Here is a 70,392-nt window from a genome sequence, read left to right as displayed (position 1 = left end):
TGGTGGGGGAGAACCTGGGGCTATCTGGACTCCCAGTTCAGGCATAAAAAGGAACCTAGGAAGCTGCCATATACTGAGTCCAACCATTGGTCCATCTAGCTCAGTATTGTCTGCCAAGACTGGCAGCAGCTTCTCCAAGGTTGTAGGCAGGAGTCTCTCTCAGCCCTATCTTGGAGATGCTGCCAGGGAGGGAACTTTGAAACCTTCTGCTCTTCCCAAAGCGGCTCCATCCCTGGAGGGGAATATCTTGCAGTGCTCACACATCAAGTCTCCAATTCATACTCAACCAGGGCGGACCCTGCTTAGCTAAGGGGACAAGTCATGCTTGCTGCCACAAGACCAGCTCTCCTGCCTAATGTGAAGGTATAGGAGAGGAGAGCTGGTCTTGTGGTAGCAAGCATGACTTGTCCCCTTAGCTAAGCAGGGTCTGCCCTGGTTGCATATGAAAGGGAGACTAGAAGTGTGAGCACTGGAAGAGATTCCTCTCAGAGGATGCAGCTGCTCTGGGAAGAGCATCTAGGTTCCAGGTTCCCTTCCTGGCAGCATCTCCAAGACTGGGCTGAGAGAGATTCCTGCCTGCAACCTTGGAGAAGCCGCTGCCAGCGTGTGAAGACAATACTGAGCTAGATGGACCAAGGGTCTGACTCAGTATATGGCAGCTTCCTATGTTCCTATGTACAGGGTGGGGGAAATCTCCAGGTTGAAATAGGTACATCCTCCCGCTCAATTTATTTATTTATCAATCAAATGTATACCCTGCCCAAACTTACGTCTCAGGGCGGCCAATTGTTTAAGGACTGAGTTCGATGAAGGGTACTGGGTGTGTAGCAGGCAGGGAGATATTTCTGTTTATTTTGCAAATGTGTTTCCTTGCTGGCAAAATCAAAGAGGGGAGCGGAAGGGAAGGTGGGGGAGATGAAGAAATGCAGGGACACAGAGGCTGCAGGATTTCTCCACCACCCCGGGCCCAGCCAGACGTTATGTCCAACACTTGTACAGTGTACACAGGTACAGTCAATCACAAGTTATGCTGAACGCAGGTGCAGAAGTACACTTCTGATCTGCACCATGCATTTGAAGGGCCCAAATCCAGGTTGCTTTTTAAAAATGAACACTGGTGCAGGCATTCACACAAACACGTCTACAAGTGTACAGACTTCTGCACACTCGTACAGCATAATGTCCGAGTCAGGCTCAGGAGAACTGAAGGATTTAAAAGACCACCCAGTGGAGACACTGAGGGATCAACCTCCTCCTTCCAGGTTCCGATGAAGGAACTCCCCCTTACGTTCCCCATCTATGGGTCGGGTCAGGTCAGGAGAGGAAAATATGCTCAAGGTTCAGCTCTCCACTTGGAGCCAGCTCTCCCTCTCTGCCACCAGAGGCTTGCCCAAGGCTGGGCCTGTTCATGTCCCAAGTCCCCTCCCTGGCAGCATCTCCAAGACAGGGCTGAGACAGAGTCCTGCCTGCAACCTGGGAGAAGCTGCTGCCGGTCTGTGCAGACAATACTGAGCAAGATGGACTCAGGGTCTGACTCAACCCATTATGAGATGGACTGCTCCAGTCACTAGTTTACAGACTAAGTTACTCATCCCACTGAAATTAACTGGACAAGTAAAACTGTCCTATAAGTTTCAGGAGGACTGCTTAGGAGTAACAGATAGGGGAGGATAATTCGTGTGCTCTTACCTGCCCTGGAGAATGGGAAACGGGGTGGGGAGATGTCTCACGAAAGCATTTTCTTCTCTAAAACTTCTATATGCACAGGGATGATCAAGCTAGAGCCTCCTCCCTTCCAGCTGCCCGGCCTGCTCCGACCAACGCAGCATCCCCTCCTCCACCGCCCCCCACAAGCGCAGGCCTGGTTTCGCTACCTTGCGACAGCCAGAATCTGCTCCTTCCTACGCAGTCGCTCCTTCTCAAGGTCCGGGCATCCGGCCTCATCCAGTTCTTCTGGACCAAAGACCCTGGCATAGAGCACCCGGCAATGCCCCGACTCATCCCCAGGCCGGCAGCGCACGGTGTGGATCAGGAACGCGTGAACCATTGTGGCAGGCTGGGCACTGCAGAGGGCTGCTGGATAGGAGAGAGAGAGAGACAGAAGCCCACCAGTGAAGCATTCAGAGCAAGTGGCCTCTTCTGTGCCCCTGGTCGGGTTCTAGCTTCCCGATCAGCTCATCTCTCCCTTTACAATGCTCCCAGTCGCCATGCGGTGTGCGCACATTAGGATATGGAGGTTACAGAGAAGCTAAATGAGTTCTTTGCATCCGTCTTCACGGCAGAGGATACTGAGCATATACCTGTTCCTGAACTAGGCTTTTTGGGGATGGAGGCTAAAGAATTGAGTCAGATAGAAATGACAAGAGTTGATGTTCTAAACTGTCTGGAAAAACTGAAGACTAACAAATCGCCAGGGCCAGACGGCATCCATCCAAGAGTCCTTAAAAGAACACAAGCGTGAAATTGCCGACCTCCTTGCTAAAATATATAACTTATCCCTACAATCAGGCTCTGTACCCAGAGGACTCCACTGCTGACTTGAAAGCTTCCCCCACACACAAACACACACACAAACCTCAGAGGGAGGAGAAGCCGGGACGACACCGATGGCATAGTGAGCGTCTCTCAGCAAACTCCCTTCTGCTCAGCTCAGAACGTGAGGCTCAGCTGAGATACTGGGCAGTGTTCCCTGTAAGCGGGATTCCCAGCTGTTGTTGACTACAACTACCATCATGCCCAGCCAAAGCTCACTGCAGCTGGGGATTCTGGGCACTGTAGTCAACAACTGGGAATCCCTCTTAAAGGGAACACTGGTTCCAGGTACCCTTTTCATAGGAGGCGAGTACCGCCCAAAAGACAGAAGGATCGCACGGACTGCCGTTGTAGCTGTTCCTATCTTGCACTTGGCGCTTTGCACAAAAAACGACACCGCCTCCCATTTCAAGGCTTTTTGGGTCCTCCTTGTGTGCCCCCCGCCACTCACGCTTGTGCATATCCCTGCCCACTGAGGCTGGCACTACTTCCTGCTTTTAAGTGGGTTTCTTTGGCCCAGGGAACCTTCAGCCACAAGAAACCGCAAGACCTTCAGGAGCCTCCGAAGGGTTCCCAAACAGGCTCTCCAGGGAACCAGCCCTTCCTTACCCGCAGGGGCTGGAAGCGGAGAGCCCCCACTCGCTCCTCCTGCCCAAAAGCTCAGCAGCAGCCAGGAATCGTCTGGAGCAAACACCAGAAACCTCCCGGCTCCAGCGTTTGCAAGACGCGCATGCACAAAAAGAACTGCAACCCTTTGGACAGCAGCTATTGGCTAAAGCAATGAGTGGGCGCGGCCTCGCAATCCCAGGGATGAAGCATAGAGAAAGCAATAGACTAGAGTGACGTATAGTAAGATCTCGGGAGGGAAAAATCTTGCAAGTCGCTTGATTCTCCATGGACAGCATCGTAGACTTAAAAGTAAAACGTTGCGCGCGAAATGAGACCCACGTTCGAAACTGCACCTTTGCTGCTACCTTTTTCTTTCTCAGTACACCCGCTGCCACGTGGAAATCCTGAATTTCTTCATTGATGTCTATGACCAGCTGTCTCTTGTATATCAGAAGCTGCTTTCTACAGAGTCAGACCCTTGGTCCATGTAGCGCAGTATTGTCTGCACTGACTGGCAGCCGCTCTCCAGGGTTACAGGCAGGTGCAAGCAGAGGCTCTCCTGCTGATCTGCGGTCTTTCCCCAGCCCCTCCCTTGGCCCGTTCAGTGTTGCCTGCTGCTGTGGCTGGCAGGGCCTCTCTCGCCAGGAGATACTGCCAGGGAGTGAACCTGGGGCCTTCTGCATGCTGAGCAGATGCTCTGCCACCTTCCCAAAATTCCACTAAGGGGGGGGGGAGAGAAAGAGGGAGAGAGAGGGGGAGAGGGAGACGGAGGCGCTTTTGAGTGGGCTTCTCAACCATTTGAATTCTTGTCTTTACTTGTGCATCTTTGTTGGAGGGAACTGGGGAGAGCAAGGTGATGTGTTTCATAGGCTTAAGGGTGTTGCTTTCTTTTTAGGGAGAGACAGAGAAGCAGAGATGGGGGGGAGAGCAGTGGGGAGAGAGAAGGAGTTCAAGAAATGGCTCCAAAGTGTGCCAGAAAGGGAGAGGAAAGCACCAAGGCAAAGAAAATCCACAGGCATCTGGTAGAGAGCTCTGGAGCGGGTGACCCAGAGAAGCTTCATAGGAACATGGGAAGCTGCCATATACTGAGTCAGACCCTTGGTCTATCTAGCTCAGTATTGTCTTCACAGACTGGCAGCGGCTTCTCCAAGGTTGCAGGCAGGAATCTCTCTCAGCCCTGTCTTGGAGATGCTGCCAGGGAGGGAACTTGGAGCCTAGATGCTCTTCCCAAAGCAGCTCCATCCCCTGAGGGGAATCTCTTCCAGGGCTCACACTTCTAGTCTCCCATTCAAATGCAACCAGGGCAGACCCTGCTTAGCTAAGGGGGCAAGTCATGCTTGCTACCAGAAGTAAGCATGCTTCAAGTAAGAAGTAAGAAGTTAGTAAGCTTACTTGCTTCAAGCAAGTAAGGGCTGGTTTGAGAACTTCAAGAAGTGCTTCAGCCTGCACTCCATGAAACTTGTTGGGGAGATTGCCTCTGCAGACCAGGAAGCCACAGCCACTTTGCCTGCTGAGCTGAAGAGACGGATTCAGGAAGGGTTATGTGCCCGACCAGGTGTTCAACGCGGACAAGTCTGGACTCTTTTGGAAGGGGATGCCTGACTGCACCTTCATTGCCAAGGAGGAGAGAAGAGCTCCAGGATTCAAGGCTGCAAGGGACAGGCTGCCCCTTCTGCTCTGCTCGGACACGTCAGGTGGCCTGATGGTGAAGCCCATGTTTGTCTACAGGTCCCTGGATCCACAGGCCGCCGGAGAGGTGGGGAAACATGAACCACCTTTGCCCTGTGTCCTGGAGAGCAAACCCGAAGGCCAGGGTAATGCGCACCATCTTCAGGCCGTGGTTCAACGACTGCTTTGTGCACGAGGTGATGCTCTATCTGAGGGAGAAGAACCTGGCTTTCAGCTTGGTGCTGCTGCTGCTGCTGCTGCTGCTTCTGTTGGCAATGCCTCAGGGCATCCTCCAGAGCAGCTGCTCATCTAGCCTCTGGTCCAAGGCATCGTCCGGGCCTTCAAGAGCTATCACACCAGGCGCAACTTCCAGCACATTGCCAACCTGATGGACAGCAACCCTGACCTGACCCTGAAGGACGCATGGATAGGATACAACATAGGAAGCTCCCTATGTTCCTAAGCATGTGTGATGTTGTATTCCATCAAATTTCAAGTTCCCTCCCTGGCAGCATCTCCAAGATCAGGCTGAGAGAGACTTCTGCCTGCAACCTTGGAGAAGCCGCTGCCAGTCTGTGAAGACAATACTGAGCTAGATGGACCAAGGGTCAGACTCAGTATATGGCAGCTTCCTGTGTTCCTTTGACAGGAAAAAAAATCCTGGGCAATATGCAAACCCTATTGCATATAAAAACCTATAAAAACCAGAGGGTGGTATCTGTTAAAAGCTAACCGCAGCAGTATCTATCTGATCATTCAGTTCTGTGCGGATGGGCAAGGGAGCTACAGCTTATGCTGCTGTGGAAGGAGACAGAAGCAAATTGGTCACTTCAGCCACGGAGAAGGGTCTGGTTTAGGGGTCCTGCCAAAGGCTGCACCGGAAAGCTGGGATGGGGAAGAAGCAAAAGCAGAGGCACCACCCAGGAGTGGCTCCAGGGAGAAGGAAGCCTTCTGAGGCTGACGGGAAGGGGTGGGATCTCTCTTCTTTGGGGTTTAGTTTTTAAGGGGTTACCGGACTCTTGACTTTGCTATAGCGGATTCATATACTGTCCCTCGGGAGTATGGCGGGAAATAGAAATCTGTGAATTACTACTACTAATTATATATATATTAGTAAATGTTTTCACCAAAAGTTTCCAAAGCAGTTTACATATAAAAATAATAAATATAAAAATAAATAAAATATTGAAATTATTTATTTTTGTAAATGAAATGGTACTGAAAGTGTTTGCTGTGCCCTTCTAGGATTTGGCCAGCAGGGGGAGCACCAAGGCCATGTTTACATTTCTTTATAGCGCCCTAGGGCCCGGAAATCAGCGTGGGAAAATAGATATGTAGACCTGCAGGCGCACATGCAATTGGATCATCTTTGGTTGCTGGCAGATTGTGAAAGCTGTTGAGTAATGTGGAGCTCTTCATCGGGGAGAAAATGGGGAAAGTCGCCAATTCCTAGCTACAGAGAGAGCCACGCTCTTCATGTAGTGGTTAGAGTGGTAAACTAGGACCGGGGAGACCCGAGTTCAAATCCCCATTCAGCCTCATGAGACTTGCTGGGTGACTCTGGGCCAGTCACTTCTCTCTCAGCCTAACCTACTTCACAGGCTTGTTGTGAAAGAGAAACTCAAGCATGCAGTACACCGCTCTGGGCTCCTTGGAGGAAGAACAGGATATAAAATGTAATAATAATAAATAATAATAATTCCAGATGCACATACCACACTGCGTCTGGGAACAAATTCCCTTTGCCCTAGGCATGTTTGAAGACCTGGGCAAAGACATTTCCCAGCCCCAAGCAGCTGCACCTCGTGGGCCAAGGATTCCTTGCAGTATCCCAGGTCAGAGGGGTGCCCAACCTTTTTAAAGAAGTGCACCCCTTCCAACCGCCACAGACCTTCAGCTCAGGTAACCCAAAGAGATTGTGTGCGTGCACCCATTTAGATGTTACCATTATGAGTAACTGCTCCAGTTACTGGTTTACAGACTAAGTTACTCATGAGTACTCCCACTGAAATGAATTGGGCAAGTAAAATTGTCCTACTACACTCAGTAGGACTGCTTATGAGTAATTTGTGGGGATGTGAGCCAGTGACTGGAGTAGTCCATCTCAGAACTGTAACATTTAAATTTGTGTGGGGGTGCGTGTACACAAGACACAAGTTAAGTGTTACAGTGAGAGAGAGAGGCTGCTGGCTCACATCTACACTAAGGTACTCATGAGTACTCCCACTGGAATTAGTGGGCCAAGTTCAGCCAGAGGTTGCTGGTTCAAATCCCCGCTGGTTTATTTCCCAGACTCTGGGAAACACCTCTATCGGGCAGCAGCAACATAGGAAGGTGCTGAAAGGCATCGTCTCATCCTGCGCGGGAGGAGGCCATGGTCAACCTCTCCTGTATTTTACCAAAGACAGCCACAGAGCTCTGTGGGCGCCAGGAGTTGGAATCGGCTCGACAGCACACTTTACCTTTACTCAGTGCTAATTTTCTGAAGCCTGGCCATCAGACTGAGGGGAGGGATACTCTGAGCTTCAGCATGTAGTCCCAGTAGTTTATTTTTTATTTTATACATTTATATCTAGTCCACAGGTTATAGCTCAGAGGTTATTTTTGTACATGGTTATTTTTATCCTCACAACCACCCTGTGAGGTAGGCTAGGCTGAGAGATGCATGACTGGCCCAGAGTCATCCAGTGAGTTTCATGGCTGAATGGGGATTCAAACCCGGGTCTTCCTGGTCCCAGCCCTTCAGGTACTCTTAGGGGTACTAATACTCCCTGTTGGGAACCCCTTTCATAGAGGATGCTGAGGAGGAATGTCCATACATAGTTTAAAGGCATGTGTGTTAGGCTAGGAGCCACTGAGAAACCTTCCAGACGGAGAGAATCTATGTGGTCGCTAAGAGTCAACACCGACTTGACGGCACTTCGTCAATCAATCAGTCAACCAGGAACAGAGAGGCCTGGGTTCAGATCCTCACTCATACAAACACTCACGGGGTGGACCTTCAGCCCCAGCCCACCTCACAGGGTTGTTATGAGGATAAAGTGCTCAAGAGGGGGAAGGGAGAAACTGTGTATGCTCCCTTGACTTCTTTTTAGAGGCAGAGCATCTGCTTTGGATGCAGAAGGTCCAGTTCGATCCCTGGCTGGCAGCATCTCCAAATAAGGATGAGGAAGACTCATAGGAACATAGGAAGCTGCCATATACTGAATCTGACCCTTGGTCCATCTAGCTCAGTATTGTCTGCACAGACCAGCAGCAGTTCCTCCAAGGTTGCAGGCAGGAATCTCTCTCTCTCAGCCCTATCTTGGAGATGCTGCCAGGGAGGGAACTTTAAACCTTCTGCTCTTCCCAGAGTGGCCCCATTATCCCCTGCAGGAAATATCTTGCAGTGCTCACACTTCTAGTCTCCCATTCATATGCAATCAGGGGGGTGGACCCTGCTTAGCTAAGGGGACAAGTCAGGCTTGCGACCACCAGAGGAGCTCTCCTCCTGCCGGAAACCTTGAGAGCTGCTGCCGCCAGCCAGTGACAATACTGAGCTAGGCTGTGGTCTGACTCTGAGTTAGTAGAAGGCAGCTTCCTTATGCAAGGGCAAGATAAAAATGCAACAGCTGACGAGCCTCAACATTTGCAGCAACCCTCTGGCAGGGCAGTACTGTTGCCCTAGGTTCAAGCCCTTCTTTTCTGGCATGCTAGATGGCAGAAATTCAACCAGCAAAGCATTCCCTAATATGGCAGCGCAGCAAACAGGAAGCATGCCCTGTTGGATTTATGCCTTGTGGCATGCTGCTGCCGTGAAAAGTGCCCCAGTCTGGAATAGGAAGGCTGATGCTCAGACCAGCCGGTCTCTGCCACCATCCCACAAATAACTCTGTCCGGGTTCTGCACCCGCTGCAGAGGGATACCCTCCCGGCTTCCTCATGGTGGAGTAGCTATTGGCTCCCACAGAGGACAGTCCATTTGCCACTCCTTTCTCTGGGGGGAAAAGGGGCTTCAGGAAAGAAGCAGGTCCAAAGCAGCCGGAAGCAGGACTGCTGCAACCTTCTTCTTCTTTCTTTTAACCTGGCCAAAGCTGAACAGTTGGAGCTGGAATAAAGCTTGGCTTGAGAGAGACGTTTGGAGGCATCGCTACAAAGGGGGGCAATTTTTAGACGCTCCCTGCCGGTTCTCTTCCCAGGCTTAGCTTGGTGGAGCCCCGCCCCTTCTGGGTGGCAAAACCCGGAGGGGAGGGGCCTGGGTGTGTTAACCCTTTGTGTGCTTTTCGACTGACAGCTGGCAGTCGCCACGGAAGGGAAGCCTTTTTAGGGCAGGGCTGCTCAATTTCGGCCCTCGTGCCGATGTTGGCTTACAATTCCCATAATCCAGGCCTGCTCAATTTAGGCTCCCGCCAGCTGTTTTTGGACTACAACTCCCATCATCCCGTCACAGGGATAGCCAGGGATGATGGGAGTCGTAGGCCAACATCTGCAGGAGGGCTGTAGGTGAGCAGGCCTGCAATCCTTTGCTATTGGCCACTGCGGCTGGGGATTATGGGAGTTGTAGTCCAAAACCAGCTGTGGGGCCTAAGTTGAGCCGGCCTGCTTTAGGGGCTGTGCAGACGAGGGAAAGGAAACATGGCAGGAGCAGTGCCATGGGGCTACCAAAAACCCTCAAGAGCTGCAGAGCATGTGGTATAGTGTGAGAGTATTGTAGCGGGTTATAGGCCACCTCCAGCCTCAGAAGCAGGATGCCTCCGAGTCCCAGTTGCAGGGGAGTAACAGCAGTAGAAGAGAGGGCCTGCCCTCAACTCCTGCCTGTAGGCTTCCAGCAGCATCTGGTGGGCCACTGTGGGAAACAGGATGCTGGACTAGATGGGCATTCTTGGGCCTGATCCAGCAGGGCTGTTCTTATCTATTAGGCTGGAGATGACATGGGTTCAAATTCTGCTCCGCCATGGAGCTCTCTCTGGGTGACTTTGGGTCACAGTCACCATCTCCCAAGTCTGGCCTACCCTGCAGGGTTGTTGGGAGGATGACACAGGGGTGAAGAAAAGCCATGAACTATCCTCTGAGCAGAAGAGCAGGTTAAAAAGGGAAGATCCAAACAAGCAGAGCGGAGAGATGCCAGCTTTTATTGACTGGCCGTTTGACCTTTTTGCCGGTGAAGCTTATCCTGGCATGGAGATGAAACTTCAGCTGCCAAACCAGCAGAGTGCTCTTTTAAAGGCCCAGGAGCAGGCCAATGTGAAACAGATGGCAACAGCAAGAGGCCCAGGTTGGGCAAAAAGGGCTGCTGAAACTTGCAGCTGCATTAATCTGATTCTCCACCTAACTTCCTGCGGGCCTTTTCACAAGAGAAGATCAGAGTGTTGTTTAGCTTCTTCTGCCTTTGTAGGCTTGCCAGCTGACGAAGAAAAATGGTCTAGACTGCTTTTGTGCCTTTAACAGCCATTTGGTGTGCAGAAATCAACCTATGAAACTTTTCATAGTGTAAAGATAACGAGCATTATCAGCCACTAGTGGTTTGTGTAACATGTGGGTTCTGAAGGGCCCCAAGCAGCAATGGAGTTTGCAAGAGAGCATTGAAAGATAAAACAAGTAAATATATTTATGCAAATATGCATTAACAGAAACATTTAATTGAACGGTTCCCGCACATCTTCCCCACTGTGCCCTCCCACCACCACTTGTATTTAAAAAGTCCAGTGTTCAATTGATCAGATCTGCTTGGGGGGAAAGGAAAGTAAAACAAATGTCCAACTTCTACTCCTGGCTTGATCCAGCTCTTCTGTTTTCAAGCACTTGACTTGCAGCTTTCCATGAAGGCCCACAAGACAAACTCAAAAATTACAGCCCTGTGATTAAACAATACATACACATAATGACAGCCAAACAAAAGAAAGCCTTATAATTAAATACACATCTGCTCACCTAAGCAAGGACTGGTTCAACTTCTGTCTTGTGCATCCGAAAGAAAGACATCCATTCTCTCTCTCTGGATCTACTCACACCCACCGACCAGCCTGAACCAAGTAGTACATACTAGGGGGTTTACTCTTGCACAACACTCTAGGCAGAAGAATGGGCTAGTTAAAAGGTGGGGGGGGCAACCCTGCACTTTGCTTGTCTCTCTCCCTCCGGATCCCTGCCTTCTGCTTATAATTCTCCATGCTTTATCCAGCACACCAGTGCACCTAGCTAGTTTCATTTAAGACTTCTTTTGGCAGTAGCAGCAGGCAGCTGCTTTCCTGATTAAGATGGTCCAGCTGAGCAACAGGCAGGAATTCAGTGGATGCAGTTTGCTAGCCACATAATGGCGCAGTGGGGAAATGACTTGACTAGCAAGCCAGAGGTTGCCAGTTTGAATCCCCGCTGGTATATTTCTCAGACTATGGGAAACACCTATATCAGGCAGCAGCGATATAGGAAGATGCTGAAAGGCATCATCTCATACTGCGTGGGAGATGGCCATGGTCAACCCCTCTTGCCCTCGACCAAAGACAACCACAGGGCTCTGTGGTCGTCAGGAGTTGACACCGACTCAACGGCACAACTTTACCTTACTTCTACTCATATACAGAACTGCTTTTCAATGAAATGTTCTCAAAACAGTTTACACAGAAAAATAATAATAATAATGTCGCCTGTTCCCAAAGGGCTCACAATCTAAAAAGAAACACAAGGTAGACTCCAGCAACAGCCAGTGGAGGGATGCTGTGCTGGGGCTGGATATGGCCAGTTGCTCTCCCCCTGCAAAATGCAAGAGAATCACCACTTCAAAAGGTGCCTCTTTGCTCAGCAGGGCCTATCCTACACTGACTAGCAAGAGCTCTCCAGGCTTTCAGGCTCCCCCCGCCTCCCGCCACCGCGAGCCCTGCCTGGAGATGCTGCCTGCCAGGGACTGAACCTGGGACAGCCTGCCTGCTTGCAAAGCAGAGACTCTTTCATTGAGCCACAGCCCCCCTGCCCTTTTCCAAGGGCAGTGATGCTCTTTGGACTGGACTTCCGGGCAGAGGTCCAATTTCCCACAGGCCTGGGAGGCCTCCAAATGCTGAGTGGCCTGCCCGCGCCATGCCAGGTGGCCAAGCCTGCCGGCCTGACTTGCACAAACGGCAGACAGGCAGGCATTGAGGGCTGGCTGCAGTGCTGCCCAGCTGCCCAATAAAGCCAGAAGATTTGGAAGTAGATTTCCTGCCAGCCACCTCTGGTGCATTTCTACCCCCTTCCCCTCCTGACCCTGCCTTCTGAGGAGTTTCTGTACTGTGTTTCTCCCCCCCGCCCATGCAATTTCTTCCCCATGGGAAGTTTCTTGTTCAGAATGCCTTCTAAAACAAAAACAAAAAAAACCCCACCTTTCCCTGAGCATATTTTAGTGTAAAAAAATAATAATCGTGCATTCAGCTAATTTAAGTGGCAGGATTGTCCATGAAAAATGTGGTATCTCTCTGCAAGTCAGTGGGAAGTATCTTATTCAAAATGTCTTCTAGCTTTCCCTGAGCATGCTCTGGTATAAAAAATAGGCCACCGGCTTATCTGGTGGTGGCAGGGGAGCCCTCCAAAAGGCTCCAAAATTACCTAGCTGGACCTCTGTGCAGTGTACCTCATTTGGATTGTAAACCCATCATTTTTACATTCTGTACAGCACCTAGCACCCAGTCAGCACTATAAAAAAGCTGCTATAAATAAGGGAGCTCAGTTAAAACTGAGAGAAGGACCTTTGACATCTTCATCAGGTAATGGCATAACACCCCTAAATGTCTGCCTACAGGCAGAAATGGACTGGATGGGGGATAATAAATTGAAACTGAATCCAAACAAGATGGAGGTACTCATGGTAGGGGGTCCTACTGCGAGGGACGTGATAGATCTTACTGTTCTAGATGGGGTTGCGATCCCGCTGAAGGAACAGGTATGTAGCTTGGGAGTGCTTCTGGACCCAGGCAGGATGCCTCTGAGTCCCAGTTGCAGGGGAGTCACAGCAGGAGAGAGGGCCTGCCCTCAACTCCTGCCTGTAGGCTTCCAGGGGCATCTGGTGGGGCCACTGTGGCAAACAGGATGCTGGACTAGATGGGCTTCCTTGGGCCTGATCCAGCAGGGCTGTTCTTATGTCTGGTTTCTTAGGTCAAGGCTCTGGCCAGGAGCACTTTCTATCAACTTCAGTTGATACGACAGCTGCATCTGTTCCTTGAAGACAATTGTCTCAGAACTGTGGTGCACTCTCTGGGAGCCCCTAGCCCTGACAACTGCAATGCTCTCTATGTGGGGCTGCCCTTGTATGTAGTTCGGAAACTTCAGTTGGTCCAAAATGCAATGGCTAGATTGGTTTCCACGGTTTCTCGGAGAGATCATATCGTGCCTGTCTTAAAACAACTGCCTTGGCTGTCAATAGGTTTCTGGGCAAAATACAAAGTGCTGGTAATTACCTTTAAAGCCCTAAACAGCTGAGGACCGGGTTACTTGGGAGAGCGCAGCCTTCTGCATGATCCCCCCACGGCACATTAAGGTCAGCTTGTCTGGCAGTGACTTGGGAGCAGGCCTTCTCCGTAGCCACTCCTGGGCTGTGGAGTGCACTCCCAAGAGATGGCTGGGGCTCCACATCTTTATCAGCCTTTAAAAGAGCCCTTAAGAGGCTTTTTTTTTTTTTTTTTTTTTTGGCCTGGCTTTTAGCAATTGTTGAATGTTTTTGATTTTTTTAAAATTTTGTTGTTTTAATAGCTGTCTTGTTTTTAGTGTATTTATTTGTGTGAACTGCCTAGAGCCTTTGGAGTCAGGTGGTATATAAGTAAAATAAATACAGTTTAAAATAAATGAAATCAATCTCCTCCCATTTTTTCCTTTGCAGTCGTATGTATCTTTAAACTTCCCTGCTGCTGGGCTGGGACACACCCGATTGTATTCATGAGTCTTGTTTTTAAACCAAGTGTGGGCGTTGTGTTGTGTCCCGGAGCTGACAGCAGTTTGTGGAAGGGATGTACGTGAAACTCCACTGGAAGAGAGCCCAGGCTGGCAAGCACCAAGGCCTGGCTGGAATATGATTTGTAATTTTAAATAGCAAGGGGCTCCTTCCTGCCAACTAGAGAGGAAAGGAGAAGCAGGCCAGCCTCCAAGGCCCAGCCATGTGCACGAAGAGCACGTTTCCCACCCTCCCAGCCAAGTGGAACAGTAGAACTTCAATGCCGTGACTCCAGTCTGGGAATAACTGGGCAGGCGCCACATCTGCAGGAGAGTTAAAGCAGCAGAGGAAGCCGCCTCCTTGCTCAGGGAAGCCTTTTTTGCAGAGGGCCAAGTTCACGTGGAGAGGCCCCGTGATGTGAGCTCCCTCCCGCCATGGGCTTTCCTGCATTTATTTAAACATCAACTTCTCTCCCTCTCAGCTACTGTATAGTGCAGAAATGCTTCTTTATTTTTAAAGGTTTCTGCATTGTTTAAATGCTGCTTAGAACTTTTGCTGAAAAGGCACTACATCGGAGTTTCTTAACCTTGGGCCCCCAAATGTTGTTCGACTACAACTCTCATCATCCTCAGCCACAAAGGCCATGTCTGGGGATGATGGGAGTTGTAGTCCAACAACATCTGGGGGCCCAAGGTTAAGAAACCCTGCACTACATCATTATTGTTTTTAAACTTCAGTTAGTTCAGAAACTTCAGTTTCAGTTAGTTCAGAATGCGGCAGCCAGATTGGTCTCTGGGGCAACCCGGAGAGACCATATGATGCCTGTTTTGAAACAGTTACACTGGCTGCCGATATGTTTCTGGGCAAAATACAAAGTGCTGGTTATTACCTTTAAAGCCCTGAACGGCGAGATATCTTAGAGAGCACCTTCTTTTACATGATCCCCACCACACGTTAAGGTCATCTGGGGAGGTCCGTCTCCAGTTACCACCGGTTCGTTTGGTGGCAACTCAGAGGCGGGCCTTCTCTGTGGCTGCTCCTGGGCTGTGGAAGGCACTCCCGGCAGAAATCCGTAATCTTAATTCTTTTCTGACTTTCAAGAGAGCCCTTAAAACCCATCTGTTTGGCCTGGCCTTTCAGGGTTTTTAATTAGTTTTAATTGTTTTAAAGTTAACCTGGTTTTCAGGGTTTTAATTGTTTTGATTGTTTAATTGTTTTTAAAGATGTTTTTAAATTGGTGTTTATATTTGTATTTCTGTTTTAATTGTTTTCAATGATTTCTGTTTTTTAATTGTAAACCGCCCTGAGCCAGCTTGGAAGGGCGGTATAAAAATCAAATAAGTAAGTAAGTAAGTGAGTGAGTGAGTGAGTGAGTGAGTAAAAATAAAGGAGTGAATACAACAAAGGGCAATTCTGAGTGCAAAAACCAAAAGGCCAGTGCAAAGATATGAGCTTAATGTCATATAGACCAGCAGTTCTCAAACCTGGGTCCCCAGAAGTTGCTGGACTACAACTCCACAAGGGCCGAAGGGATGATGGGAGTTGTAGTCCAACAGCCGGGGAGCCAAGTTTGAGAACCTTTGATAGTGATTCCTTACAATCTCATGGATTCCCTACAAGGGAAGCCCTACAGGGACAGCTAAAGTGCAGACAGCTTCCTGAGAACCTCAGTTTTCACTTTTTAAATCAGCAGCAGGAAGAAGGTTCTAGTCCAAACATATGCTTGACAATGGATGCACAATCGATGCCCACCAATGTCTCAAAACCAAGAAGAGTTGTTGCTTGTCTCTTACCCTTTCCCCATAGATAGCAAAGCTATGCAAAGGTATTGCAGAAAAATGACACAAAATAGGATACACACACTCCACGTTTCTGTGACCAACATTTGCAGGATCTTGTGAAGATCCGGGACCACAAGGCCACTGAATCCAAACCGCGCCCCCCTCCCCAGGCTAAAGGTCAGCAACTGTGGGCCTCTAGGCCAAATCCAGCCCTGGTGCTTTGTGGCTCCTGAATGGCCAACACCAGAGGCAGCATCTGGGGCAGTGGAACATGACAGCAGATCATTGTGGGGAGGGGGGGTGGCCCTTTGCACCCCGCATGCCCTTTTTAGAGCAGGCCCCAGCAAAGAGGATTTTTCTCACCCCTCCTGCCCCAGCCAAACAGGCCACAAACAGAACTCAGGAGCCCCTTGTGCAAAAAGATGCACTTCAGCAAACTCCAGCAAGTTTACAGGGGGAGAGCAGAGAGGAGAAGTCCCACCGGAAGCAGGCTGGCTGGCTGGCTGCTTCTGCCCCCCAAGCGGGAGGGAGGTGGCAAGCTCAAAGCTGCCTGTTGTTCCCAAGAGAGAGCCTGTCTAGGGGCTCCATGGAGCACCCGCTATACCTCATTTGGGGCTACAGGCTTGTAGCTCCCCCATTTTGCTGTTCAGATCCCACAGGACTGTGAGATCGTGAATAGGTTTGCACGGGCTAACATACAGGGCATGTCACTTGGCATGTAGCCTGAGAAATGGTGTCTCTCAGTAGGGGTGTGCAGAAAACCAGCTGGTTCAGTTAGAGTCCAAACTGAACCCGGACAGAACTGGGGCAGTTCGGTTTCTCGGGGGGAGGGGGGGCTCTGTGGAGGTTCTCCCTCCCCCCACTGGCCTTCCTCATAGCAAAAATCACTCGGTTCGGGCGCTCTTTGGCCCTTTCCCCTTTGCAGCAGCTATTTTGGAGACTGCCGTGCATGCACCCTGGGTCCCTGCATGGCCTTTAAAAAAAAAAAGACTCACTAACCCCCCCAAATGGCTGGGGGAGCAGGGTTCGGTCTGGGGTCAGACATAGGAACATAGGAAGCTGCCATATACTGAGTCAGGCCATTGGTCTATCTAGCTCAGTATTGTCTTCACAGACGGGCAGCAGCTTCTCCAAGGTTGCAGGCAGGAATCTCTCTCAGCCCTCTCTTGGAGTTGCTGCCAGGGAGGGAACTTGGAACCTAGATGCTCTTCCCAGAGCGGCTCCATCCCCTGAGGAGAATCTCTTACAGTGCTCACATCAAGTCTCCCATTCAAATGCAACCAGGGCAGACCCTGCTTAGCTAAGGGGACAAGTCATGCTTGCTACCACAAGACCGGCTCTCCTCTCAAAGCAAAGTTCTCCATCAAATCAGTGTCAGCTCCTGGCACCCACAGAGCCCTGTGGGTGTCTTGGTAGAATACAGGAGGGGTTGGCCATTGCCTCCTCCCGCGCAGTATGAGATGTTGCCTTTCAGCATCTTCCTAGATTGCTGCTGCCCGCTAGAGGTACCCGTGGGGATTCGAACCGGCAACCTCTGGCTTGCTAATCAAGTCATTTCCCCACTGCGCCATTAGGTTGCTGCAAATTAAAGACCAAAATTAGACCAAACAAGGAGGTGGTTCAGTTCAACCCTGAACTGTCGAATTGGACTGGTTTGATGCCGAACCCCTTCAACATCGAACCTGTTTGCACATCCCTAGCTCTCAGGTCAAGTTTAATTGGGACTGCCTACTGCAGGAGAGCCTCCCTGTACTCGCCCCCTTGATTGCTTTCAGGTGGGGAAGCCAGAGTAGGCCTGAATTAATCAAGCACTATTCTTTCCAAAACTTAGTCATGTATTCTCCCTATGCTGGAACATCGTGACCTCAAATCTAGTGCAAAAGGAAAATTGGATCCCCACCATCCTAGCTGCCTCGAACATGCCTTCTTCACTCCAGTTCCAAGGTGGGCCCTGTAGATTTGTTTCATTTGTTTACACACACACTGATCTTATCCATACATGCAGAACTGGGATGTCTAACCAGTGTGCATTATTTGGGGAGGTGGGTTCCCAGCTCTGGAATAAAGTAGAGTTCTGCTCCAAAGTTAGGACCATTTCAGCTGTCTCTGCACATGGTGTGAAAACACACACACTTCCATCCCCCTCTTGGCAGCTGCTAGCAGAGACCACGTGTGTGCACTGAAGCAAAGCCCCCAAGGAAGAAGGCCCCCCCCCAGCCAAGCCCACAAGCCCCCTCCCAGTTGCTGAATCCTGCCCCAGGCTGGCCTGCATTCCAGACATAGCATTCCCTTTCATGCAGATACGCATCGGAAGGTCCCTTCTCCCACACAGTGCTGTTATTTTATGCACTTGGAAACACCCAGATTCCGCCACTAAACACCCAACTTTGCCCTGGCACATATACATTTATTTTTGTCAGTGGTGCCGATTTCCACAGGGCTCTGTTTGTGAGCTTTGCACTAGAGTAGTGCCTGGTTTCCTGAAGGCCGGGACACCAACGCCTTGGATGACCATCGGGCAGATTCATGTGCAGGCAGCCTTCAAAGCTTGCTGTATAAGCTGTCCCAGACAGGCAGTATACAAGAATAGGGAGCTTGGAGGTCACTATAAATGACCGCCCTCATCTTGGGGAATCACACAGACTGTGCAGCGGAGATCATTTAAGGGTTGGGGGCTCCATGGAAACAAGAGGGCTAGCATCTGATGAGGTGAACTACAGTCCAAGAAAACTTGGACTGAAGTAGATATGCAAGGTGCCACAAGATGAGTTTTAAAAGAACAGGGGTTTTCACGTAAGAACAGCCCTGCTGGATCAGGCCCAAGGGAGCCCACAGGCAAGAGGTGAGGGCATGCCCTCCCTCCTGCTGTTGCTCCCTTGCAACTGGTTTTGAGAGACATCTTGATTCTGAGGCTGGAAGTGGCCCATAGCTACCAGACTAGTAGACTCCTCCACAAATTGGTCTAAGCCATTCAGGCCGGTGGCTGTCACCACACCCTGTGGCAGAGAAACCCATATTCCATACACACTTGTGTACTGTGTGAAAAAATGTGCTTCCTTTTGTTAGTGATAAATCCCCTAGCAATCAGTTTCATGGGATGACCCCTGGTTCTAGAGTTATGCTCGCTGGAGGGAGGAAAATTTCTGTCCACTCTCTACTCCATGCATATAGTTTTATAGACCTCAATCATGTCTTTTCTAAACTAAAAGAGCCCCAGGTGCTGTAGGCTTACCTTGTGAGGAAGGTGCTTTGTGGCACACCATCACATGCCCCATGCAGAACAGGTGAGATATAGCTGTAGTCAAACTCATCCTCCAGAAAGTTTAGCACTGAGTACTCCCACCAATTAAGACGAGTGTTGTCCCACTCATTCCAATGGGATTACTCATGCAAAACTTAATCTGGATGCAAGCCAGTGATTGCAGGGGCCTGTCTAATATTGAAATCTGTGTGCACAGAGTGTGCATATATTCCCACCCACCATGGAGGTATGTAAAAAGGGGGTACACATGTTTAAGAAGGTTGTGTATCTCCCTCACAGAGGGATTCCCAGTCCTATTCAGAAGCTAACCGGGTGCTTCCTAGATTTTGCTGCAGAGCATCGGGCCTGTCTGGAGAGCAGCACAAGAGGAAAAGCAGCAGAGTTGGGGCGAGACCTCCAGCAAGTGTTATTTTGATCCCAATGTTGGCATGAGCTGCTTTGGATGGTTTGTAGTGGAGCCCCACCCATCTCATGAGCCATGTGCAATTCCGCTCAGTAGTGCCAGGCCATGCAGAAGTTCAAGAGGCTGGCCCTTTGAACTGCTTTGCATGGGCAGGGCAGGGCTGTGATGGGCAGGGCGTTCCCCCCCCCCAGGCACAGAGCCATGAGAAACTTGTGGCTGTTCAACGTACAATTGATGACAGCTGTGGAAATGAGTGGAGAAAGCCAGTTATCCAAAAATGTGTGATGGACAGTGTGTGTGGGGGGGTTAGTTTTGTTTCTCTCCATAATCAGAGTGGCTACTGGGATCTGCTTGGAGCATCCAGCTCTCTTTTTCAGGGCTCCAGTGTCCTGACACACAGGATAACATCTCCATCTTAGCCAAAATTTACATTCCAGCTACCACCCTATGCACTTACCTGGAAGTAAATCAAGACTATTGTCAACTAAATACAGAAGAGCAGGCATGTGCAGTTTGACAGGTTTCTGGTCCCCATTTGTTGTGGAACTGGAACTCCCATCACCCCCTGCCACAATGGCAGAGTCCACTGTGGTGAGGGTGATGGGAGCTGTAGTACAGCATGTGGGGACTCAAGGTTTGGAACCCCTGGACTAAGCCCAAGCCCAGGAACAGCAAGAATGGAGTTGGGTCCCCTTCAAGTAGGTTTGGAGCCAGCAACCCTCACTCATGTGTTTGCAGTAGGCCAGTTTCAGAATTGCAATGCACAAGTGCTTACACTCTCGTGAGAGCCAGTGTGGTGTAGTGGTTAGAGTGCTGGACTAGGACCGGGGAGACCCGAGTTCAAATCCCCATTCAGCCATGATACTAGCTGGGTGACTCTGGGCCAGTCACTTCTCTCTCAGCCCAACCTACTTCGCAGGGTTGTTGTGAAAGAGAAACTCAAGTATGTAGTACACCGCTCTGGGCTTCTTGGAGGAAGAGCGGGATATAAATGTAAAAGTAATAATAATGATGATACAAAGGGTACAGTTTTGACTCTCATGAGAAGGCTTACCCCTTTGGACTGTTGTGATTCAAGTGGCACAAGCCTACCAAGAGGGTTACATAGGATATTGCAGTGGGGGCTGCAGCTTCTCTTATTCCAGGTCTGTTCCAATTAACTTGGGAGGGTGACCTTTGTGGCTGGGGGAAGATGGGAGTTGTAGTCCAGTGACTTCTAGGGACCAGTGGTCAGGAACACCTGCTTTAGTGGTGCAGCAGCTAGTAGTTCGTGTCAGGGGCTGGTCCTTTTCCTCCATCTATTAAAAAACCTTCATACTGCCTATAATCAGGTCAAAAAGGCCGTTGAGAACGGAAACATCTTACAATTTTTGAAATTTGTTTTAGCTGTTGATTTGAATTTAAAACCAATTTTTAAAAACACTAAAAGCCTGACTGAAAAGTTGTGCCTTCAATGTTCTTCTGAAGGCCCTGTGAGATGCTAAATTCCGACTTCAACAAGGAGTGCATTCCACAATCTCAGGGCAACTGCAGAAAAGGCTCACTGCCAAGTCACCACCAGATGAGCCGATGGTAACCACAAATGAACTTCCTCAGATCATCTTAAGAGGCCACAAGATTCATCATGAAGTGGGCAACCTCTTTAAAACATCCTAGACCCATCTTTGCTGCTTAAAAAACTGCTCTTCAAGCACTTGGAGCAGTACACACACAGAGGTCAGGTTTATCGAATGCAGGAGGGATGGGCAGATGCGGTGATCCTGTGGACAAACGACCAGTCCTGACACATGCACATATTTTGAACGGCAGTTTGCCAGGGGCAACTATGAAAAGCACCAGGCAGACTAGATGTTCTCCACAACCTAGCAGTTTATTCACTCCCTGATTACACATCACTGCATAGGAAGCAAACACAAAAAGGCATCTTTACATTGCAAGTAAATTCATGTTAAGATGTAAACCACCATGGTACATTTGATCAGCACAAGGGTACAAACATATAAAGCTATTCTCCATCTGGCAACATCAATCCAGCTTCCATCCAGACATATTTTCCCAATTATCACAGTTTTAAAATGCTTCAAGCCCAACATCCTTAGCATGCACACAGAAGTCAACTTCAGTGTCCACAATGCTGCTGGATTTGGAGCAGAGGGCAGAAACACATCCAAAGGTAAGCATTGCCTACCCACGTTTCCCTCCCCGGTGTAGGTAGAGCTGGATCAGAGGACTCATGGTCAAATGACAAAAAAGTGGAACTCTTGAATTTCAAGCTAAATCTGTGGATCCAATTACCCTCCACTTCCCCCCTTTTCTTTAATCTAGGAATTGGGGTGAGCTCAGTGCAGCATTCACATTAGAAGGGATGAATCCTGGCTCCCTCCAGGAAAAGGTGAAGGCACATTACATAAGGGTTCCCCACCTTGGGTGCCCACATGTTGAACTGCAACTCCCATTACCCCCAGCCACAATGGCCGAAAGTAGATGGCAGTTACAGTCCAACGTCTGGGACTCGGGATTGGGAACCCCCGACTTAAAGCAACAAGCTGACATGTAATGCTGTCCGGGGCTGGGGCGAGAAAGGAGACGCTTGTCCTGAGGTAGCATTGAAGCTTCACAGAGATGTACCAACCATGGTCCAACTTATTCAAGCGGTTACATACTGATCCCTAGCACCTAGATCCATGGAACCGTCATGCATACAAACAGGTCTCTGTACACAGCTCAAGCCTGCCAGATGAGAGCACAAGGCAGGCAAACACCTTCAGGTTACATGCAGCATATATGGTGTCAAGCCACACAGTGGCATAGCTGTTGATTACATGGATGAGACAGAGTTGGGGTTCATACAGGGTCTGGATGTCTACCCATCCTCAGTGGGCAAGAAATAGGGCAGGAGTTCCCAACTTTGGGTCTCCAGATGTTGCTGGACTACAACTCCCATCATCCCAGCCACAATGGCTTTTGGCCATTGATGGGAGTTGTAGTCCAGTGACATCTGGAGACCCAGTTAGGAAAGCCTGGAACAGAGCATCATGTCCTCAAAGCTCCTTGCCCGCCCACCCCTACAATTCCAAGAACCACTAGTGTCCTATAATCCTTCCTGATCAAAACAGTTTTAAGTTTTCCCCCCACAAAAGACCCCAAAGTCTGAAATAATGTAATGTCGTTCAGATATTTCCCTCTTCATCCCACTTAGAACTTTTTGCAAATTTCCACACAGCATTCTAGGCTCACTATAAATAAGCAGACTAAAATAAAAAAGGCACTTCCGTGACGGATTCATAGCCCTGAGGCATCCACCTCAAGGGTTGGAAAAGATGGATGCTCAAGCAGGATTGGTAAGAATATGGTTGCTTTAGGAAATATTGTCTCGCTTTTAAAAATTATCACTATAAAACCTGCTCCATTCTTACATATTGGCACTGAATCCAAATATTGTGTCTGATAGGAAAGGTTATTTAAAAAATGTTTTCCTTTTAAGAAAAGGTCGATCTAAAAAGCTGCAAATAATTCTATTTTCCCTAATCCTAAATCGGCCAAGAAGGCACAGCCATAGGATTGAATATGCAGCAACTGAAAAATTGCTTTCACTGCCCCCCGGGGTCATATCTGCCCACTTAAAAATTAAATGCACTCTTGTTTTGGTCTTTGGACAGGATACACCAGGTGCTTTTCAGGTACAAGTTGGGAGTGGGCACACCAGGTGTATTCTCTTTCATCCCAATGCAGATGCTCCTAGAATGAAGAGGTGGCACCCCCTCCCCACTGCAAGATGCCTGCATCCTGTGCACAATCATGCAAGGGGGCACCGTTATTTTTGTGCAAATTAAAGGCTCTAAGTGCTCTCTCCCCTCCCTCCCCTTGTCTGGGGTGTGCAACTGAACAAGGCTTGGATCACAGGCAGAGCCGAACTGAGGAGAAATGTTGTGCAAATGTGTTAAGAGTCAAGCTGGTCTCAACACACTTCTCAAGCCGTGTCTGGGCGGTACTGCTTCAAATGGCAGATCACGACACCGAGTGCTTCTCCATACAAAAAAAAAAATCCCCTCCACACAGAAAGTGGGAAGACTATGGCAGAGCCCTTCTTCCCCAACAGTTTTCTGTGCAGAAAGAACCCCTTTTCAATGGAGGCATCATCCAGCACTGCAGATTTCTCCATCTACTCTCTGAACTGGTACAGCCCAGACAGGTTGGTCACCAGCTCAACTATGAACTAGGTCTCTGCCTTAATGCTCCTGTCTCAGTTCTACTAGTTCTTCTCCAAGAGAGTCTTCTGAATTAACACACCCGGGGGTGGAGGTGGAACATAAGTGTATCACAATTCAACTTCAAAAATTAGCCTGGCCTGTAAGGTGCATACTGGCCTTGACATTTTCTTTTGCAAGTCACTGGCTAACATGGTTATCCAGTAGGCAGCTTTCAGGCTTGTTTTCAAGGATAAATGGAGACAGCCTGGCTTCAGGCAGACCACCCCCCTCAACAGGGCATCCACAAGCCTCCCTCAGTGGTGCACAAGGGGGCTCACCCCAATACACCTGGTCTCTAGATTTATCTTGGATCTTGCACCCATTCTAATTTAGACAGCAAAAAGGGCTGAAAATCCAGGGTTCTTTTTTTGTTAATTTAGATCCTGGAGAACAAAAGGGCAGAGGAAGACTACTTATGTGTCAACTCCAAAAGACATCTTCCAAACCCCAAGCCAAAATTAAAAATGCACCCCTGGAAAAGGCTCATTATTTCCAACCTGACTTCACTCTGAAGGGCATCTGATTTTTAAAAAAAAGGGTTTTCTTTGCTCCTGAACTTGGGGAATCCCCATCAATTAACATTCCGCCCCAGAGATCTTCTGAGGCACTAGATTCTGTACACAAGTTTAAACACAGAAGGACCTTCCCCTCCACCATGGCATATTCTTGTTTACATAGTTCCAGTAGACTCTCCAGAATTTATATCTTGTGGTATAAGTGGACGTTCCCAATAGCTGCCTATTCCTCTCTTCTGTGAAGAAGTTGTCTGCATTGGACAAAGGATCACAGCACAAAGAAACCCTACAGGCAGGCTGCAAACATTCTAGCTCACTTTCATAAGGGACTGAAGGCGACATGACCACACATACAAGCAGTGAAGCAGTTCGCACACCAGCTGGATTGTTCTTGTGGTTTAAGTGGACGTTCCCAATAGCTGCCTATTTCTCTCTTCCGTGAAGAAAGGCACAAGAAGAGAAGGTTCTCCCAACTCTGGTCACATGTGGCATCTCCCCGGACAAACCCTTCCAAAGGAATGAAGGATCGGTTCTGGTTTCCAAGGACCATCTAAAACCCCCAAGAAGAGGAGCCTAGATCAGATCAGCTGTTCCAGGAGACAAACGCCACCGAGGAAGATTCACAGCATCACATGGGGTCCCAGCCTGCTGGAGCCAGAGGTATCATTGTCATCAGTTTGTCCATGGCAGGGCAAGCAGTTGTGTCTCCTCTCGAATCGTTTTCAAGAAACTCAAAGTCTCCAAAAGAAAATGGAACTAGCGCAGTAGAAGAGGATGGCGAATGTGCAGCCCAAACCTCTCTCCTTGATGTATACAGCTGTTGCCCCATCAAGACTCTTCCCAAAACATGTTGCCCCCACCTCCCCCCCCCCGCCCCAATGCCCGCCTCCACCTCCTAGCAGTTCTTGACGCGGCTGTAGAGCTCACGCTTGCTCTTCTCTCCAGCCCAGGTGCGGCTTTTGAGGCGGAATCGGCGCAGGTCCTCCTTGAAGTCCTGGTGGTGCATGGGACGGTAGTTCTGAGGTTCACAATGGGCCTGGGAGGACACACACCAACGGGGGTCAACAACAGACATCAACTAAACACAAGCAGGAGCCTCTCCAGAATGCAAGAAGAATGATGCAAAATGTTTTTTAAAAAGATTCTCTCTCAAATAGCCTCCTTCCCGTGGATTTGCCCAATCCCTGTTCAGAGCCAGAGCTGCAAGTGGCCACCACATCATCGTGTGGCAGCCAGTTCCGCAGGGTGTGTGGAAAAGCACCTCCTGTTGACTAATTTCAATTTGCACTAGAGGGAGAACACTGTCTCCCGGTTTTCTCCACACCAGGCATGATTTTGTGGATTTCTATTATGTCCTCTTAGCCATTTCTACCCCAGTCCAGAGTCCTGCAGCTCATCCCTCAGCAGTGAGTAAAAACTCCAATACTAGTTATCTTTGGGTAGCGCTCTTTGAAATCCTAATGTGTTCCTCTTATTTCAGCTAGCTCAGACAGTAGAGAAGCACAAGGTCTTCACCCCTGAAGACGGAGGAACAGGCTAACTTGGGAGAGGCTCACAAGCCCCAACATTAGAGGCAGACGCTATTAGACTAGGAAACAACTTACTTGATATTGTGGGAAGAATTCTTTATAGCCTCCTTTCAGGACGTACAACTCAGGATAGTGCAGGGAAGGGTAATCATTGGAGGCTCGGTCCTTTTCCCTGACAAAGCGACACCTACAAAGAACCAAGAAGTGGAACGCATTGCAGACACACCAGACGTGTTTCTGTTGCATCTTCTAGACATCCAGGACAAACACTATTCTAGTTTCAAGGAATTGTGTCCTCAAGGAAATTGTAACCTTGTGGAAAAAATGCAGGGAGGGAAGAGCTCTAGTTTGTGCTGCTGCTGCTTGGGGCAGCTCTGCCCACGCAAACCTTTGCCCTTTGTCTCCACAATCTGTCTCATCCTCTTGCCTACTCTCCACCCAAACAGCCCTTCTTTCCTGATTTTGCACAGTAAAAAGTTCACCCGAAGGCTGCTTTGAATACAAATTATATTTGCACAACAATGGAAGTACAGGCAAGCCTCAGACAGACAGCCTATCATCACACAGGGACTGTCTCCATTTAAGAACCATCCTCTGAAGAAATGGCCAAGCTGTTAAACCAGGGGTTCTCAAACATGGGTCCCCAGATGTTGGCAAGTATGGCAGTTGTAGTCTGGGGGGCCCAGTTTGAGGACCCCGATGCTAAACAGTAACTAAACCTGGTTTTTACCAAGTAAGTGCTCAAGTGATTATTAACAGCCCGATCCTAAAAAATATACCCAGAAGTCAGTCTCACTGAGTTAAAGGGTGTTTGAAACACTTACATCCTAGGGCCCCTCTCTGAGGAGAACTCGCAGTGGAAGATGACGATGACCCTCTTGGCCGCATCGAGCGGCACAATTGGCTTTCTGAGAAGGAACTCCTCCACGTCTTTCTCCAGGGGGAGGTTAACAGCACCCTGGGGGAGAAGAGCAGATCCATCACTGATCAGTCCAAAAGTTGCACAGTAGCAATGCGTCACCACCCTTTGCCCACAGGAAGCACCACTCCCCAACATGCCCCCACTTATGCCAGAAACATCCATCAGAGTCATGTGTCCAAACACACCTTCACACCTGCTTCCACAACAAGGTCAACAACAAAGTGTGGGGACTACTCTTGAAGGAACTAAGACTTGGTCAACATGCAGCTAATTGATCGCTTACTGCATGGGTTCTCGGCCTCAGGCCCCCAGATGTTGCTGAACTATAACTACCATCTCCAGCTACAATGGCCTTTCACTGTGGCTGGGAATGATGGGAGTTGTAGTTCAGCATCTGGGGACACAACTTTGAGTACCCCTGATTTACTGACCAAGTAGTAACCTCTATGTGCAGATGAGCAAGATCTCTCTGTACTTCTCAGCTATCGCTACCACCTGATGTAGACTGGTTGCCACACTTCCCAAAGGAACACAAGTCGTCAAGAGATCTGCAGCTGTGTGTGAACTGCCCTTAGCCAGTCAAGGCAGAGAGAATTGTGCAGGACAGGCCAGTGAAGTCAAGTCTTGGCCAAAATGCACTCAGGGTCCATCCAGTGTTATTGAGTTGCTGGAGCACCAGGAGAGGCTGGTTTGTGTCCCACCCTCTGCCTTGAGTTTCTCCAGTGGTCTTCTGCAAACCACTTTCAGGCTCTGTGTTAGACAGAGAATTTCAGGGCATTTTGCACATCAAGGGTGCTCAATGTAATTGCCAGGGTCTGCACTGAACTCACTCGTTCCCACTGATAAGAGAAAAATCTGTCTCAGGCTTAGCACCTGTATATCTCCAGGGATCACCTCTACGGGCCGGCTGTATCCCATCTTGAGGTCTTCTCAGCCGGCCCTCCATGTCCCGGGCCCTGGTGTAGTGTGTGGTGCCTGGGCCTGTAGGAGGGCCTTCTCTGTGGCTGCCCCTCTTCTTTGGAACACTCTTCCACCCCAGATTCACTCAGCCCGCTCCCCGATTGCTTTTAAGGCCCTTCTCAAGACCCACCTGTTTCACCAGGAGTTTGCCCTTTAATCATTTTTTTAAAATTATGGATTGTTGGAATTTCTGTTGTTCACCGCCTAGAGCAGGGTTTCTTAACCTTGGGCCTCCAGATGGTGTTGGACTACAACTCCCATCACCCCCAGACATGGCCTTTGTGGCTGAGGATGAGGGGAGCTGTAGTCCAGCACCATCTGGGGGCCCAAGGTTAAGAAACCCTGGCCTGGAGTCTCTGGAGGAGGTGGTAGTATAAGAAGGTTCAATTAATAAATCTGGAATACTTATTGAAGGTGCATGGCCAGTACTTGGAAGGGGCATTCCCATGCAAGGCCTTTTGTGCAGGTGCTCTGGGCATTAAGAGGAGCCTGGAAACTCACTCACCTTGATGTGGCCTCCTTCATATTCATAGGGATATCTGCAGTCCACAATCACACAGTTTTCAATGAGGCTGCTGAACTGACCAGTCAACACTGCCACCATCTGTGGGCAAAAAGGAGGTTTTTTAAAAAAGTTACACCCCCTCATCAAGTACAGACTTATTTGAGACACGCATGGTTTTGCTGCAGTACTGGAGATGCCAGGCACCACTTGGGATGAACCCCACCTCTTTCTACGAGTGGCTGCCTGGAAGGACACTCCATCTTCACCTTGGCACTGTGGTCCACCTCACAGAAATACTTCAGCTGGATCACAGAACTCCCTGGATAGATCATTTCGCTTCCGCATCTCCCCCGCCAACTCCCGTCACCCCTAGGTGCAATAAACTGCAACTGTGGATGATGGGGAGTTGTAGTCCAACAGCTGCCAGAGAACCTCAGGTTGGCAATCAATGGTCTATACGAGGTCAGAATCAGCTCTTGACTGAAGCAGACACTACTGGGTCCGTGCTATCCCCTCCCAAGCCTTGTGTGGGTAAACGGGGAAACAGGCCTACACAACTGTGCCATAGAACCGGCTGCAGTTTGTAGAAGTGCAACAGTCTTTCTGCCCCTGCACTAAAAAAGACATTGTGTGAAACTCCGAGCTTCTTCCCGTCTGCTCACTCAATCCTTTGGCTCTGGAGCACGGAGGATCGACTTGCTTTCTTACCATTTCAGGAGAGATGTATTTGAGATCCTGATGTTTCCCGTCCACCGTCTGCAGAACAAAAGCCTGGCCATGGACAGAGGGGGGAGAAGAAAAGAGGTGGACAAAAGGTCAGCAAGCACTTTCTCCAGTTCCCTGCCATTAAGGACACCCCAGGTCGCTTCCAAGGATGTCACACAGAGGTCACCACAGGTCTTCCTTCCCTCCTCCCAGCAGCTACCTTCGAGAAGTCTCCAATCAGCTCCCTGTGGTCATTGTCCAAGATGTTTGCAATTTCAATGGGACAGCAGGATTTGGAGCGCAGCAGCCGTGGCTTCTAGGAAGGACAGAGAGGAGAACTTTAAGGACGCTGGATGGCTCCACCCAAGGAATATGGGGACCAGGCTGCGGAAGCCAGCTGCTTCTGGAAATGCGAAAGGCTTCCTGAGATTAAGCCAAGTCAGGAACATGGCATGCCCAGAATCAGGAGTTGGAAGGAAGACCCAAAAGCCACCAGGCCAATCAAGTCATGAACTGTTCAACTGTGCAAATCAAACCAATGCTCAATTCTTCCATCCTGGACTGCAAGTGAAACCTGAACTAAAATTGCAATTCAACTAAAATGCAAACCACACAGAGACTGAGATTGCTTTCACTGAGCTGGGAAAACTGGAACTATTATGTCGTACCTAGACTTGCAAAATAATTACAAATAATGAATTTCTACACAAAATTCTTCATTTGCCTAAACACAAACAAGCACATTAAATGTGCTTGACTGAATGCTCTCCTAATCAAAAATTCCAGTTCAGGGAGGGGGATAGGGAAAAACTTGGAAAGGTGTTTGTAAAATACAAGTGTCAAAAATAATAGAATTGGTTCACACACTCGCATTTTTTTATTTCTAGTTTTCCAGAAATCCCTCATTGCTGTCTCCAAGAGACAGCAGCTTCCCAGGAGTTCCTTCCACTAAGGTGTCAGGACTTGAACCTGGGGCCTTCCATGTGCAGAGAAGTGCAACGCCACAGAACTAGGGCCCTTCCCCTATAACACAGGATCATGCCTGTGCAAAAAGAGAAGGAACAGGTGTAGTTTCTAGATCTCATAGGAAAAGGTTGATATAGCACTGGGGAGGTGGGGGTGTAGGTTCTGCTGAAGGCTAGAAAAAGCCATCACCCAAAAAATCCTCTTCACTGGAGTGAGTGTTCCTTCTGTGTGGCTCACAGCACCTGCTCCTTCTATGGCCTTCCCTTGATCCCAGAATGCACAGCCGCAGTTCAGGACCTCCATGCAGGTGTCTCATTTGAAAGAGCCCAAGAAGTAACTTCCACCAGTTTGAAGGCTAAGTGCCCTTCTGACCAACTCCGCAGCATGAGAAGAGCAGGTTCTGGGCAGGCCACAACCAACCAGCGCCCCCTCCACCACACGCCGCGTACCGGTTCGTCCACCTTCTCAGCTAGACTGCTGCCACCAGCCAAGCTCCTCCGCCTCTTGGGCTTCACGGGCGTCTCTCTGTCCTGGGGCCGGTCCATTCGCTTCAGGATCGGCCGGATGACCGAGCTGGGCACGGACGGCGAGCGGAACAGGCAGCGGCATTTGCTGGTCCCCACAGAGCTCTGATTGGGTAAGGGGGGGATATGGGGGGGGAGGAAGGAGAGGACAGGAGAAAAGGAGGAGGGAAATGGCAAAGGGGGGACCTTTTAATTTCATCTTTTGATGGGGCTTCAAGAAGTTGAGTGGAAAGATAAAGAACTGGAGAGGTAGAAGAGGAAAAGGTCCAGAGGAAGCCTACACTTGCTGAGTTAGCATGACCAAAGATCTGCTACAGATGGGCAGGGCCTGGAGTACGCCATCTCATCCACCGTTCCCACTGGGGGCACTGCAGCCCAACGACATCGGAAGACCCAAGTCCTTGAAAGTCCCTGCTGGATAGGGCTAGAACAGTGAACAGTGTTCCCTGTGAAGGCAATTCCCAGCTGCCGGGAGTGGGGATGACGGGAGTTGCAGTCAACATCTGGGACTCCGTGTTGCAGGGAACACTGGTCGGAATGGAAGTGTCTCCAGAGTAGCATCCCAAGATCTTCCCGAGGAGAAATGAGAGGTTTCCTTGGACAATTTCTCCACATCCCCACCTTACTATGGAGGCTCCCCATCTCTGCCCAATGCCAGTCTACATCCTCTGTTCTCCTTGGGGAGGAAAGAATTGGCCCTAGAAGGAGGGGGAAGGAAGGGGAATCCCCATGGCCTCCGAGCTCAGAGTGGGGTCTTGGAGATGTGAAGGCAATTCCTTTCCCTCGGGAAAACCAGTGGCCCCGAGCCCAGCCTGCAGGCCACATTCTTGCCGTTACCAGCTCTGGGCTTCTTCACATTGTGGCTTGCTCCTCTGCTCAGCTGCAGGCCCAGATCTAGAAGGCAGAGGCAGACGCCTCGTGCACGGCAGGGGCCCTCTGCCCAAGGGGCAGCGGCTGGCAACTGCCTGGGCATCCCAACGTGTTCCGAAGGGAGGAAACCTGGCCGTGTATACTTGGGGTCTGCCCCCTCTCCCCAGTGGGGAGAAGCTCCTTCCAGCAGCTACCAGTCCCCCAGTGGCGGAGTGGCCCGTCTCTTGTCACACTCTCAAGCAGCAGCAAGCAGGCTCCATCTCCAGGCCTTCTAGGAAAGAGCGAGTCAAAGGAGCAGCCTCCACGTCTGCTTGCCTCTGCACTCCAGCACCATCCTCCCCCCATGTTCTGTGTTGAGGAAAGGGGCTGCAGTGCATGTGGCAGGATAGCGAGGGGGCTGATAACACGGCCAGAGTTCGGGCAAAAAACAGCCGCAGCACTTCACAGGGAGGGGCTCCTGAGATTCAGCTCACAACGCGACCTCCAGGCTAGAGATGTGAAAGCGGGACGGGTGGGGGGTGGGGGGAGGGAAGACATTTCCCCCAGAAACATATAGGAAAGCCTCCCCCCCACCCCATTTCCCCCCGCAAGGCCTTCACACCTCTACTCCAGGCCCTGAAGAAGCCTACCGTGGGAGAAGAAACAAGGGGTCTGCCATTGTGGCAAGAGTGCAACCAGAGAACCAGACTTGCATCTCACAGGCGTCAGCACCACCATTCATCCACAGAGAGCCCTTTTAAGAGGGGATAACACGGCGCCCCCACATACCAAGCCAGCCTCCTCTTCCTTGTTCACCAGCGGAGCCATCAGCAGGTTCTCCATACCCAATGGGACAGGCGTGTCACCCTAGAGGGGGGAAGTGGGGGATCCCAAGTTGGGGAAGTCGTTATCAAAGGCCAAAGAAACCCAGCCACCCTAGCCCTCCACCCAAAGGAAGGGGTCAAGGCCTCCCACCCTCTCGCAAGAGAACTTGAAGGGGAGGGAAGAAAAGCTTGTGATGTGAAAGAGAAGCCTGCAGGTCTCCCTGGCAATGCCACAGTTTGCCCAACTGAGATGTGACCGCAGCAGTCACTGGGGGCCAAGAGCAGCAAATTCTGCAGCCCTGAACTTGAGACTGGCCCATGGATCTTCTCCAGATCCACCAGAACCAGGCCAGGATTTCTAAGGTGGCCCCCTGGCACATCCAGGCCAAGAGGCGCAGAAGGCAGAGGGGAAGATGAAGGGAGCCAAGCACTAGACAGGCTCTGCTAGACGACGCGTTAAGCAAGCACAGCATAGCGAGGAAGCAAAGACGACACTATGGCTGCTGTTGGGTCATGTCACACTCACCTCCTGTCTACATTTTGGGTCCTGCTCAGAAATTTTATTTTATCTATCTATCACATTTGTACACTGCCCCAAACTTTCGTCTCTGGGTGGTGGTGACGCAGACCTACTGCTACTCCTGATCCATGGCCATCAGGCCCCAATATTTTAAACCCCTCTCCAGACTTTCTCCTCTCACACCGAGACCCACACTTGATGCAACTGATGAAGCAGAGGCGAGTCCACAAAATTCTCTTCTCTACAAAAGACTGACCCCTCTCCCCTTCTCAGCTTTAAATATACTTCTACATGTGACAGACACAAAACGAAAACCTCCATCTCAAAGACTTTGCTCTTCTCAATATAGCCAGCAACAAATCTGACTTCGCGCACCACCCCAAGGCGGCAGCAAGAAAAGACACCAACTAGAATCCTGACTGGCCCACCCTGAAAATTGTGTAGTTTTCTGGCTACAAAGCTAGAGTTCACTTGGAAAGTCAAGAGAAAGAGTCCCAGCAACTCCCTTCAAAAAGAACTTCTATGTTTTCAAGCCCTATTCATACATGACATTCAATGCACAGGAAGATAGGAAGCTGCCATATACTGAGTCAGAACATGGGTCCATCTAGCTCAGTATTGTCTTCACAGGCTGGCAGCGGCTTCTCCCAGGTTGCAGGCAGGAATCTCTCTTAGCCCTATCTTGGAGATGCTGCCAGGGAGAGAACTTGGAACCTTCTGCTCTTCCCAGAGCGGCTCCATCCCGAGGGGAATATCTTGCAGTGCTCACGCTTCTAGTCTCCCTTTCGTATGCAACCAGGGCGGACTCTGCTTAGCTAAGGGAACAAGTCATGCTTGCACCAACAAGACAAGCTCTCTTCAATCAATCAATCACACACACCCACAAAATATCTGTGCACAGTGTGTGTATAGTTATGTTCCATGCATATACAGCACCACCCTCCCTAGCTACACCTTGCATTTGCAGGGGCCTGGATCCAGGCTTATTTTGAAAACTAGTGTACCATCATTCATATACAAACCTGTATCAAATGCACACCTGATTGCATGTACAAAGTTATTTCTGGATAGGGCTTAAGGAATTTCAACTAGATGCAGCCTATTAAAACTGATCTTTTGCTAAGAATAGTGACACTTTAATCATTCATTTTTATTTAAACAAAAATCTGAGTGCAAGGTGTTACACAGACCAACAGCCTTGTGTCATACAAAAGGAGGCCAGCGGGGAGCAGCAGCAAAGGAACAGCAGGCGAAGAACATAGAGCAAGTTCAACTGCACGGTTCAATCAGGGGTTTTAATACAGGAAGGCAGGTTTTCAGGAGACATGTCGCAGAATCCAGTAAAAACTTCAGATGGGGGAAAGGCAAGCTAGGCAGGTCTGACACTGGACATTACATGGCACAGCTTTTCCCCCACCACATGGTGAGAGAAGCAAAAGGAATGAGGCAGGTTTCATCCTGCAAGTGTCTCAATATGTAAGTCGACAGTTGGACACTAGCCAGACTAACACCTGGCAGTCCCATGCAAGCCTAATTCAAACCAGCCTGCAAGGGATTGTGTCCAAGCTGCCAAGTGTTGCTCTCTTTGGTGCAGGACAGACATTTACTGTATTTACCTGAAGAGACGATGACTGAATTTAGGACTAACCCTTTGAAAAATAGAGGGTAAATGCAGATTCTACCTGTATAAACCCCAAAAGGAAAAAGCTCCAAGACAACTCCCCGATCACTAACATCAAGGAACTTCGGGGGAAACAAACTTAACCCCACCAGGTTAAGAAGAGCATTGCACGCTCTTGTTTGCTACTGTAGGAAAATTCCTTGCAGGTCGATTACAAAAAACACTAAAATCATGATGTTTGCAAAGTCCCCTAAGAAGCTGAATTGGAGTATTGACAGATTTAAAGTCAAGCAGGTTGACAATTCTAAATATTAAGGGGTAGTTTTCAAGCAAAAGGCAGGTTAGATGTGCATAAAGAGTTTGTAATGCAAAATGCCCAAAGTAGTATTTCAACAATCTTGGTTTTCCCCCCAAACTACAGACAGACATTTTATCCCAGCTGCTATCAAAGCTAAAAGCATTAGCCCATCTCCTATATGGTGCCCAGATGACCTAATATTTCAATTCCGCAGCCTTAGAAACAACCCAAGCCACATTTAGAGAAGCTTGTTTCAAGTACCTTGCTGTGTGCCTAATGTGATTTTGTGTTTGGAGGCAGGTATACCCACCAGGGTCTGGCTAGCAGTATGCAGTTTATGGTTAAAGCTTATTTTTCTTCCTAAGGAATTGGCATACTGATGGATGGCTTTCTGTCGCAATGGAAGTTACTAATAGCGAAGAGGTTCTTTATGCTTGGATTCTTTCTTGGGCTATTGATAGTGTGGGGCCATGAACATGCCAAGTCAGCCCTTAAACAAAGGGTCCTAGTTATTGCATGCAAGAACAATCTATGTTACAAGTAATTTTTACCTTGGGAACCAAATATAGAACTCCAAACCAGCTAGGTACCTTAGCATGTTAACCACGCCTAGGTACAGGAGAATGTTCTTGTTGGCACGTTTTAATGCTCTCCCGTCAATGGTTCGGGAGAGTAGGTTTAAGTCAATACCTTAAGAGGAATGAGTATGCCCGTGTGGAGATGGAGCCGTTGAGTCTATAGCCCATGCTTTAGTATACTGTACTTTTTATCAAGATTTTCATATCTATGTAATTAATTCTCTTAGACGGCATGCATGTCCAGGATTTGGAGGTGGAACTCTCGTGACACGCTGCGGGCAGAGCGCGGGGAGAGAAGAGCGGCGGCAGCGGGGCCCTTCTTGGCCACCCAGTGAGGCTCTGTGTGGGGGGGAGGAACGGGGGGGAGGAGGGCTGGAGAGCGTGGGGCCAGAAGGAAGGGGAAGAGAGGAGAGACCGGGGCAGGAGGAAGAGGGAGAGGGAAACAGCCGGCCCCAGAGCGCCGCACAGATGCTCTGTGCGGGGTCGGCTAGTTTCTCTTATTGTATCTTTGTTAAGAGATTTTCCAGGCTGTTCAGATGAGTTTGTGTTCTTCTTGCCGATCACAACTGAGGTTACATATAACGTAGCCAACTTTTATGTGGTGGCCAATAGAATCAGACCAACCAATACCTAATCCAATTGTTAAGACTTGGGATGAATTTTTTATTAGTGTTTAAAGTGTATCTGTACTTTGTATTACCGGGCAGAGATCAAAATGGAATGGAACTGAATGAGACTGACACGGCTATCTCCTTGATGTGGCAAGTGTGAGGTTCTTGGGAGGTCTCCCATCCAGGCAATGCCAGACCCAGACCTGCTTAGCTTCTGCAAGAGAGCTGCACTTCTATTTTAAAGGGAGAGCACGCACACAAGCCCTGGTCCTTACCTTCAGTCCATCTTCATCCAGAATCTCCAGAAACCCATCATCTTCATCAGCCGCAGAGGTGGTCAAGGATGAGCTGTGCAAGTGGATGGGGCCCGGGGAACCCGGGCCTATGTTCTCCTTCTGGGGGCTGTGATACTGAAGCAGAGACAGGCATCAGACATGCTATGCCGTCGAGCATCCAGTCAACTGTGGCTGGAGAGGATGCGTGTTGCTATTCCACAGCAGCTGGAGCGCCAGGGTTTCCCCCACACCACTCACACACTCATATTAAGCTGTAAGCAACTGCCGCAGTGAATCACAGGTACTAAGCCAGGACAGCAGAACTTGGGCCCTCCAGCTGTTTCTGGACGTCAACTCCCAGCCTCCCCGGCCATGGTGGTCATTAGTCAGATATGTAGTTGGGTCAAAGTTGCCCAGCCCTGTACTAAGCCATCTAGTTGAACACAAAAGAAACCCACCAGAAGCCAACCTAAAGCGATTTTGAAGCAAAGTTTGGTGGGGGGGTTTTAAGGGGGAGGCTATACAGCAGGAAGCAAAATAGCTCCTTGGGCCACTGGAGGCCCACATTTCTCATTGCTGCCCACCTCCCAAAAGGTCACATTCATTTGCTTCTATGAGAAAGCCTGTGCCCATTCAAGGCTACAGGCAGCCCACACTGCCAGCAATCAACTCACCATGAGGTCTGGAGCAGAGTTTGGTCTCTGTGCAAAGGGGTCCTTCCCGCCAGCCCCACTGGAGGAGCCCAGCCTGCTTGTAGGTCGCAGGGGTTTCTTGAAGACACTGCCTTCCTGCAGGGACAGGGAGAAGAGCATGATACAACTTTGGAAAGGCGGCAGAAAAGTTAAGCTTGCAGTGCTCCCCAGGGGCATGAGAGGCAAGTAGAGAATCTCACTGACAAACCACATGCATGCAGCCCACGCAGAGCCTCCCAACTTACATTTTCAGCGTCCCCTTTGAGCCCAAAGGCCCTCTCGCCCACGGGGCTGTTGAATTCCTTGCAGTTAGAGATGTTTCTCAGTGTAGGACTGGCTCCTAGAAGTCTCATCTGCAAGCCAAGAGAGCAGAAGTTGTTCAGAAAGAAGTGGCCATTTCTCTAGTCCGAGTCACACATTAAGTTCGACACGAGGGTTCCTTCACTGTACAATCTATGTACAGTACATACAAATACAGATCTGTACACAGGTACGATTGTTCACATGGGAACACAAGTGGAGCAGTATGCTTCCTATCCCAAACCTGCATTTTAAACGGCCTGACCCAGGTCCACTATTAAGATAATGCAGGTACAGTCATTCACACAAAAACATGGAGAACTTAACACAGAGCAACATAAAAGTCTGAGAAGGATTCTTATCTAGTTCAGATCCCAGGAGGGATTTGAGTCTCAATTCCAGAGCATGACTGAGCCCAAGACACATGAAAGCTAGCTTGCCCCTGAACGTGCAAAGACTATTTTCATCACCTCTGAGCCAAACCCACCCCTCCTCGGGAAATGGGGTGAGAAGCTGTGTTCCCTGTAACAGGAATTTTCATTGGCTGACTACAACTCCCACCATCCCCAGCCAAAGGTCTGAAGCTGGGAATGATGCGAGTTGCAGTCATAAGAGCATAAGAACAGCCCTGCTGGATCAAGCCCAACTAGTCCAGCATCCTGTTTCGCACAGTGGCCCACCAGATGCTGCTGGAAGCCACAGGCAGGAGTTGAGGGCATGCCCTCTCTCCTGCAACTGGTACTCAAAGGCATCCTGCCTCTGAGGCTGGAGGAGGCCTTTAGCCCTCCGACTAGTAGCCGTTGATAGACCTCTCCATGAAGTTATGCAAGCCCCTCTTAAAGCCATCCAGGTTGTTGGCCATCACCACATCTTGTGGCAGAGAATTCCACAAGTTGATTATGCGTTGTGTGAAAAAGTACTTCCGTTTGTTGGTCCTAGATTTCCTGGCAATCAGTTTCATGGGATGACCCCTGGTTCTAGTGTGATGGGAGAGGGAGAAGAATTTCGCTCTATCTACTTTCTCCACACCATGCATGATTTTAGAGTGCTCTATCCTGTCTCCCCGCAGTTGTCTTTTTTCTAAACTAAAAAGCCCCAGGTGTTGTAGCCTTGCCTCATAAGGAAGGTGCTCTAGGCCCCTGGTCTTCTTGGTTGCCCTCCTCTGCACTTCTAGAAATCCATTACAGGGGAAACTAGTGGGCAGGCTTCTATGTGCGACCCCTAAGGTATCCCAAGGTCAACTCTTTTCCTGTTAAGAGTCAACATGACCTATTCAAGAGAAAAAAGCTCGTCAACTTACTGGGAGGGACTGAATTCTTCTGATGGGAAGCAATTGACTGCAAAAAAACAAACAAACAACAGACAAGCAACTTAGGATACTTTTTTTATAACCTAGTTTAGTTTGCCAAATCTAAGGGCCAGCTTGTGCTAGCAGCAGAATGAAGTGCCAGAGCTCCCACCAAAAAGTGCCCTACTCCAAGCTACAAGTGAGTAATGCCCCCAACCCACCATCCAAATATGACTGCAAGAATAATTCAGCCTAATCTTTCTGATATGCTCTTTTTCTACATAGAAGGGCTCTTTCCCCATGAAATAAAGTTTCAAGCATACAGAGGTCCCCGCACCCCCCACCCAAGTGGTACACTCTCCAGGAAGGCCTTTGCCAGTTGTTCTGAGTGTATCAAGTAACCTCCAAGCACCTTCTTTACTCTAGCAAGAAAAATAATGCAAAATTAAAAAATACAGCTCTGGTTAGCTTTGGGAACGTCCCAAAAGTAGCTTCAAAACAAAGCGGCAAATAAACTCACTTTCTGAAGACTCTCTGAGATTTCAACAGTGCTTGTTCAAATCTGTGGGAGGAAAGAGAGGTTATCCTTGATGACCCACAAACCCATGAAGAATCACACACAGGCCACCTGCCCACCACTCAGATGCAAAGCTATCCACAGCCCAGCAAGCGACATGACCCCCACCCCGCCCCAAGTGCTTCCACCCTCAGGGAAGGCCAGCCCCAAGCCCCACGCTATGCCACTGGAGTTGACCAGCGTGGCCGGCTGCCGGGTGTTCTCACCACAAAGCCGGGGCGCCGAGGCGTGTGTGGCTGCCGCAGCGGCTCAATTATCCCCTGCCGCCCCCCCCCCCCATGATGTCTTCCATCCAGCTGGTGTGCTTGGCTGGGGTGGGGGCGGGATGGAGAGTCTATGCCTGGTGCAGGAGGAGTGAAAGAATGATTGGGGCGGTGGGGGCAGGGGGAGAAATAAAGGATTTTGAAGAGGATCAAAGAGGCCTTTTGAGCCCAAGCCTGGTCCTAAGGAGGCCGTCTCCATGACAACCGCTGCTGTGGGCAGCTTCCCACCTGTATGCAAATTGGGAGGGGGCTTCTTGGAGGGCCATATGCTCATGCAGCATGCATGCCCAAGGCCTGCTAGGGCGGCAGCCCCCCACCCCAAACAATCCCGAGAGGGGTTGTTACTCCTCTGGCGTCTGGCTTCGCTTAAACAGATCTGCGGTGCCTGAAATGGGGAGCGCTTAGCGAGATGCAATCCAGTCTGGAAACCAAGGCATCTGGAGGCCCCAGCAGCCCGTGGCTAGGTGCTCAAGCACGCCCCTTGCCACGGCTATCCCAAGCCTCTTTTTACTTCAAGAAAAAGCACGGCAAAGGACCAAAGGGTGGTCATCCAAGCCCCAACATCCCCTCCCTGCACAGAGCAGGCCGCCCCACACGGTATCCCAAGCAGCTGAAGAACCTGTTCGCAACTCAAGCAGACACACTTCCTGCTGGCATGAGGCACTGCCCGCAGGAGCCCAGTGGCTTTTTGCTGCCTGCCTGGGATGGCAGAACAGGAAGGGTCTCAAGCACTGTGCACCATGCGCAACAGGGTGGCGGGGGGGGGGAGGGCTGCATTCAGTTTTGAGACGAGATGTGTGCAAATCCCTGGCAGCACCTCCGGGCAGGGCTGGCAGAGGCTCCTGCCTGAAACCTTGGAGAGCTTCCAGTCAGAGCAGACAGTACTGAGCTGGGTGGACCAAGGGCCTGGCCGGGAAGCTTTCTACAGTGCTATGGCCTTCCCCTACTCCCCTCTCCTTATGCTTCTGCCGGTGCACTCATCTCTCGGAGGGAGATTCTGCCCTGTGTTCAGCCACCAGCAGAAGTATGGCTGGCAACGCCACAGGACAGCCTCTTCTGCTGCGCCACCTAGTCTGTGCAACTCCCTGCTCCAGGAGATCACATGCGCCTTTCCTGTCAAGGCCGGACACCAGACCCAAAGATTTGTATCGCAGCAGGTTTCTAGCTTGGCCAGAAAATTGCTGCCGCTCCATTCTTTGTCTCCACTTTACATCAGGGTTGTTTTTAATTGGGGGAAAAGATATAAATAAGTATAGAACGCAAGCACACCACAGACATTAACGAAGGCCAAATGCCGGGGGGGGGGGGGCGGGCGGCTGAACCTTCCCTCTCCCTTGCTGCATGCCTTTTTAAAAAGCGAAGCAGCAGCCGCCGCCACCAAAGCTTGTGCCCGTCCTTTACGAGAGATCCAAACTGCTTGGTTTTTTGTATGCAAGTACAAGATGCCTCATTCAACCGAGAACAGCTCAGGTACAACATCAGATACAAAGAGTTGGGGGAGCAGGATAGTTCAAGAAAGCGGAGTGTTTGCTGAGCATCTGTCAAAACGAAGCAGTGGAGCAGCAGATGGGGAGGGGGAAGTCTTCCCTATTGATTGGAGGGCAGGGGAAGAAGAGAGCTCAGGAGGTTTCATTTGGACACTCTTGAGGAATTCCATGCCTTTGAGTAAGTGAATGCAGCCCTTTCAAGTCTCTGCACTGAAAAAAGAAAAGGGGGGCCCCTCTGAGGCCAAGGAAAGGAGCAAAGGAATTCAGGCAGATGTTCCCCATTGAAGAGGGAAGTTCCACCCTGCCCTAGTGACCATCTGTCCTTGTTACACATTTGCCCAAACAGCTGCCAGGCAGGAAAACCTTCAGGGCAGGTGCAAGAGAGCTATTCTTGCTGAAGGACACACAAGCTATAAACCAGGGAACTGGCTCAAATCCAGATAATCCCTTTAAAAGTCTCCAATCAATTGCACAACATCAAAGGAGCCTTCCTGAGGATTCTAGAACCACCATCAGCTACCATGTGGTTCAAACAACCATCAACAAGGCCACCCCCTTGCAATAACTGGATATTCCAAGGAGGTCTGGAAACATCTGTGGAAGAAATCCCCATGGGCACACTGCATGTACCCTAACACATGGACTGTTAAAGGCATTGACCTCAGCCTCCCAGGGCTTCGCTAAAAATGCTCAAGATCCACCAGTATTGTGAAAGATTCTGAAAATTATGGATTTCAGTGGGACAAGATCTGCTTTAGTTGAAAATGTGTTTGCCCTTCAATGGTCTAGGAATTATTGCTTGTCTACAGCTTCTCTAGTCAGAGGGGCAAGTTTTAATCCAATAGTAAGCTGTTCTGCTGCACTAGCTAACTGATTAAGCCTCACAGAGCCCACCAGAGTCTGCGTTCCAGCTTTCCATCGTTAAAAGGAAACTGGCACAAAAAGGTCCGAAGCCATTAAACAAAGCACTCAAAGTCTCATATTCATTCCAAGGCACCCATGACCTATTATGGGTGTTGAAGAAAAGCTACGTGCAGCTGCTTAGAAGAACTGGGACACTCTAAGGATACAAGAGCCAGCGTGGTGCAGTGGCTAGAGTGCTGGACTAAGATCAGGGAGACCCGAGTTCAAATCCCCATTCAGCCATGATACTTGCTGGGTGACTCTGGGCCAGTCCCTTCTCTCTCAGCCTAACCTACTTCACAGGGTTGTTGTGAGGAGAAAACCTAAGTATGTAGTACACCGCTCTGGACTCCTTGGAGGAAGAGCAGGATATAAAATGTAAAAATCATCATCATCATGTTGGAAGCTGTAATTTGCTATGGCTTTCCAACGAGCATGCCTCCTCGCTCACTCATAAAATGTATGCCCAGGCTGTAGAGCACCTTCTCTGCATGCAGAAGGCCCCAAATTCAACCCCTGGCAGCATTTCTGGGCAGGGCTGGGAAGGACCCCTGGAGCTATGCTGCCAAGTCAGGGTAGACAACACCGAGTTAGGTACACCAGTGACCTGAACCAGAAGGCAGCCCCATGAGAGCCACACATGACCTGTAGAAGCACAACCGGCGTTTCTCACACAAGCAGATGTAGCCTTTTGCGAACAACCCCCAGTCTCTTATGCTGCCAAATTCCTGCTCTGCAACTCAGACTATTTCCTGTAAGCTTCTGAAAAAGATCATCAACAGGAAACCACCAAAGCCTGACAAGCCACCAACCGGCATGCTTGGAGGAACAAAGTCAAATCCCTTGCGTACCTCTGGATGCTTTATAGCAGGCCTGCTCAACTCAGGGCCCCCTCACCAGATGTTTCTGGACTACAACTTCCATAATCCCCAGCCACAGTGGCCAGTAGCCAGGGATTATGGGAATTGTAGGCCAACTTTGCAGGTGGGCCAAAGTTGAGCCAGCCTGCTTTATAGGGTATAAGAGACACTGCTTAGAAAACGAATTTATTTTTCAGCTACAGAACTATCAAGTGGCAGTCAAACCCCACAACAGTACCGGCCTTCTGGTGGCAAATAGGCTGCCGATGGGTGCGGGGAGATCTCTGCTCCACCATTTCCCAGCAGCACAGAGATGTGGGCTGGAGAGAGGAAACTTTAAAGCATGCAAGGTGGCAAGGGAGAGGCATTACTTCCTCCGCCTACACCTCTGCCTCCCAACCCCACCCTTATTCTCTTTTGTTTACTTATTTAAAAGATTGATTTTTCTGTGAGCTGCCTTGAGTGCTTCCAGTATGATCAAACAAACAAAGCCCAACAAAAAAGCTCAAGCCAAAACACACACTAAAACCATTATGGGAAACCAACCAGTCAATCAATATTAAGATGAAAGCAACCCTGAATGCAGAGCTGGAAGACCATGAGAAACGAAAGCTCTTCAAACACTGGCAAAGCAACAGGTGACCAAAATCTTGGGGCAGGGAGTTCCATATTCTATACCCCAAAATAGAAAAGGTGCAGATGGAGTACACCAGCTTAGGGAGGAGAACCAAGCTGAGCTCCTACCAGACTAAGAGATGCTTGCCAAAGGTGATAAGGAGCATCTTTGATCATATACAGAGTGCATACACACATCTGGGATTAAAAAGAGGACTTCGGAGGCCACAGATGCAACTTCCAGGCAAGTTTAAGTTCCAGGACCTACTTCCCCTCTTGGAAATTAAGCCCCAGACATCACTGGGAACGCTTAAGGACAGGAAAAAAGCAGGACTAGAAATTAATCAGACCCCACATCTGTCACATCTCTTCAGCAGCATCACATCACACACATCATTGACTTCCATGGTTGGCAAAGGGGTGCAAAAAACACACACAACCAGACAACGTCATCATGTCTTGAGCAGTAACTCCAGATCCCTGGCAATGAGCCACCACAGACTGTCAGTTTAAGCCTCCACCCAAAGAAAGGTAAACCCTGGAACTTTAAATTTAAGCAACCCTTATGACTCAGATTTAAGACTAGCACCTCACTGTTTTAGCCACTATGCTCCTCCAGGTTTGGAAGATCAGAGTTTGAATCTTGCTTCTAGCATGAAGTCACTAGGGAGCTTTCAGCAAGCCACTCTCAAAGAAATCTGCAGGATGGGGATAATACTGTCCTACCTTACAGGGGTTTCACAAAGATTACATTATAAGACAAGCTGCATGCTTTGAACCTTCTTTTCAAATAAGGAGAGCTGGGCTTGTGGTAGTAAACATGAATTATCCCCACAGGGTCCACCTTGGTTTGCACCTGGATGGGCAACTACATGTAAGTGCTTTAAGACATTCCCCTCAGGGTATGGGGCTGTAGCTCAGTCTAAGAGCATCTGCATGCTTGCATGTAAAACATCCATGGTTCAGTCCCTGGCAGCATCTCCAAGTAGGGCTGGGAGAGGCTCCTGCCTGCAACCCTGGAGAAGCTGCTGCCAGTCAGTGTAGACCAAAGATTCTCAACCTTGGGTCCCCAGATGTTATTGGAATTCAACTCCCATAATCCCCAGCCCCAAAGGCCTTTGGATGGGGATTATGGGAGCTGAAGTCCAACAACACCTGGGGACCCAAGGTTGAGAATCCTTGGTGGAGACAATACTGAGCGAGATGGACCGAGGGTCTGACTCAGTAAGAGGCAGCTTTAGAGGATTCCTAACTCTCTAAAATGGGTTCCAAACCTTGGGTCCCCAGATGGTGTTGGACTACAACTCCCATCATCCAGTCATAATAGGCCATCAGGGCTGTGGGTGATATGTTGTCCACCACCATCTGGGGACCCAAATGTTGGGAACCCCTGTTAGAATATTGCCTAAAGACCAAAATGCAGTTACACTTTCCACACTGGCTCCCTGCTCCTCTCCCCAAACTCCAAGCAAGAAGCCATATTCTGCAGCTGATCTCCATGCCTAGGCACACAACATTCCAGCCCATCGTTAAGTGACCTTGTTGATTTGGGACAAGTGCTCCCTTCGAGAACTGGGAGGACTTATTAAGTGACAGAGCAGTCCCTCTGATTACACACTTCCATGGAATACCTGCACTTCAAAGTACCAAAGACTCAGTGCTCGAGATACACAAGAAAACAAAGGCAGCTTAAGTCACAAGCCATAAAGGGCTTAAGAGATCTGGAGAACATCTCCTAAGTTTCGCCAGAAAAGCCACCTGAGAACTTGGGCAATAAACCTGCAGAGACGCCTTCCAACAAGCTTCAAGCCACCATTTAACTCTACTCTCCACTCCAACCTGGTATTAAAACCTTTCCAGAATAAATTTTTCATGGACCCAAACCTTTGAGGCGTTAACCCCTTTAAGGGCACATGAAAAACATGCAAAAAGCTTATGGCACATATTATTGGGTTTTTTTTCTGAAGAACCATAAAGACTGTATATATACAGAAGTGTAAGAAGCCAGATTTCTATACTGGGGGAAAGTAGTCATCTTGATAAGAATGCAAGTTTTCAAAGCTAAAAAAAGTAGTAAGGCTCTAGGTCCAGGGCTGCACAACATTGACTTTCCTGCAGATGTTGGCCTACAACTCCCATCATCCCTGAATATTGGTCACTGTGGCTGGGGATTATGGGAGTTGTAATCTAACAGCTGGAGGACTCAAGTTGTGTTGCAAAGATATGCTTGCAAGTTTATCAGTAATGTCCACTGAATCACAGGGCCAGAATGTGGCTGAATATGTTCTCTTATGCTTATAGAGGGGGTGTCAGTGCCCCACACACTAACAAAACCAGAATGAAAGATCTGCATCATTTATCTATTTGCATCATCCTTGGTAATTGGGCAAAGAGGCAGCTTTTTAATATGGTGATTCTCTTTATTTAGCAGGGAGAGTAACTGGCCCTATCCACCCCCAGCACAGGACCTCCAGTGACTGTTGCTGGTGTCTATCCTATGTTTCTTTTTAGATTGTGAGCCTTTGGGGGACAGGGGTCCATTTTATTTTATTTTATTTATTCCTCTCTGTAAACTGCTTTGGAACCTTTTGTTGTTATGCTAGCCTCAGATTTCGGAGGCTTTTTGGTGCAGAATTGCAAGTCTACACCAAAGCAATTCAAGTTTGTGCACAGAGTACATACAGCCCCGACTGACTATTCCAGATAAGGGTATCAGAAACTCTTCTTCAAAAATCCCAAACCCATTCATCACAGGACGACAATCACAGGGAGAGGAGAGCTGGTCTGGTGGTAGCAAGCATGACTTGTCCCCATAGCTAAGCAGGGTCTGCCCTGGTTGCATATGAAAGGGAGACTAGAAGTGTGAGCACTGCAAGATATTCCCCTTAGGGGATGGTGCCGCTCTGGGAAGAACAGAAGGTTTCAAGTTCCCACCCTGGCAGCATCTCCAAGATTGGGCTGAGAGAGATTCCTGCCTGCAACCTTGGAGAAGCCGCTGCCAGTCTGTGAAGACAATACTGAGCTAGATAGACCAATGGTCTGACTCAGTATATGGCAGTTTCCTATGTTCCTAATACCCATAATTGTACAACTGACCCCCATGACCAAGATAACCAGACTTTTGTAACACGGCTGCTCTGTTACCAAGACTTCAGCAAAAAAAACCCCAAAAACCCCCTGGTTTAGCAATCAGAAAGATGGTCCAACTTACACATCTTCATCAACATCCAGGTCTGCCTCCATGGGAGAATCCGGACTAACTCCTGTGTAAGAAAACAAAAACTAAGCTCAGATAATGAGAAGGAAAGAAGCACTAGATATGCAGCTCCGGCAGAGGGATGCCTTGCAAAACTCATGTATCCCAGCTTCAAGGTCATCCAGAGCCATCACCCAAAACATCACCTCCCATTCAGAGTTCATTGGTCAGCAAGGATGCTGGCAGAATTGGAAAGGGTTTGCATGGTAAGCTATGAAAGATGAAAGGATTCTAGGGAGGGCAATCAAAGTGGCAATGGGCAGGTTTATGGGGAAACTGCAGTTAAGAGTTGTAAAGAACTTTGTACCCCGAGAAAGAGACGCAGAGAACATATGCAGGCTGTGAGAATAGTTTTTCTGCGTTTAGAGCAAAGGTCTCTCTCTCAGCCAAGGGGCTTCATTTCAGGATGAGGACTGCCATTTCAGCAGTTGTGTTGCAAATGTGTGGGGTGGCCATAGACCAGAGGGACAAGGTGTACACTCACCAGAAAGCTCTCACTGTCCAGCTGACCACTCAGAGCATCAGCAGAGATGCCCTCCCTGTGGCCCCTTGCCAGCTTCTCCTCCCACACTCTCCTCTGCCTCCCCTCCTTGCTTCTTTAGCAGTGCTGCACAGGCCTAGAATCCCACAACACTGGCCTGCCTACAGTGGACAGCAGCAAGTAGCCTCCAGTTGCACACCAGCATGCTCTACAGGTGAGACCAGAAGCGCTTCCTCTCCACACCTGCATTCCAGGTGCCTGGGCTGGAAGCAGCCCATCCTGACCAAAGGAAGGGTCTCCAATCTTGAGTCCCCAGATGTTGGACTACAGTTCCTATTATGGCTGGGGAAGATGGGCACTGCAGCCCAACATCTGGAGAGAGCTCCTCCCTGGTTGCCTGGGGCAACTCGAAAAATTCTTTGCTACTCCTGCAGTGCAAGGCGTCAGCACTGCACCCGTGAAAGCCAGAGGAGGGAGCTTTGAGTTTAGCCAAATCTTAAGACAAGCAGCATTACTGTCACTTGGTGAGCTCTACCTTAAGAGATCAAAAAGGCCAGTTGATGGAGTTCTTTGAAATCTTCTCAAGAAAAGTAAACCAGAAGGTGGGGAAATCCACAAAAAGTTGTTTCAAGTGACTGAGAGCATTTCCTCTCCACCCCAGAAAGGAAGAATGTGTGGGGTGCTGCAGAACTCTCATGCAATGGGAGGAAACCCTGGCTGCTCAGTTTCCCATCAGAATGAGGTATCTGGAAAGTTGTTGTTGTTATTACATTTTATATCCCGTTCTTCCTCCAAGGAGCCCAGTGCGGTGTACTACATACTCAAGTTTCTCCTCACAGCAACCCTGTGAAGTGGGTTAGGCTGAGAGAGAAGTGACTGGCCCAGAGTCACCCAGCGAGTCTCATGGCTGAATGTGGATTTGAACTCGGGTCTCCCCGGTCCTAGTCCAGCACTCTAGTCACTACACCACGCTGGATCTATTGTGTTGGCAGTTTCTAGAGAAGGGCTTTGGAGCAAAAAAAGTGGTCCCCCCGCCCAACTCTGGGAACTACGTGCCCTGAATGGGAGACCTTCCCAATTATCTCTATCATGTGCCACAAACCTGGCTGCACAGAAATCCACACATCCTCAGAGACGCCCCAGGGGCGAACTAACACTCAAGTTAAGCTCTGGAAATGGTGGTTTTTGCCTCTCTCTCTCAATCAATAAGAGACTGGATGGAAAGGCAAGGTCTTCTTCAAGCCCCGAATCTCTTCTCTGGCAGCCTAAGTGTGCTCTGGACTGCTACCTTCCACAATCTAGTTCAACCAGGGCTCCCCACCTTTTCCTCATCAGAATATTTCAGTTGCTGTGCAACAGGGAAGGAAATCCAACAGGTGCTGTTTTTCCTAAGTTACAGCCTTGGGTCTCCCGGTTTTTGACTCCAACTGCCATAATTCCCTGCCAGCAGCCAAAAGCAGGGGATGCTGGGAGCTGTAGCCCACCAACATCTAGAGACCCAAGGCTGGGAATCCCAGAGCTACACTGTAAACAGGAAAACAGCCCCAGGTCATTGTTTCCCTCCCACGCACAAGTACATGTTGACCATGTGTTCAAGGCACATGAAGGCATTTCAGGGAAGAGCAGCTGGCTAGGCACAACTGTCAGAACTAACCTGAATCAGCAGACTCCATCGAATCCTGCGATGACTCCGACGAGACTGAATCCTGCGAGGTCCACGCCCCCTTTAAGTCCATGCCCAGCTTCTTTCTCCTTTTGGGAGTGTCACAGTCACTGCAGCAATTACAGAAACAAAAGAGTTTAAGAGCTGCAGAGCAGAAGCAGCATGAAGCCAGGTAGGAAAAAAGAATCGAGTTATCACCCAGCCGGGACGGAATGGTGCATCACCCCTTTGGCCTTGAATAAGACCACAAACAGAGACACGCAACACTAGCTCCTCCAAGACACACATACATATGCAATGGACACTGGTATATACCCAGGAGAGTCGGCCTCCATTCTTAAATTCACATAAAAGAGCAATTTCTCCCCCAAGTTGGGCTGGCTTAATCACGGAGACTCTCCAGGTGAGAAAACTATTCCAGGCCCCTTCTCAGCTAGAAAGGAGGCTGCCTATGGAGGTCCCAGCAACAGCAGAGAACCTCTGGGATGGGGGGCGCTGATTGGGATCTCTACCGAGTGTGTGCGATTGCTGCTTTCTACGGCAGCCTCTGGCTTGGCTGACCCACATGAGCTATGGGAAGCAACTGCTTTAAGATGCTGATCCTAAAGGGGAGCAGGGGTGGCCAGCCTGACCTGGGCACAAGGGTAGATTACAGGGTATTTTAGTACTTTCCAACATTTTGGGTGTTATGAGGAGAGGTCTATCAATGGCTACTAGTCTGAGGGCTATCGGCCACCTCCAGCCCCAGAGACAGGGGGCCTCTGAACAGGGCTCCCTCTAAAAGGGATTCCCAGAGATTGATGACTACAACTCCCATATTCCCCCGCCAAAGGCCATTGCAGCTGGGGATTTTGGGAGTTGTCGTCAACCACCTCTGGAAACCCCTTTGAGAGGGAACACTGCCTCTGAGTCCCAGCTGCAGGGGAGTCACCGGTGGAGAGAGGGGATGCCCTCAACTCCTGCCTAAAGGCTTCCCAGCGGCATCTGGTGGGCCACTGTGTGAATCAGGATGAGACGGGCTTCCTTGGGCCTGATCCAGCAGGGCTGTCCTTATGTTCTGATGCCCAGGAGGACAAGAGTTTTTTTTAAAAAAGATTGCTCCTTTAAAACCAATTCCTATCTTTGCCAACCAACACCAACACACTGACACCCTCCCTTGTGGCATCCTAAACAGAAACAGATTCATTGTGGCAGGAGCTTCTGCAGACTCCAGTCAAGGTACTCCAGACAGAGCTGCCTTCCCCACCCACCCGCCCAACAGCAGTCTCACCCTCCCCACCCTCTCCCTTTAGTTGGATTTAACATGGAGTCTGTGGAAGAGGCCTGTGAAGCAGAAGGCTAGCTCCAATCCTTTGAAAGTTTCGGTGAGTTCCAATGGAAACACATTGCTTTTCCTGCTTTATTACATTTTGGCACCGTTCCTACCGAGCTGGGAAGGTTTGCCAAGTTCCAGCTGACCCTGGTTTAAACGCAGTGCTGTCACAAGCACTGCAGGTGCCAAGGAACCATCTGCAGCCAGCCACTCCCAGTGTTGGGCTAGTGAATTTGGGGGACTCTCAGAGATTTGCCAGTTTCTCCTGCTTTTTCTTTAAAGAGATCACTTTGCAGCAAGCTGAGTTTTGCCACCAAAAATTCACTGCAGGTAAGAGCCCAACCCCATGGCTGAGATGCAAGTGTGGAGGTGTTTCAGTTAATCATTCACACACAGGGGTGGGGAGCCCTACAGCGTGGCAGGCTTCGCTGCCAACCCAAGATAAAACGATAACCTGGTAAAATGATAACTGGCATCCTTTTCCTCCACCCCAGGACAAAATGTTCGCCCAACAGTCGCAATGGGGGTGTTTGATGGTTCATCAGGCACCCAGAGTAGAAGGTGAGACTGAGCAGCGACCACAGAAGGGTCTGGAACTCTAGTCTGCACCCAGCGCTGCTCTCCAAGCACCCATTTTCCTGACTCTGCCCTCCAGCAAAGCCAAATAACTCACTGAAATGCCACCAGTACAGCCACGGTATTAGTGCAGGCTTACTTCTAAAGCAGTGCTGCACAACTCTGGTTCTCCAGTGGTTGGACTACAACTCCCACCATCCCCAGCCACACTGGCCAATAGCAAGGGATGGTGGAAGTTGTTGTTCACCATCTGCAGGAGGGCCACAGCCCTGTCCTAACAGAATAGAGGCTGGGAATTTATAGTTTAGAGCAAACCATACAAAATGGAGGGGGGGGGGGGTGGGGAGGGAGAGAACGGCAAACGAGAGAGTAAATCGAGAGAGTAAATCGCTTCAGGATTGCAGCCATACTCTTAAAGGTGGCTTTGTTTGGTCCGTTGGCCCTTAGAAAGCGCAACACCACAAAACTATTTGATGGTCAAATAGGACACAGACACTAAAAAAAGTTATGCACAGAGCTGTCACTTCACATGTGGCCATGATTTTGCTGCCTCCGCTCTGTAGGGAAAGAAAAAACTGCAAGTACACACTTGCCTTGCCACACGCGCTACACATTTTATTTCCTTACAAAGAAGTGACATTGTGTAGTGTGGCGTTGGGGGGGGGGCTGTTGGAAGCGGCCCCAGAAGAGGCCTCAGCAAGGAGAGGATCAGCCAAGGATGAAAGAGAGAGGGGAAGAAGTTTGAAGAACAAAGCTAGGGAGTAAGAGACACACTGAACCCAAGAAGACAAAAGGACCTTCTGCAAGGGCCGCTTAGAACACTTCCTAGGAAGGGAGCCCCATTGAAGCCCCAGTGGGACCCCAGCCCCATTGAAGCCCCAGTGGGAAGCCCCAGTGGGACTTGCTTCTCAGTAGACATGCACAGGATTGTGCCCTTGCAGTGAGAGAAGTAGCATCTTTGGCGTGCCCTGTGTGTTTAAGAGGAAAGGGGATTTATATGGATCCAATCTCACTCTAGGCTTGAACACCTCAACCCCAATTTAACCAAGATCTCTATAATCTGGTCCAACACAGATTTACTCAGAAGTAGTTTCCACTGGTCCACGGGCCTAACACCAAAGTATGCATGATTGGAAAAGCAGCCCTGCCCAAGAGCTTCCACTATTAAAAAAGGAGTGAGCATTTCCTGCACGTGTCCTTCAACTTATTTAGGCTTGATTGGGGATCAGAAGCTGGAGGCCTTGGGGCCTGAGCCAGCCCTCCTCCCCCAACCCTCCCCCACTTCCTTGCAGCTGCCTGCCTCCCCAATGGCCAGAGGGGTGGGTGAATCCAAGGGGCTTGCTGTCAGCCTGTTCTGAGGAAGGATGACCTCTGGCCTAAGCCGATGCAAACTAGCTGCTAACCAGAAGCCCCAAGGCAGATCTTCAAGACTCCTAGGCAGCCAGATCCTATGGACGCTTACTCAAGAGCAAGCCCCATTTTGTTTGGTGGGGCTTCCTTCCCAGTAATGTGCACAGAACAGAGTAATAGCCAATTACCTCTGTGCACCATTTATTTGACATGGCTTTCACCACCCATGACTAGCTGGAGTGTCCTTGGGCCCCTCTCCCAAAAGACCTTCCCAGGCCTTCTTAGGGAAAGGCTTTAATCTGCACTACAGGTTTTGCCAATATAACAGGAAGGGCGGGGAGGGGGATGCAGCAATTGCTGCAAATTAGTTAAGATCAGAGCCCCAGGGCATGTTCTTGCACTGGGCCAAAAGGGATCCTGCAAGAGCCCTGGAAGTGCTGGAGTGCCCATGCAAAGCACTTAATGCACCCTCAAATCAAAAGTGGGTGGAGTGTGTGTGTTTAATATGCCAAACGAACACAAAGACAAGGGTTCTGAATGCTGGGTTCCCAGATGTTGGACTGCAACTCCCATCATCCTCAAAGTAATGGAAGGCCATTATGGGAGCTGTAGTCCAACAACATTTGGGGACCCTGGGTTCAGAACCCCTGGAATCCAGCAAGTTATCAGAAGTGAAACATTGATATCTGAAGCACATAAGATATAATGATTATATCTGAACCATCACCCAGCCCAGGGGTACTCAAATGCAGGTCCCCAGGTGCGGAAAGACTACAACTATCATCCTCCGCCATGATACCTCGCTATTGTGGCTGGGGATGATGGCAATTGTAGTCCATCAACATCTGGAGACCCGCATTGGAGAACCCCGATCACAATCGCCTTATATCGAGTTTAATCAAGCAAATACACACGGTTTGGTAGCCTTAGGTCCCCACCCCCACCCCCGGGCAACCGAAGGGCTGAAACGGCTTCGCTCCGGAGCGGGATCAGGCGTCCCAAGCACACAGCTCTGCCGCTTAGGTGGCCCACTCTGCACCCCCGACGGTAGCCGCGGCGGGGACAAGCTCAGCCGCCGGGTCCTTAAGGCAGCGCCTGACCCCCACCCGGCTGGGCCTTTGTTCGCCGCCTCCCGGCCACGCGGACCGGCTTCTGGCGCCCCCTCCCCCCGCACGCCAAGCGCTGGCCCTGGGGCCCCAGGCAGGCCCCTTTGCTTCCTAAAAACCGGCCCCGCCGTTTCTTTGCGAGCGAGCTTGGAAGGATCCGGTGCGCCCTCCCCGGAGAGCAAGGAGCCCCCTTTGGCTCTCGGAGGGCCTTACTTCGGAGCAGAGCGACGTGCCCAGGATCGCGCTGCGAGGGGGGTGCAAAAGCACGCGCCCGTGGCCCGCCATCTAAAAACGCAGATCTCCAACGGCCCCCCCCGCAAAAGTCACGAATGCAAAGAGGCAGCAGAGCAGACCCCGAAGAAGAGGCCCAGCAGGCGCCCGTTCCTAGGCAGCCTCCCCGCCACTCGCCATCCGATGGCGAGGCCTTTCGCACCCGCGCAGGGCATCCGCCCAAGGCCACCCGCGAGGAGGAGGCGCGCGCGAAGCCCAGGCAGGCGGACCGCGGAGGCAGCAGAGTCACCCCCCCCCGCCCCGCTCCCGCCCCGCTTACCTCCCCAGCCCGACCAGGTTGGTCATCATGTCCAAGGCCAAGTGGGTGACTGGAGACAGGGTCGCCGCGGGGGAGAGCGGCCTCACGCCGCCGGAGTGGCGCGGGTGGCCAGGCAGCCCCAGCAGCTCCAGCTGTCGCCGGGCTTCGCGGGAAGGCTGCGGCGAGTCCGCTCGGAAGGGCTCCATCGCCGGCGGGACTCGAGGCGGCTGCAGCGGGCGGTGGCGGCGGCGGCGGCGAGGGAGCTCTTCGCAAGACCAGGCGAGGAGGCGGCGGCGAGGAGGAGGAGAGCCCTGCTGGCTAGCTCAGTCCGCGGGAGGAAGCCGGGCGCCCCTGGGGAAGCCGGCTGCTGAGAAGCGGGGCCCGGCGGCACCGGGCGGGCATGCAGCGGCGGGGAGGGAGGGCGGGCCGGGCTCGGGCGGCTGCCTCCGGGCCTGACTGCGGGGCTGGCGAGGGCGCACGCAGGCAGCAGAGCAGACCGAGAGAGGCAGGCGCGTAATGAGCGCAGCCCCAGAGCGCAGCCTTTGTAGGCGCCGCGGCGGCAGCGGCTGGGGGTGTGCGCGCCTCGGCTCCGCCCCTGCCCCCCCCCCTCGCGGCTCCCCGCCCCTCGCGGGTCCCGCAGGCAGCAGCCTCGCGCTGATATTCGAAAAATAACAGAGCCAAGAGGCGCCGGCGCGCCAGCCAATGGCCGCCGCGCCGGGGCAGGAATGGGCAGGAGGCGACGCGCCGGCGGAGGAAGGAGCAGCAGCAGCAGCGCGGACAGCGCGGTGCAAGCCGCGTGGCGGCAGCAGGCCGGAGGTGGGGGAGCCCAGCGCAGCGCACGCGGGGCCTGTCTGCGCGCCATGGAGGGCGCAGCAAGCGCAGGGCCGAGGCTGCCGAAAGGTGGGCCTTGGACGGCTTCAGGTGCCAGGATGCAGGGGTGGCCCGTGCGTGCCACAGCCATATGCATGCCCCCTTGTCCTCCAGGAGGACGCTCGGCTGCAGGGAGAGCCAGCGTGGTGTCGTGGTTAGAGTGCTGGACTAGGACCGGGGAGACCCGAGTTCAAATCCCCCTCCTGGGTGACTCTGGGCCAGTCGCTTCTCTCTCAGCCTCTCAACCTCCTTCACAGGGTTGTTGTGAGGAGAAACCCAAGTATGTAGTACACCGCTCTGGGCTCCTTGGAGGAAGAGCGGGATATAAAATGTAATAATAACAATAACTCCCATCATCATAGGAGTTGCACACTCCAACATAGGAAGCTACCTCCTTATGCCAAGTCAGACCCCTGCCTGGTCCACCAAGCTGGGTATTGTCTTCTCCAAGGTTACAGGCAGGAGTCTCTGTCCTAACTTGGAGATGGTGGAGAATGAACCTGGGACCTGCATATAAGCAGATGCTCTTCCGCTGAACGATGGCCCCTTCCCCTCAGAGGACTCTCTTGTCTCCCCTTCAAATGCAAACCAGAGTGGACACTGCTTAGCAAAGGGGGCAATTCATGCTTGCTAGCAAGACTTCCCAGGGTTGGAGGAGGCTTAAGACTCAGGCTTGGGGGCCACCAAATGGATGATCAGGCCACCTCTGGGGACCCCTGGTTGGGACTGAGAGCCTGCACCAGGGTTGTGTGTGTGCAGCCCAAGCACACAGAGAGTTGGGTGCCTAAAGTGCTCAACTCACGTCACGGGGGAATCCCCCAATGCACCACGCTCGTCACACAGTGCATTTTTGGATTCCTGAAGCCCAGGACTCATTTTCCCAGCCTCCAGTGATCTGCGCTGCTGGGAGCAGCATGGTCGGATCGTGTGTGTGTGTGTGTGTGTGTGTGTGTGTGTGTAAACCGCAAGTCCCACACATGGAGTGAAATTGTCTGGAGGGGAAGGTAAGCTCGATCTTGCCTTCCCCCTGGGCCCACCCTGCCCGCAGACAACAGTCATGTGCATGACCTTATGGTCTGAATAGGGCTGCTAAAGTCCAGTTCTCAAGGGTGGCTCCAAAGATGAGCAAGGGCAGTAAGTGCTCTCTCAGACAGGTAGTTTGTCTCCCCCCCCCCATCCCCGATTCTGTTTCAGAAATCTAACATGTGGGACATAGCTCCCCCCCCCGAAACTGACCCTTCTGTGCCCCCCTCCATTTCAAGTGCCACCACTGCATCTAATAGACTTGGTAGGTAAAAAGGTAAACGTGTGCCATCGAGTCGGTTGTTGTTGTTGTTACATTTATATCCCGCTCTTCCTCCAAGGAGCTCAGAGCGGTGTACTACATACTTGAGTTTCTCTTCCACAACAACCCTGTGAAGTAGGTTAGGCTGAAAGAGAAGTGACTGGCCCAGAGTCACCCAGCTAGTTTTATGGCTGAATGGGGATTTGAACTCGGGTCTCCCCGGTCCAGTCAGTGTTGACTCCTGGCGACCACAGAGCCCTGTGGTTTTTCTTTGGTAGAATACAGGAGGGGTTTACCATTGCCTCCTCTTGCGCAGTATGAGATGCTGCCTTTCAGCATCTTCCTAAATCGCTGCTGCCCGATATAGGTGTTTCCCATAGTCTGGGAAACACAGTCCCAGTCTGGGGAACATAGTCTGGGAAACATATCAGCAGGGATTCGAACCGCCAACCTCTGGCTCGGTCATCAAGCTGTTTCCCCACTGCAGCGTCTTTTTGGTGGTGACCCTGTCGTGGGCCACTCTGCTGAAGACTTTCTATTTCCATCTGGCTTTTGGATTGTAATCTCATTAGATCAAAGTTGCACAGCCACTTTTCTATTCTTTGTATTTTTATTGTGGATTTAATAGCCATGTCTGTTTGTAATTATGTTTTGTATTGTCATAGATTTACTCATTTAAGAATGTATATCCCGCCATTCTGCTCAGGTGTTCAAGGTAACAACCAACAACCAATTAGAATGAAGAAATCACCATTTAAAACACATTACAGTAAAAATTAATCAGGAGCAATCACTGGAAGTGAGAGCAGAACCACCAGAAAACCATCCAAGCAGCTGGCAGAGATAAAGTGCCTCTCTAAAGAAACAGGTTTTCAGAAGGCAGTGAAAACATGAAAATAATTGTAGGAAAAGACGCCTCTGCAATATATAGATGTGTTTTTTGAGAATGCGTTTGGAAAGGATGGGAGACGGGGCAGTGCTACAGAAGAGAGGCTAAGCGCCAGGGTAAGAAGAAGTCAGGTTAGGCAAGGCGGAAGTGCCAGGACTGGGAGCAATCCCGACACTCCACACAAGCAGCCTGAGCCTGCCTAACCTAGTCATGAGAGTAGCCTCATTACGTGTACCTGCATTCAGATGCCTGTGCACAGGTACATAGTTTTGTGGGAATGACTGTACCTACATGCATCTTAAAAGTAAACCTAGGCACAGATCCCCTGAAATGCAGGGTGCAGATAGGAGGTCTACTGCTGTTCCTGTGTTCAACATCACGTGTGAATAACTGTACCTGAGTATAGCTCTGTACACAATACCTAGACCATTCACGCGCTGAACATAAATAGCCCTCTTCAGAAGTGGTGAGTGCTGCAGGCGTTCATGCTTACAAGGGGCAAAAGCAGGGAAGTGGTCCCGCCGTCCCAGTGGGGCGATGGGACTTCTTCCCCACTGTTGCCTTCATAAGAGTGAGCACTTGCAGCACCCATCACGTCTGAGAAGGGCTAACGTGTATGTTGGTTTGTAGATTTGTTTGTAAATCAGAGAGAAAGAGAGAATATGCTGAGTGAAAGGTTTAAATAATATTTTTGGTATTTTTAAAGCGAAAAAATCTGAATATCATAAGCATATGTTCACTGTAATTTCTCTCAACAGATTTTTAACACAGTAATCAGATCAATAATTCACAAATAACTTCATGCCCAAAAGAAGCAGAAGACCTTTCTCAGATTCAATTTTACTGTGATTCATATTTACTATATATGGTAATTATTCAACAAAATGAAGCATGTTTGAAGTTGGAATCCTACAAATTTAAAACTCTTCCTTTAGTTCTCCTCTGCAAGCACATTAATAAAACATTCTATTACCTATGTGTACTTTCTTGAAGTTTCTCAGTAGTGCAATCTATGCAAAATGACTTTGCCTGGTCAATGGCAGGCCTCACCTGCTAGTATCTAATTTTTTTTGCCTCCAGGTGTTATTCAAGGTGCAGGTAAAGTTGTGCCTTCGAGTTGCTGTGGACTCCTAGTGACCACAGAGCCATGTGGTTTTCTTTGGAAGAATACAGGAGGTACTGGTAATTTAAAGCCAAGCTGAGCAACCACTTGGGGTGTGCCTGGTGGTGGCCTATAGAGCCATTAGACTAGTAGCCACTGATAGGCTCGTCCTCCATGAATTTGTCTATGCCTCACTTAAAGCCATCCATGCTGGTGGGGTGACCATTACCACATCCCATGGCAGAGAATTCCACAGACTAATCATATGCTGTGTGAAAAAGTCCTTCCTTTTGTTGATCCAAACTTCCTGGCAAAAGGAAGTACTTTGTCAAGCCATGCTGCAGACAATACAGACAAAAGGAAGAGTGTGGAGTGTAGCTGTGGGTGGAGCCCTGAATCCTTTGCTCTGCCCTCTCCCCTTCCGCAGGTGTAAAAGAACAGCTGGAGGCAGGGGTGCAAGCCAGGCCTCTTGGTGAGAGTGCAAGAGCTCTTGTCCTGCTTTCTCAGCCTGTGGCCTGCAAGGAATTGTGGGGCGTGTTCAGACCAGCAGTGTAGGGGTCAAGGAGCAAGTGGGGAAAATCATCCCCCAACCACCAGGGTCTGGGGGGACCACCAAGACTCCCCCTCAGCCAGGGGACCTCCCTCCCGCAGCCAGCCATGCCCCTTTCCTCCCCACACTGAAATGCTGGCTGTGCTTGGGGGCAAAGCCCAGCCAGTCAGCATTTCAATGGAGCACTGATAGGAGGGATGGGAGAGGGTCCAAAAGCCACGCCCACTGCATCTGATGTCATGGATGGGAAATTGAGGGAAAGCATTCTTAAGAACAACATTGTTAAACATATAGAAGAACAAGCTTTGCTGAAGGAGAACCAGCCTGGCTTCTGCAAGGGCAAGTCTTGCCTCACTAACCCTTTGGTGTTCTTGGAGAGTGTTAGTAGTCATGGGATAAGGGGACAGGTTCATGTGTGGATCGGTAACTGGTTGAAGGACAGGAACAGAGGGTAGCTCTGAGCAGCGAGGTGGCCACATTTGCAGATGACACTACACTATTTAGGGTAGCGGAATCCACAACAGATTGTGAGGAGCTCCAAAAGGATCTTTCCAAACAGGGAATGGATGTCAAAATGTCAAATGCGGTTGGGGCAAGAAAACCCAACTTCACATATACACTGATGGGATCTGAGCTGTTGGTGACTGGCCAGGAGAAAGATCTTGAGGTTGTGGTGGGCAGCTCATTGAAAGTGTTGACTCAGTGTGTGGCAGCTTTGAAAAAGGCAAATTCCATTCTAGGGATCATTAGGAAGGGGACTGAAAATAAGAATGCAAGTATCATACTGCCTTTGTACATATCTATGGTGCAGCCACATTTGGAGTACAGAGTACAGTTCTGATCACCGTATCTTAAGGGGGACATTGTAGAACTGGAAAAGGTGCAGAAGAGGGCAACCAGGATGATCAGGGGCCTGGAGCACCTTCCTTATGAGGCAAGACTATAGCATCTGGGGCTCTTTACCTTGGAAAAGAGGCAACTAAGGGAAGACATGATCGAGGTGTATAAAATTATGCATGGAGTAGAGAGAGTGGATAGAGAGAAATTTTTCTCCCTCTCTCACAACACTCGAACCAGGGGTCTAGAAACTGAAGGTTGGGAAATATGCACCAGCAAGGGTATTCTAATACTTGTATTCTTATTTTCAATTCCCTTCCTAATGATCCCTAGCATGGAATTTGCCTTTTTCACAGCTGCCGCCCTGCCCACTGATCAGCCTCTTTCCCCCATCTCTGTGCCTTCCAATATGTTGAGAAGCCATTCTGTGACTGAAGTGGGTTTCAGTTCAGTGCTTTCCAGTCACAAGCCCAGATTTCCAGCACCTAAAGACTTTCCCCCCCTCCAAAAAATGCTGAATAACAAGGAGAGGGGGAGAGATTCTGTACTGACGTGAGCCCCAGAAAACCTTTTAAAAGCTCTTATCTGATGCTAGACCCCCATAGTATGCAGAAATAACAAAGATCTTTGGGATCACATGAGTGATCACTGATGAGTTTAGATAAAGGTGAGAGGTGACAGTCAATGAAGTAGGTCTGTATCCAGGGCTCCCAAAGATTCAGGAATGGGGTTTATGTATGCTTTGCCTTTTGCCTTCCCATCAGAAAATGTTTCTTATTGCTCAATGTATGTACATTTTCTAGCTGCTATCCAAAATATAGAGCAATTCCAATACGTCTAGCTGTACAGCCTTCATATTAGAATAAAACATGTTGCAAAATTATACACAAAGTACATTTGGTAGTTTATTTAAATGTATAAACCCCATGGTGTTTTGTTTTGTTTTTTTGGCGGCGGGGGGGGGGGAACATTATTACTTAAAAATCTTGTGACAATATTTGAAATCTGGCTTCATGCTTGGAGCTGTGGCAACTGGTTTAGCCCAAACAAAGTAGGTCACTGTAGTGCTTTCAGTGTTACTCCATTTTCCAAATTGGTTTATCTTGGAGAGCAGGAGTTTGGCAAATGGGTGTCTCTAAACTGAATCTGGAGATTTAATTATCAGTTTGCCACTGGATCTCAAAGGCATTTGCTGTCATGACTGGGTTGACAGGTATAAGCAAGACTTCAGAGATACCATTATCGCTGCCAATTAACTTTAACTTGGGCAAAACCATGGCTCCAGTGTGCTCAGTCACAATTTCCAGCTCAAGCATGATCTAATCATGGATTTGTCATGCAGAGGGGGATCACCCAGTGAGTCAGGAGGAAGACCCTGGGCAAACAAAGGAAAACATGCAGATGGATATTGGACTGGGGGGCAGCTTGGTGTCTCCCCCCCCCCGCCGCACACACACACACACACACACCGTCCCTTCTTGCCAGTTTGCAGACTAGCCGCTGGGACCTTTGGCCACTGCATGGGTTAGCCCAAGGAGTACAGCTCAGGATTCCTTGGCAGTTCAGTGAGAATGCTCAATATATTGGCTCACATCATGGGCAACGGTTGCCAGTGCAAGAGAGAGGGCACGCTTGTGCACACAAGCCTCACCAGTTGGCCACTGGAACTGCTGCTGGATTCGGTACCCTGGAGCAAAACCAGGTGTGCACAATGGAATAAATATCAGGGTCCTTGAAAAAGAAGGTATGTTTACTTTGAATGGGGATCAGTGTGTCATCCCTGTGACCCACCACAGTGCATAGCCCACCCGGGCCCAGCCATTACTGTTGACGGTGTGGATGGCTGTGTGCAGATGTGGGATGCACGTCAGTTAAGGTCACCGGCAGCTTCTGTGGGGATTGGATGTGTGGTGGATGCACATCTGTCCTCCTTAAAAACAGTGCTGTGGTGACATCTACTAGAACCCTGAACTGGTTGGTCACATAAATCAACCAATCAAATTGGTTTTGTGATCAGATTGGTTGGTCACATAAATATTAAAATGTCATTTGCCGTGACCAGTGGATCATAGAATTGGAAGGTCCCTGGGAGGTCTTCCGGCCCAATCCGCAGCTCAGTGCAGTCAACCGAAACAGCATCCTTGACAAGGGTCTCTGCAGCCAATCTTGGAAAAAGGGGGGCCCACCATGGCAGGAGGCAGACCCTTCCCCTGCGGAACAGCTCTTAGAGGAAATCCTTCCTAATGTCTAGCCGAAACCCCCTTCCTTGTAATTTCACAAATGCCCTCTGCTTGACTCTAGCCTTGCCCACAAGAAGTTTGCTCCTCCTTCTGTGAGGCAGCCCCTCAGAAATGTGAAGTTGGCTCTCATAGCACCCCTGCCCTGAGTCTTTTCTTCTCCAGGCTCAACCACACATCCAGCTGCTTCAGACGGTCCTCAGGACTCGGTTCCCAGGGACCTCCCTCACCATCTTGGCTGCCTGCCTCTGAACTCATCCCAGTTGATCAGCACCCTGCTTGAAATGTGGGACCCAGAAGGGGATTCAGTCTCCCAAGAGTGGCCTGGCTGGCACAGAAGAGAGAGGGACCAGGATGCCACACCGTCTGCTGCTCCTTGACCCTTGCTGCTGCCCATGATTAGGCATGGCAGGTCACCCTGCTGCTGTAACAACAAGAGCCACATCCGGCAGGATTCTTATCAGGCTTGAGATGCTCTTCCTAGCCAGGCACTGCCTCTCCTTCCCAGAGGTCCCTTTACTCCGCTCTCTCCCAACTTTCCTGCCCTACCTAGAGCTTCACTGCCTGCAGGCTGGCCACTCATCAGGTAGAGCTGCACGGTCGGGAGCAGCCACTCCAGGTCCTAGCAACTCTTTCCATTGATGACCCGATAGGCAGAGAGATCAGCAACTGGCCCAAGATCACCCAGTGAGCTAGGTGGCTGAGCAGAGATTTATCCCAGGTCTCCCTGCTCCTAGTCTGACACTCTAACCACTATGCCACACTGCATTTCTATTGCTCTTGTAGCAGGGAAGCCTCCAACACCAATTAGTTGAGCTGATGGGGTGGCACGGAATGTTTGGCTGCTCAGGCATTAAAAGTGCAGTCCAGTTTCTGTGGGGGAAACTCAAGTTGCCAGTCTGGCTGCAGCAACTGTCTCTCGCCCAGGGGCAGGCTGAGGACTGGGAAGATGTCCTGATGCTTGTTTAAAATATGTATATCCCACCCCTTCCGCACACTGCCGCTTGGGTGCCTTAGAGAAAAGAATAAAAGCATACAATCCACAACAAAAGAATTTTTGTTAAAAAAATACAACACAATAAATCATCATAAAATGCAATAACAGATAGCACACAAGCTTTTTCAAAAGCAGTCAGCGTTAAAACTAATTAACACTGGAAACCCAATTACTGCCCGTTTAAAAGCATCTTTAAAAAGAAGGGTTTTTAACATTCTTTTTTAAGCTGTTCAAGGAATGGGACTGAGGATGAAGCCCTGCTGGGAGGAGATTCCCAAGATCGAGGGAAGCCCCCTATCCCCATTGTCCGTGTGTCAATGGTGGGCCTCGATTGGAGCAATCTGAGGGCCCTGGCAGGTTCATATGAATATGAAGAGTCTTATGGAGTCTAAGGGACAAGGGGTCTCAGAGACAGAATATAGGGAGGCGCTAGTCTGGTGGTAGCAAACATGAATTGTTCCCTTTGCTAAGCAGAGCCTTCCCTGGTTTATATTTGAATGGGAGACTACGTGTGTGAGCACTGTGAGCTATTCCCTGTAGGGGATGGGGCCATAGCTTAGTGGAGAATGTCAAAGTTCCCTCCCTGCATCTCTACATAGGGCTGAGACTCCAGCCTGCAGCCTTGGAGAAGCTGCTGCCAATCTGTGTAGAGCCAGTGTGGTGTAGTGGTTAAAGTGCTGGACTAGGACCGGGGAGACCCGAGTTCAAATCCCCATTCAGCCATGAAACTCGCTGGGTGACTCTGATCCAGTCACTTCCCTCTCAGCCTAACCTACTTCACAGGGTTGTTGTGAGGAGAAACTCAAGTATGTAGTACTTTGGGCTTCTTGGAGGAAGAGCGGGGTATAAAATGAATGAATGAATGAATAAATAAATAAATAAATAAAAATACTGAGCTAGGGTCTGACTTGTGAGAAGGCAACTTCCTATGACCCTATGACCCAGGAGAAAAGTGACTGGAAGAGGGGTGCAGAACAGGCAGGATGGGTGGGTGGGGGGACATCTGAGAACATTCTTGAATGCCTCTCCTTTTGGGGAGCCCTGACGTTCCCTCCCAGATGGAAATCTGGAGAAATTTCCGCTCCAGCCTTGCAATGTACTAAAGGAAAGGAAACCCAAGGATCTGTGGACTGGAGGCAGAGAAGACAGGAGGCTGGAGCCTGAAGATGCTGAAGGAAGAACTGGGCTTTTACAAGGAGGAGAAATGAGCAAAAGACGGGGTTGGCAAATGGGGGCGCTGGTGTGTGTGTGCCAAATAGGCATGATTTCGAAAAGGAATACAGTACATGCCCTGGAAAAGGAGGGGGAAGCAGCAGGGCAGGGGCTGTGATGGGTATTTCAAAGAAAAGCTTGTCCAACTGAGGGAAATCAGCGTGCTTGCAAACCCTGGTGTCCTGTGCAATTCCTAAGAAGGGCCATGGATGATACGTGAGCTGCGCAAGTCACTCCTAGAGGTTTTTTATAGTTGCAGTTGCAGGGGAGTCACAGCAGGAGAGAGAGCATGCCCCTTTCAACTCCTGCCTGTGGCTTCCAGCGGCATCTGGTGGGCCACTGTGCAAAACAGGATGCTGGACTAGATGGGCCTCCTTGGGCCTGATCCAGCAGGGCTGTTCTTATGTTCTTAATTGCCTGAAAGCGCCTGGTGCAGGCCTAGCCGGACTCCTGAGGGCCTTCCTTAGACTGTCTGCCAGATCCCACAGGAAATGCAACTCGCAGCTGCTGAGCAACTGGCCAGCCTCTGGGTGCTGCTAGGTAGCTTCTGCTGCAGCAGGGCTAAGTCCTTGCAGTGCCTGCTTCCTTGCACCAGCCCTTTTGGATTCCAGCTCTGGGCGGATGTTCTTTTCTTATTCAGAGCAACTCTTGACCACATTCCTTGGCCCGGATTGTCCTGGCCCTAAGTTCCCTGAGCTCCCCAGGCAGATGGGTGGTTTCCCTCCCAAGGCTTCCCATCCTGAGAGAGACAGCCCATTGTTTCCTGGGGGTTGGGAGAGGAGATGAAGCAGTGTGACAAGCCAGGAATGCATCTGTGGTTGCCCTTTGCTGCTGGAGGAGAAGTTCAGGCCAGGGTGTCCTTTCCCTGTAAGGGGCAAACAGGAATTGTTGGTATTGCCAGATGGAAAGGAATGAAAACATGCGCTAATAGTATAACCTCACACAATTGTGTTCCCAAAAGCTTGGGTCCAGGCAGGGTACTGAAGAGAGCGCCTTCTTTGTCATGAACCCTGCCACCGATTACAATCTTCTGGAGAGGTCCAGTCATGGTTGCTGCCGGCTCCTCTGGTGGCAACTCGGGACCGGGCTTTCTCTGTGGCTGCCCTGGGGCTTTGGAATAGGCTCCCTGTTGAAATAAGAACCTCACCTTCTCTGTTTGCTTTTAGGAAGACCCTCAAGATGCACCAGTTTTCTCAGGCTTTTAACTGAATTAATTTCAAACTATTTAGTCTTGTTTCATTTTATGAGATTGTGTTTATCTTGTGAAATTTTAACTTTTTAAATTTTGTTTTATACTTGTGTTTTAATTCTGTACACAGCCTAGAGATGTACATAATAAGAATATGATACATAAATATTTAACACCTACCAAAGCCTTAAATAAAACATAAAGAAAAAATGCAGGTCTCTGTTGCAAAGATCTTGCAGTCTACACAGTCAACAGAAAGAATGGGCATAGGAACATAGGAAGCTGCCATATACTGAGTCAGACCCTTGGTCCGTCTAGCTCAGTACTGTCTACCCAGACTGGCAGCGGCTTCTCCAGGGTTGATCTGGATAGATAGGATAGAGCTGAGCTCTACCTGAGGAATGGTTAGCCTGCAGGCAGCTCAGCTCTAGGGGACAGAGAGGAGCAAGCGGAGCTCCTGGAAGGAGAGGCAACTGTGCCTCTTTGGGCGTGCACGCATGCACGCACACACACACACACACTTGTTAGGACAAGGCACTCCTCCCTCGGTCTGCAAAACAGGAATAGCTGCTGCTGGGCAAGCACAATGAAGAGATTTGTGGTGCAAAGTTAAAAACACCATATCAAAGCAGAGCGGATAGGAAAGGACAGGTGAGACAATGGCGAGTTAAAGGATAGGCAGTAGATGCGGTACCACACAGTGGCCCACCAGATGCCTCCGAGAAGCCCACAGGCAGGGGGGGAGGGCTTGCCTCCTCTCCTGCTGTTGCTCCCCTGCAACTGGTATTCAGAGGTGTCCTGCCTCTGAGGCTGGAGGTAGCCTATAGCCTCTGGACTAGTAGCCATTGATTGACTTCTCCTCCATGACTTTGTCTCACCACCCTTTAAAGCCACCCAAGCTAGTGGCCATCACCACATCCTGTGGCAGTGAATTCCATAGGTTAATTATGGAATTAACCAATGGAATCCTTCTCCTTCCCCTCCCTTTTCCTTTCTGACTCCTCCCCCACATTCTCTACAGCATCCCCCACCTGGGACAAATGTCCAGACAAACAAACACACTGCAAAAGATTACTAGCAAGTCTCCAGATCTCTGAGTGGGGAATGGATGTTCTCTTGGCTGTAGTGCACATCCAGGTAAATGTGTGCAAGATGTCCAAAGAGAGATCTTCAAGTGAGAGCAGATGTCCAAAGCTGGGTGGACCAGCGGTCAGCGGGAGGCAGCTCCAGACCTTCAGGGACAGCAGTGAGGATCCAAGAGCTGTGCAAACACTGATATGTTGGCATTCTGGCTTTCATGCAGCTTCTCTTCCCTCCAACTAGTCCTGACCTTAATGATGCTCCACTCTGAAAGTTTGTCTCCTCCCTGTCTCCAGACCTTCAGATTTCTTGTCCATGTATTAGGAGAACGTCTTTCGCCTCTGCTCATCTTCCCAGCCTCCATCCCATCTGCAGTTTGGGCTCCGTCCTGGCTTTGTAGCCACACACCCCTTGGAAAGTGGCACAGAGAGAAGGCTGCCAACAGCCCTCTCTGCTCTCCGTGTACTTCTTGCAAACTTTCCCCAGATTTTGAGAAGAAGCCCTCCTTGCAAAGCGTGCAAGGGTCAGATCAGTGAGGGACGGGGCCGTAGTAGCTCAGTGAAAGGGCACCTGCTTTGCATGCAGGAGGCCCTGGGTTCAGTCCCGGGCTGGCAGCATCTCCAAGTAGGGCTGGGGATTGGGGAAGACTCTTGCCTGAGACTTTGGAGAGCTGCTGCTGGTCAAAGCTAGATGGACCAAGGACCTGTCTCAGTGGAAGGCAGTTTCCTATGTTCCGATGGCTCTGTGTCCATCTTCTCAACACCCTGCTGGTGCGCCAGTAATCTACTGCTTTGCCTTACCTCGTGGAAAGACCTCTCCTGTGTGTGCTTACAGTTTGCAGAGGCTGCAGGGGTCATGAAGAAACATGGCGGCCGCTGGCTACCAGTATAAGCTGGGAAGCCTGTTTCATCTATCTCCCCACTGTTACACTTTTTGCTTATAGAACTCTGCAGAAAGAGCACATGTGTTGCATGAGGAAGGTCCCAGGATGCAGAAGACCCGGAAAGACGCCCTGTTTGTTGGGGAAAGGCCATGGTTTGGTGGGGCAGTTCATGCACTGTGAGCAGAAGAAGTCACAGGTTGTGTCACCAGTTAGCAAGGCTGGAAAAGCCCGTACAGACCTTCTCCTGGTTAGTAACCCAGGCGAACTGAGCAAAGAGGCACCTTTTGAGGGGGTGGGGTGGGGCTTCTTTTCTATTTAGCAGGGGGGAGAGCAACTGGCCCTGTCCAACCCCAGCACAGCATCCCTCCAGTGGCTGTTTCTTTTTAGATTTTGAGTCCTTTTGCAGCAGGGAAGAGAGCCAGATCTAGGCATAAGCTAAGTAAGTTACAAGCCACCTAATGGCACAGCAATGAAAGTAAACTGCCTAGAGAGCAGGAGGCTGTGAGTTCAAATCCCCGCTGCTGTGTTCCCCAGAATATGGGAAGCTCCTATTGCGGGCAGCAGTGATATAGGAAGGTGCTGAAAAGCATCATCCCATACTGTGTGGGCGATGGCAATGGTCAACCCCTCCTGTATTCTACCAAAGACAATCACAGGGCTCTGTAGGCACCAGGAGTTGACTTGATGACACAACCTTTCCTTTCCTAAGTAAGCTACAGCTTAGGGCCTCACATTATGAGGGGCCTCTGCATTAAAAAAGAAGATGACTAAATTTAAAGGTTTACATAATGTATTTCACTTAATTTCCAGTGCAAATAGACTTATTGCAAGACAACTGTTTTATTAGATTGTTTTTCCTTGCATCTTTGTCAAATAAAAATAAATCTTTATTTCTATTTTCCTTGTTCTTTTTGTTAAATAATTTTTTAAAAATGCCATGCGGCCTTTGAAACATACCTTAGGGCCTCAGCATGCCATAATCTGGCCCTAACAAAGTACCATCTTATTTATTTATTTTTCTGCTTAAATCACTCTGAGCACTTTTGCTGAAAAGCATTATATCCATATTCATAGTAGCAACAGCACAATAGTGTGCCAGAAATACCATTGCTCTGACTTGTACAAGGCACACTGACCCAAAGGCCATTGTGTCTGGGGATGATGGGAGTTGTAGTCCAACATGTCAGCAGTCCCAAGACTGGGGTCCCTGCACCAGAGGTCCTGGAAAAGGCATCTGTCCCTCAGCCTGAGTGCCTCCCTCCCCACCCGAGATTGACAGTACAAAGATAATAAAACCAGCCAGCCTTGCCAACTCTGACTTAAATTATTCCTGGATAATCCCCTCCCCATCTCCAGTATTTTCCACAATATCCAGCCTAACAATCGAGGAATTAAAATATCCAGGTTTCCTTTCATGAGTCACCTGGAGACCGGTGCCAGTTCTTGGGGGGCTGGCAGTGCTAGCCTTAATGCTAGCCCCACTGCAGGCTTGTGTAATCTAGATAGCCAAGCTTAGATCTCTGGATATGCTTAAGCACTATCTATGCAAAGTCTTGTGATTCGATCAAGATCAATTCCTTTGCCAAGAAAGGTCACACATTCCTTGCCCTGAATATGTGGTCAGAGCCAAGAAAGAGGACACTTCCATGTCAACACTTCCACACAAAGAGGACGCTTCCATATAGCCTGAGACAAGAATCAGCGGCAATACAATGGGGACACTTCTGGTTGTCCTTCATGCCTTCTGCCAGTCTAGCTGATGGCTGTGTTTGTGGGCTGGGAGGGACCAGCCCAATCTCACCAGGACTTAATCCCAGGACATGTTGTTGTACATGCCAAGGCTCAGCTCTGGGACACATGCAGTGAATGATGCCTCTGAGCACATGCAGAGTGCTCCCATCAGACCCATTCCTACTTGCTTGGCAGGAAGAAGAAAACAAGAGCCAGAGCATCTGACGTCCACAAAAACAGGTGGAAGGGGCTGGAGCACGTTTTTGGTTGGCAGAAGGTCCTGGGTTCAATCTCTGGTATCTCTGCACAAAAAGACTCCAAAGTAGCAGGCCTAGGAAAAGCCCCTCTTTTCCCTGAAGCCAGGGGGGTTAGAAAGTGGTGGAACAAAAGGCTTACACAGTGCAAGGCAGCTCCTGATATATGAATGTCTATATATTATTTATTATTTTACTTAACATATTTTTATACTGTCCAAAACTTATGTCTCTGGGCAGTTTACAACAAAACAAAATAAATGACAACCGAAAAATTAAAACATTAGTGAAAATAAATGACAGCAAAAAAGTTAAGACATTACAATTTAACATTTTGAAACTACGTTAAAACTATTAAAACAGTATTTAATTAAACGCCTGGGTGAACAAATGTGTCTTGACTGCCTTTTAAAAAGTTGTCAGAGATGAGGAGGCTCTTATTTCAGCAGGGAGCGCATTCCAAAGCCTCAGGGCAGCAGCAGAGAAGGCCTGTCTCCAAGTAGCCACTAGAGGAGTTGGTGGCAACTATAGATGAACCTCTCCAGATGATCTCAATGGGCGGTGGGGTTCATGAAAAGGAAGACGGTCTCTTAAATACCCAGGGCCTAAGCTGTTTAGGGCTTCATAGGTAAGAACCAGCACTTTGTATTTTGCCCAGAAACTCACTGGAAGCCAGTGCAGATCTCTTAATATCAGAGTAATGTGGTCCCTTCGAGGAGCCGCCCGAGACCAACCTGGCTGCCACGTTCTGTACCAACTGCACTTTTCCAGACTATGTACAAAGGCAGTCCCACAAAGAGCTCATTGCAGTAGTCCAGTCTGGAGGTGACCAGCAGATGTGGCACTGTTCTGAGGTCAGGTCGTTCATCTCAAGAAACAGACGCAGCTGGTATATCAACTGAAGCTGATAAAAGGCACCTCTGGCCACTGCTTCAACCTGGGACCCCCAGACTGCGTACCTGTTCCTTTTGGGAAAGTGTGACCCCATCCAGAACTGGCAGATCAAATTCATCTCCTGAGTTTCAACCTCTCACAATAAGTACCTCCACTTCATCTGGATTCAGTTTGTGGTCCTTCATCCATAGGCATTATAAGCCTGTGCCTCATTTGAGAGCCAGGGTTCCCAGCCTTGGGACCCTGGATGCTGTTGGACTACAGATCCCATCATCCCTAACCACCATGGCCCAAGGATGGGAATTGCAGTCCAGCAACATCTGGACACCCAAAGCTGGGGACCCTGTGGTAGAAGGAGGAGTGAAGCGGGCTTTTGTATGCCCATTTCTCTGAAGGAGCAGAGGAAGAAAACTAGCAACCCCTTTGGATTTCTCACATTCACTTCTCCATTTTCTTTTCCCAAGAAGCTGCAGGCAGCACTCTTGGTCCCTCCTCTCTTAGTTCATATTGGCGGCAACTCTGGGAAGCAGGTTAAGTTGACAGGCGAATTCAAACACATGTAACAACCCCCAATGTTGTGTGTATTTTGTTTTGGTGGTTTTTTAAAAACAATTTTTATTTGTTTAAACAGCAACAACAAATATATGTATATACAGATTTTCAACAAAAATATATATGCCACCAGGGCTGTCCTTAGAGGGCCCTGGTGGGCTATGGGGCCAGGACAAACCATCCACTGTGGGGCCCCCTTCCAATTAATTCTAATGGGGGTTAAAAGAGTGGGGCCCGGGTGGGTTGCCCTGCTTGCCATGCCCGAAGCACAGCCCTGTAGACCACTTTCCAAAATGGTTTACATAGAGAAATAATACATAAATAAGATGGCTCCCTGTCCCCAAAGGGCTCACACTCTAAAAAGGAACACGAGACAAACACCAGAAACAGCCACTGGAGAGATGCTGTGCTGGGGGTGGATAGGGCCAGTTACTCTCCCCCTGCTAAATAAAGAGAATCACCATGTTTAAAAGGTGCCTCTTTGCCCAGTTAGCAGGGGGGTCATACTTTTATAAAATTTCATTCATTCATTCATTCATTCATATCTATGTAAACTGCTTTGGGAACTTTTGTTGAAAAGTGGTATATAAATATTCGTCGTATTCATATTCATATTAAATCAAAACAGCTTTTGGCACGGAGAGGAGAGGGGGCTTTGCCTCCTCTCCACTCCAAATTACCCCTCCCCAGCTGCATTCTCCCCTACAACAGAGTCCCCGAAGGGTGCAGTCGCTTCTTGATTTTCAGATGTGGCTGGCACATCTTCTCCATGGCTCCAAAAGTTGAAGGCGCCCTGCACCAGCTGACTCCACCTTATCAGGATGTGGCAGGCTAGGAGGAAACTTCCTTGGGAGGACAACATTACCCCCAGATATGCCCTAATCTGAAGCATGGCTGTGTTGACACAGACACACCACAAGGATAAACAGGGAGGCAAGCAGGGAGGAGAGAGTGCTTGCTAAATCGGGGGCTCTCTCCTTGCCGCCTCTGCTTC

The 70,392-nt window shown here is 49.8% G+C and overlaps 2 protein-coding genes across 5 annotated transcripts in view; both read right to left on the bottom strand.

Moving 5' to 3' along the window:
- AP5S1 (adaptor related protein complex 5 subunit sigma 1) overlaps nt 1–3,351 on the bottom strand; it is an 8,826-nt gene extending 5,475 nt beyond the window's left edge. For 3 of the 4 annotated variants that reach the window (XR_008307552.1, XR_008307553.1, XM_053251323.1), the window contains exons 1-2: nt 3,142–3,349; nt 1,875–2,076 (exon numbers count right to left, since the gene is read on the bottom strand). Coding sequence is in view for 2 of the 4 variants with exons in the window: in XM_053251323.1 (XP_053107298.1) it covers nt 1,875–2,047 (173 nt within the window). In the remaining 2 variants the exon portion in view is untranslated. Of the gene's footprint in view, nt 1–1,874; nt 2,077–3,141 lie in introns of all 4 variants that reach the window. The other variant, XM_053251324.1, reaches the window with a different exon arrangement.
- A 17,626-nt stretch (nt 3,352–20,977) lies between these two features.
- On the bottom strand, nt 20,978–53,415 carry CDC25B (cell division cycle 25B). Its single transcript, XM_053256040.1, has 16 exons — nt 52,858–53,415; nt 47,955–48,073; nt 45,775–45,826; nt 38,379–38,420; nt 37,871–37,907; nt 36,516–36,623; nt 36,253–36,366; nt 35,579–35,713; nt 31,641–31,718; nt 29,928–30,107; nt 28,733–28,828; nt 28,516–28,578; nt 27,808–27,906; nt 26,245–26,378; nt 25,496–25,607; nt 20,978–24,927 (listed from the first exon to the last, which is right to left on the bottom strand). Exons 1-16 carry the CDS (start codon nt 53,040–53,042, stop codon nt 24,787–24,789), a joined length of 1,695 nt encoding a protein of 564 aa, XP_053112015.1. The 5' UTR covers nt 53,043–53,415; the 3' UTR covers nt 20,978–24,786.
- Between the last annotated feature and the right edge of the window lie 16,977 nt (nt 53,416–70,392).

Source organism: Hemicordylus capensis, chromosome 5, assembly GCF_027244095.1.
Source record: "Hemicordylus capensis ecotype Gifberg chromosome 5, rHemCap1.1.pri, whole genome shotgun sequence".
Lineage (NCBI taxonomy): Eukaryota > Metazoa > Chordata > Lepidosauria > Squamata > Cordylidae > Hemicordylus > Hemicordylus capensis.
The sequence above is the reverse complement of the archived record's forward strand: the minus strand, read 5'-3'. Positions and strand labels throughout refer to the sequence as shown.

Bases quoted from the DNA above. Each gene is read 5' to 3' on its own strand.
- CDC25B (XM_053256040.1), bottom strand. From the start codon at position 53,042: ATGGAGCCCTTCCGAGCGGACTCGCCGCAGCCTTCCCGCGAAGCCCGG. The intron at 36,624-37,870 runs GTAAGTTGACGA...CTTGGCTTGCAG, and splicing joins GAAGAATTCAGTCCCTCCCA to ATGAGACTTCTAGGAGCCAG. The intron at 27,907-28,515 runs GTAAGAAAGCAA...TTTTGCCCACAG, and splicing joins AATACATCTCTCCTGAAATG to ATGGTGGCAGTGTTGACTGG.